Source organism: Grus americana, chromosome 27 (assembly GCF_028858705.1).
Source record: "Grus americana isolate bGruAme1 chromosome 27, bGruAme1.mat, whole genome shotgun sequence".
In the NCBI taxonomy this organism is placed as follows: Eukaryota; Metazoa; Chordata; class Aves; order Gruiformes; family Gruidae; genus Grus; species Grus americana.
In genome coordinates this window covers 1,909,819-1,979,493 of record NC_072878.1, presented here as the reverse complement: position 1 = coordinate 1,979,493, position 69,675 = coordinate 1,909,819, and the positions used below count along the sequence as shown (strand labels likewise).

At 51.7% G+C, this 69,675-nt stretch overlaps 5 protein-coding genes across 5 annotated transcripts; 3 read left to right on the top strand and 2 right to left on the bottom strand.

The window, feature by feature from the left end:
* Positions 1–3,890: 3,890 nt before the first annotated feature.
* LOC129196893 (olfactory receptor 11A1-like) lies at positions 3,891–4,880 on the bottom strand. Its single transcript, XM_054804862.1, has one exon. It carries the CDS (start codon positions 4,878–4,880, stop codon positions 3,891–3,893), a length of 990 nt encoding a protein of 329 aa, XP_054660837.1.
* A 13,319-nt stretch (positions 4,881–18,199) lies between these two features.
* LOC129196892 (olfactory receptor 14J1-like) lies at positions 18,200–26,663 on the top strand (the record flags this gene model as incomplete). The annotated part of the gene is made up of 2 exons (XM_054804861.1): positions 18,200–18,661; positions 26,571–26,663. Coding segments are annotated over 2 exons (555 nt in total), but the record flags the coding sequence as incomplete, so codon positions are not given.
* Positions 26,664–26,865: 202 nt separating this feature from the next.
* LOC129196891 (olfactory receptor 14A16-like) lies at positions 26,866–28,927 on the bottom strand. The gene is made up of 2 exons (XM_054804860.1): positions 28,135–28,927; positions 26,866–27,050 (listed from the first exon to the last, which is right to left on the bottom strand). The coding sequence occupies exons 1-2, from the start codon at positions 28,925–28,927 to the stop codon at positions 26,866–26,868; spliced, it is 978 nt and encodes a 325-aa protein (XP_054660835.1).
* Positions 28,928–36,580: 7,653 nt separating this feature from the next.
* On the top strand, positions 36,581–37,546 carry LOC129196890 (olfactory receptor 14A16-like). Its single transcript, XM_054804859.1, has one exon. It carries the CDS (start codon positions 36,581–36,583, stop codon positions 37,544–37,546), a length of 966 nt encoding a protein of 321 aa, XP_054660834.1.
* A 7,818-nt stretch (positions 37,547–45,364) lies between these two features.
* On the top strand, positions 45,365–67,901 carry LOC129196889 (olfactory receptor 6C4-like). Its single transcript, XM_054804858.1, has 5 exons — positions 45,365–45,454; positions 53,610–53,698; positions 66,932–67,025; positions 67,239–67,349; positions 67,773–67,901. Exons 1-5 carry the CDS (start codon positions 45,365–45,367, stop codon positions 67,899–67,901), a joined length of 513 nt encoding a protein of 170 aa, XP_054660833.1.
* Positions 67,902–69,675: the final 1,774 nt, after the last annotated feature.

Here is a 69,675-nt window from a genome sequence, read left to right as displayed (position 1 = left end):
AAGCAACTCTGGGGCTGGTTAGAGCAGGCAAGTGGAGGCAGTGATGACAGGTAGGCAAAGGCAATGGCAAGGTGGCTCTGATGCTGAGTAATCCTGGGTGTGTTTGTCAGGGTTCCCTTGACTGAATCTCCATTTGGTCATCTGCTAATTAATGCCTATTGCAGATAGCTGACCGTGATGGTCAAATCTTTCCCAAGATAAGAGCATGAGGAGTTTCAGGGCTCTATAGACCCAGGAAGGAATTATCATGAACACAATCTCCAAAACAGCACACAAGATTACAAACCCAGCATTTACTCGTCTCTGTTTTTATTGGTCATAAATCCAATTAATTTTCCCAAGTTGAGCCTGCTTTGACTGTGAAGATAATTGTTTAATGATCTCTCCCTGTTCTTATCTCAACCCATGAGCCTTTTGTTATATTTTCTCTCCCCTGTCCAGGTGAGGAGGGGGAGTGACAGAGTGGCTTTGGTGGGCACCTGGCATCCAGCCAGGGTCAACCCTCCACAGTGGAGAAAGGGTAAATGAGGGTTGGGTGTTTGTATGGTAGGCTATGTTGCGGGAAAATACATACCTATATAGACACTCAAACAGTAAGGATGTCTCCAGAAGCTAGTCTTAGGTCCTCCAGCTATCTGGGCGTTGGCTCCAGGATCTCCTCGTCCCCCCCAGCTCCCCCATGCACAGACAAACAGACACATGTGCAAATGGCTCCCTCCAGCACAGAACCACAGAACCATTGAGGCTGGAAGGCAGCCACCTTCCACCTTCTCTCTGCTTCCTCTTCATGCTTGGTTTCTGGCAGGAGCTCTGTTCTAATCCGTGCCAGCCTCCTGCCACCCTTTCTTGAATTCCTGAATGTCCAGGCGGACCGTTCTGGAGATTGAAGAGGAGATTGTTAACCATCAGACAGCTCTCTGCACCCTTTTTCTCTTCAGGGCCATATCCCAGGGGATTCTTCCAAGCGGGGCACCCAGCAGGTCAAAGCCTGCTCTCCCGCTGTCATGACGTCCTGCTCCTTGCTTTTTGGTCTCCTCTCAGAATCCTCCACTTCAGTCCTGCCCGCCTATGTTTCTGTGTTTCCTCCCTCAAAGGCGAGATCACACACAGAAGCTCCAGGATTTAAAAAGAAATTAAAGGGTCAGAAGTGCAAGCCAGGCCAACAATATCTATTTTTCAATGTTCAAACCACACTGAACACGCCAAGCAGCAGTCATACACTGAGATCTAAGACATCCTAGATTGGTCGAGGGTACATCATATAAAGGATGTTGAGGGATTTGTATTGGGTTTACGTGGCAAGGGATGGGTAGTGGGGAGGGTGGTGTGCAGGGGTGGCTTCTGTGAGAAGATGCCAGAAGCTGCCCCATCATGTGAGACAGAGCCAGTTCCAGCCGGCTCTAAGATGGACCCACCACAGTGATGGTGATAGCACCTCTGCAGTAACATAGTTAAGATGGGGAAACAACTGCTGCACAACAGCAGCTGGAAGAGAGGGGTGAGACTATATGAGAGAAAAACCTCTGCAGACACCAAGGTCAGTGAAGAAGGAGGGGGAGGAGGTGCTCGAGGTGCCGGAGCAGTGATTCCCTTGCAGCCCATGGTGAAGACCACGATGATGCAGGTTGTCCCGCTGCCACCCATGGAGGACCACAGTGGAGCAGATATCCGCCCTGCAGCCCATGGAGCACCCCGCACCGTGGGAAGGACCCATGTTGGAGAAGTTCATGAAGGACTATCTCCTGTGGGAAGAGGAGTGTGAGGAGGAAGGAGTGACAGAGGCAACATGTGATGAACTGACCGTGACCTCCATTTCCCTAACCCCTGTGCTGCTGCGGAGGAAAAGGCAGAGAAAATTGGGAGTGAATTTGAGCCCAGGAATAAGGGAGGTTTCCGGAGAAGGTGTCTAAAGATTTGATTTTATTTCTCATTACCCCATTCTGATTTGATTGGCAATAAGTTAAATTAATCTCCCTGAGTTAAGTCTGTTTTGCCCATGACGGTAATTGGTGAGTGATCTCCCTGTCCTCATCCTGACCCACAAGCTTTTTGGTGTGTTTTCTCCCTCTGCCCTGTTGAGGAGGGGGAGTGGTAGAGCAGCTTGGTGGGCACCTGGTGGCTAGCCACGGTACAACCACCACAGATGGATAGAGGCTTTCAGGAGACACGGGCTGGGAGGATCCAGAGTGAAGTTTCTTCAAAGTAAAGAGGCTACTTGGACGTATGGAGCTCCTCAATGGGGAAGGGGACAAGTTGGGTCAGCCCTTGTGCATGAGGGTTGAAGGAGAGGCCAGTAAGGGTGGCATCATAAATGGATAGGATGGGATGGGATAGGATGGGATGGGATAGGATAGGATAGGATAGGATAGGATAGGATAGGATAGGATAGGATGGGATAGGATGGGATAGGATAGGATAGGATAGGATAGGATAGTTCAGTTTGGAAGCACCTACAATGATCATCTAGTCCAGCTGCCTGACCACTTCAGGGCTGACCAAAAATGAAAGCCTATTAGGAAGGGTATTGTCCAAATGCCTCTTCAACACTGACAGGCTTGGGGCATCAACCACCTTTCTAGGAAGCCTGTTCCAGTGTTTGACCACCCTCTCTCTAAAGAAATGCTTCCTAATGTCTAGTCTAAACCTCCTCTGATGCAGCTTCGAACCATTCCAGGCATCCTGGCACCGGATCACAGGGATCGGCACCTCCCTCTCCATGTCCCCTCCTCAGGAAGCTGTAGAGAGCAATCAGGTCACCCCTCAGCCTTCTTTTCTCCAAACTAGACAATCCCAGAGACCTTAGCTGCTCCTCAGAGGACATGGCATCCAGCCCTGTCACCAGCTGTGTTGTCCTACTTTGGAAACATCCAAGGACCTTCACATCCTTCTTAAATTATAGCACCCAGAATTTCACATAGGAAAGAAGAAGAAGGAAGAAGGAAAAACCCACCCAAAAACCCCAACCCCAAAGAAATAAGTGATGCCAAAGCAATCACTCCCCAGCTTCCACAAGTACGCTGGTGCCCAGCCAGTCCCCAAGCAATGGCTATCCACTGAAAAAAGCCCTCTCCTCCATTTTTGTTGCTGAGCATGATGCTATATGACGTGGAAGATCTGGTAAGTTTGGATCAGCTGTCCTTGCTGTGTCCCCTCCCAATTTCTTGTGCACTCTCAACCTACTCACTCTAAGGGCAATGTGAGAAACAGAGACGGTCTCGATGCTGTGCAGACACTGCTCAGCAATAGCTACACATCTGGTGTGTTATCAACACGGTTTTGGTCCCCAGTCCAAAGCACAGCACCTTACAGGCTGCCATGAAGAGAATGAGCTCCCCCCCAGCCCAGTACAATGGGTCACAGCTTTCTAGTGGGGAAGGAGGGCTGAGGTGGGAAGCCTGATCCTCCAAGGATGAAGAGACTGGGGCAAGGGAACAGCTGTCACGGTCTCTGTCCAAGATGTAGGGTGAAGACAGAAGAGAAGCTTGAGCTGGAGCCAGAAGGGAAAAGCTGGAGCAGGGACTTGCTCACTTCTGCCAGGAACAGGGGAGGGAAAGGTGTGTGTGTGGGGGGAGATCCAGGCGATGACCTTGTTTCAGCCCTCAGACAGAGGAACTGCTCCCCTCACTCCAGCCTCTCCACCTCCCCTTGCAGCAGGATAAGCAAAGGCTTCTTATTCAAGCCTGATACTTCAATAGTTCCCCACATAAGACCACCAAGGTGTTTATTTTCAAGGAAAAAGCAAACCCAGGACATTTTCAACATTTTTTTTTTTTTAAACAATGATATTTCTCTCCAAGGACCTTTTGATTTCTTCCCTTTGCCACTTCACAAGAGGACTCAGTGGCATGTGCTTTGGAAGAGCCAGCTGGTATCCAGAGCTTCCAAAGGAGCTAGAAGCATCTTTTGCCTGCGTCACCAAGGGAGCATGAGCTCTGGGTGCAGGCCAGGGCTCTCCTGAGCACTTTCCTGATGGCCTCCTTGACCTCCCTGTTCCGCAGGCTGTAGATGAGGGGATTGACCAGGGGCGTTAGGATGGTGTAGAAAAAGGAGAACACTTTGTTGAGCTGCCTCAGCGGGCCTGTTCTAGGTAGCATGTAGACAACAAAGAGGGTGCCATAGAAAACAGTGACAACAGTGAGGTGAGAGGAGCAGGTAGAGAAGGCCTTCTGTCTGCCCGTGCTGGACGGGATCCTCAGGATGGCAGCTATGATGCACATGTAGGAGGCCAGCATGAACAAGAATGGAAATATTAGATCCAGAACACATAGTAGACGTGTTGCCAGCCTGAGCACTCTGGTGTCACTGCAGGTGAGCTCCAGCAATGGGGTAAACTCACAGAAGAAGTGGTCGATTGCCTTGGGGCCACAGAACTGCAACTGGGATAAGAACACTGTGACTACCACCAGCAGCAGTGAACCCCCTAGCCAAGATGCAGCTGCCAGGTGTAAAGAGACCTTCCAGGTCATGAGGCTGGCGTAGAGCAGAGGCTGGCATATGGCCAAGTACCGATCATAGGACATGGCCGCCAGAAGGTAACACTCAGTAGTTGCAAGGGAAGCAAAGAAGTAGAACTGAGCCATGCAGCCGTGAGCAGAGATGCTGCTCTCCCCAGACAAGAAGCTGGCCAGCAGCCGTGGCAGGATGGTGGAGCTGTAGCAGGTCTCCAAGGAGGACAGATTGCCCAGGAAGAAGTACATGGGGGTGTGCAGATGCCGGTCTGCCACCACCAGCACAACAATGAGGATGTTCCCAATCATGGTGACTGAGTAGATCATAAGCAAGAGGAGAAAGAGCAGGTACTGGAGCGTGGGGACATCACGTATTCCCAGCAGCACAAAATCCATGGATGCTGTCCCATTGTCCCTTTCCCCTTCGGCCATGCAATGTTGTTTGTCTTTTATTTTCTCAGTTGTCACAAAGAGGGGCTACGAGAAAGAAACACATTTCAGCGTTTACCTTCCACATTTTTTTGTGTAGGACATTTTTCTGTTCACACTAGCTTTATGTATTTCATGCCTAGTGAAAGCATAAAATAAATGTTCTTCCTGATGGGTAAAGAACACTCATCCCACAGAGCCACTGCAGACCCTGGAGGTGAGCTGCTCAATGGAAGTTCTTCTTTCTCACTAGAGAATAAATCCATGAAGTGCATTTGCTCACAGAGAAACAAACAACGGTCATATGCCGCTGGGTGTGCCCTGGAAAACATGTTATAGTTGTTGAGGATTGACATCCTTCTGCTCTCAGGAAAGAGAAAGTGTGCCAGAGAAAAGGAACCCCTCTCTCCAAAAAAGCCCACTGTGTGAAACGTCACGCCAGACACCACCCTTCCTCCAAAGCAAGGGATGGGCACATCGCAGGGTGAGTGGCCACAGCTCTCTGAAGCACTCACATGAGAAGGAAAGGATTCCCGCCCCACTCCTTCCCATCCACCCAACAGGCCAATTTCTTCCAATTGAGAAAGGGCACATCAGGCGTTACTGGCTCAGATGACCAACGGACTGTGCTGTGGGACTGCCAGAGAGATGCTAAAAACCACACTGTAGGTCAAAATGCAGCCTAAAAAGTTAAAAGGAAGTGATCAAAAAAAAAAAAAAGATAGGGAAGGGGTAACTGGGAGTCAACCAAGACACATGGGAGAGGTTGTGCAGAGGAGAATAATGGGAAGGTTTAAGGAGACCAATCCAGACATTTTTCAGTGGTGCCCTGAAGAAAGGACACACTGAAATACAGGAAATTCCATTGAAAGATAGGGTGGTCAAACACTGGAACAGTTGCCCAAAAAGGTTACGAAGGGTCCACCCTTGTGAATATTAAAATCTAGACGGGACATGGTCCTGAGCCACTTGCTCTAGCTGCCCCTGCTTTTAGGAAGGGGGGAGGTGGACTGGATGATGTCCTGAAGTGGCTTCCAAGCCCAGCTGCTCTGTGATTCTGTGATTGAAAGCTGCTGGGCAGAACTATTTGCTTCACATTTGTCCTTCATCAGCAGTGGTTCCTGAGGTCTTGGGGGCTGCCTCCCTGCAAATCCCAGCCCAGCAGCAGGACCTCAGCGTGGCCAGCTGTGCCTGTGGGGCTCCCTGAGAAAGTAGGACACTGAGCAGGTCATCCCCAGGGTGCCACGGGGTGAGGTGGGAGAGGATCAGGGTCAGGGCCATGGCCAGTGCCAGGGACATGCCTCAGCACATGACTAGAGAAAGCTCACGCCTGAGAAACACACCTCTCTGCACAAGCCGTTCCCTCTAAGTGTCCCACACCCACCTCTGAGGCTGGAATGCGTTTCTTCCAGTGGTGGTAATCACAGGAAATGTCCTGAGAGTTTGCCCAAAGCTACTCAGAATAACTGACACTCCAGCCCTCTCCACCGCATGGGACTGAGGAAGCTGAGACTTGAAGAACAAAACCTACATGATTCTAATGCTGAGGGAGTGAGAAAACAAGCAAAACCCAGCAACAACTAAAAAGTAAAACAAACCCAGAGACAACCGAAATAGCCCCGTGAATGATGAAGTAAAGGGCACAGGCAGTCTGGCCCCATGCAGCTTGCCCAAATGCTCCCCCCAGCCAGCTCAGGTGGGAGAGTGTCCAGGGGCTGTCCCCGGGGTCTCACTGTGCCAGGGGCTCGGGGCTGTCTGGGAGAAGTGGGGAGCTGGGGTGGGAAGACGTGCAGGAAAGGGCAAGGCTGAGACTCGGGTCTCTACACTCTCATTTCTTCTGTTCAAAGACGCAGCAGATTGACTAATAAGGCCCAGCCTTCACTCCCCCTCAGCACATCCACACAAACCTGCAGTCCTTGTCATGAAGGGGTGGCATCTGCTCTGATGGAACATGGCAATGAAGTCCAGGGTCAAGGTCTTAGCTTCTGCCTCTTCCCTACCATTTCTTCACTTCTTGGACCTCACTGCAAGCCCCGAACCAGGGCTCGTTCCTGACTCTGCCCTTGCCCTCTCCTCCCAGCAACTCTGATGGTGAGTCTCCAGCAGCACCTGAAGGCTCCCAGCTCTCTGAAGCGTCCCAGGGTTTATAGCAGAAAGGAGACTCTGAAGGTTCCTGCTGCCGCGTGTCCCTCCTGAGGATCTGCAGGGAGTAAAAACAATATAATTGACCCCCTGGTGGGACGGAAGCTCTGAGCTGGTGGAAACTGTCAACAGCTCCAGGCAGTGCTGACACCCCAACAGCATGATGTAAACTGAGGCAGGGCAACTGAACCAGGGGCATCTCTGAATTTGGTGAACAAGAAAGTCCCCAGAAACAGCATTCGCCTCACTTCCCTTCAGATGACTGCATCTTCATCAACTCACACAGAATTAGAAAGCCTCAGACCTTCTGAGGCAGAGGGGCCGGGCTTGTGTGGAGCTGAAGGCAGCAGAGCGTTCGGCATGTTGCTCAGATAGGATTCCTCTTTCCAGCACGAGAGGTGCACAGGGGCCTCCCTTGCTCCTTTGCTAGCCAAGGGGAGCAAGCAGGCATGACTCCTTCCAGTCCTGTTGGACATGCAGTGTGGGAGAACCATCTCCTCTGCCTCTGCCTGGGCTGGAAAGGCAGGAGAGGGAGGCCCAGTGGACACAGACATTTGTGCTGTTGCTCCTACGGACAAGAGATCCCAGCGTATCCTGGGAGCCTCACACTGAAATGTAAGTGCTGGGGATCCAAGTCTAAGCTGCACAGATGCACTCCTCATCCTGTTGGTGATGGTCAAGGAAGAGGGGGAACGCTCTTGCCAGCACAGTTTACCTTCTTTCTTTGGACACTGAATGCTTTTGGTATGTTTCTCTGCTCCATGCAGAGACTGCAGATACCCAAAGGCATCAGCAGTGGCCCCAGGAACCCATGCCCAGGCTATCCCACCCCACTCCCGTCTAGTGACTCCCCTCTGTATGGTGTTTTGGTGTTTACCCTCCAGCTGGACCCCTCCCTTCCCATCTAATTCAGTTGCCGAGGAAGCCCTCGGTGGGCCGCGTCAGCTCACTGCTTTGGCAACGTGGCTGCACCGGTTGCGCTCATTGTGCATGGTGGCAATGGGGACAAGCTTCTTTCCTGCTCTCGCCTCCCACCTGGCTGTCTCCTCTGCAGGAAAGTCCACCTGATGAGCTACAGGCCTGAGAAACTGGCATCTGCTCCCACTCAGCAAACCAGGTTCTTTGCCAGGAACGCTCTGACCGCATGATGCATGGAAACAAGTTTTGTTTAATCACACCTGTAATTTTGATTTGAGGTACTAATTTAAGGTGACACTTACATTCCTTCAGTGTCAGAATATTTTTTTTTTTTTGCTGTACTTGACATGTTATAGTAAATAATATATATATACACACACACATACATATTTATAAAGAATATTCTTGGTTATGTTATATTCTTTGTTATGTTTCTGGTCTCTAAATATTCACTGTCATGACACCAGGCATCCCCAACTGTCAGGAGGAAACACAAGGACTGAAGCCAGCTCTGACCTCTCACAGTCTTTCAACTCTTTTAAGAGAGCCTTGATCTTTAATAGCCCAAAGTTGGGCTAAGCCACACATGCACCTCCTGGTTAGTCTGTCAGGTGCCCAGGAGCTGCACAAAATGATTTGTTGTGTTAAAACATTCTCAAGGTATTTGACACACACCCATGATTATTTTATGTAGCTGATGGGGAGGGATGGGGAGGAGGAAATTCAGCCCTCCTGCTCCCCAGTTTCTCTTGAATAAACTATAATTCTGTGCCCTTGCACATCACTACTGACATGCAAAAGAGCAGCTCAGCTCCCTCCCTCACACGGCCACAGGGTGTGGGATGTCGCCAAGTGCTCACAGATGCTTGGACGGACTTGAGGCTGTAGCTCCAGCCTTTCCCATCTCCACACTCAGAGATTTGTCTCTGGGAGATACTACAGCTGGGAAGAGCGCTGTGCTCCAGGATGGCCAGACTGCAGGAGACACAAACATTGACAATGCCACTCGTCCCTGCTTCCATCCCCTTCCCATCACTGGCAGTGTAAGGGATATGTCTTGGTGGACATCCCCAGAGGTGTGTGTGGCCTTTGAAAGGCCACGAGCCATCACTGAATCCCTGTGGAAATGCCTGAGGCCTGGGGGGGGTGTTAGCTCACATCCCCTGCACCACCGAAAATGGAGGGATCAGCCACAAGCTGTTGCTGGGAGCTTCCTCTGGACCTTGCTTCAGAGAGGCTGGATCCCACAGGGAGTGACTCCTCCTCAGACAAACAGATCAAAGCTGAAAGAGGAATTCACTCACTGCTTCCCATTGCCAGCCAGATGTCCAGTCACTTTCTAAGGAAGTAGGGCTTCAGCATGCATGACTGTTATTTGGGCACAGGATCATCATAACCATGAACTACTTCTCCTTCCTTCCTTCCTTCCTTCCCCTGAGCTTTTCTTGCTGAGCATGATGTCATATGGTACGGAACATCCCTTTGGTCAGTTTTGGTCAGCTTCCCAGCTAGGTCCCCTCCAAGGGGATCTATGAATCAAGCTGGCCCTACCCAATCAAAACTTTTCCGTACTGTAGAAGGGGATAACGTCCCCGTAGTGCACATAAAAAATATGCTGTGGAAGACAGTCTGGGTTACTCCTGCCTCGGGCAAAGGCAAACCCATCCGTAGGATTGCTTTTGCTCAACGACCTGGGTGTACTTGGTGGGTGATGCAGGAGGATCGAGAATTCTGATGTATACCTCAAGGGGATTTGATTTTGGGTGAGAATAACCAATGTCTTGAATTGCATGATGCTAATTGCTGTATAATACCAGATGTCACCACTACTATGGTGGCTCTATGCCCTATCAACAGGATTACAGTAACAATCACCCAGATTAATGAAGAATGAATTTTGATGAAACTGAGCAAAGTGCCACGATGATAGATCCGGACAAGTGCAGTGGTGATGGAACCAGAACTGGCTTCAGCATGCAACAATCTCTGCCGCTGTGAAGGATGACAGACGGAGCCTGAAGTCATGGTCTGCATGAACTCAATGGACATTTAATGAACATTTATGGACATTTTACAGATATTTCACAGGAGTCGTCCATTGACTAATGATATCTGTGTGTACATCTCAAAGGACAGGAAAAGTGGTGGTGATTAATTGCAGCATATTGGAAAGTGTGAGACCTGGGCATGATGTAAATGGTATAGCATAAGCGGTGGATGCTGTCCTGGTTTTGCAGGGATAGAGATAATTTTCTTTCTAGCAGCTGGTGTAGAGCTGTGTTTAGGTTTAGGATGAGAACAGTGTTGATAACACACCAATATTTTAGTTGTTGCCAAGCAGTCAAGGACTTTTCAGCTTCTCATAGTGGCCTGCCAACGAGATGGCAGGGGACACTCAAGAAGCTGCGAGGGGGTGCAGCCAGGACAGCTGACCCAAACTGGCCAAAGGGATATTCCATACTGTATGATGTCGCGCTCTGTATATAATGGGGGGGTGGGCCAGGAGGCAGCGTGGCTCGGGAACTAGCTGAGCATTGGTCCGGGTGGTGAGAAATTGTGCTGTGCATCACTTGTTTGTATATTCGTCTATAATTATTGTTGTAGTTGTTGTTATGACTACTACTATTATTATTGTCATTCTTTTATGTCCTATTAAACTGTCTTTATCTCAGCTCACAAGTTTTACCTTTTTTCTTTTCCATTCTCTCCCCAGCCTAGTGGGGGGAGTGAGCAACTGGCTGTGTGGTTGTTTCAGCTGTCTGCCAGGTTAAACCACGACAATCCCATAGTATGTGATCCCAGCCTTTTTTTTTTTTTTTTTTTTTTAATCATCATAATTGTCATTATTGCTGTTTGACTCTTCTTCACGGTTATTATGTTTTATGGAGAAATGTTTGCATAGGCATCACTACATGTGAGGCACATAATACTTTGTGTCGCCCGGTGCCCTTATGAAAGTGTGTCTAAGACTGGCTCAGAGCTGGCCTATCTCATGGCATCTCTGCAATAAAATGGGATCTCCTGGTGCAGTGCTTTCAGGCTGGGCTCTTCCTCCAAAGAGGCCTGAGGAACTGCACCCCTCAAGTCCCTCTTCCTCCATGTGTTGGGGAGTACAAAGCTCAATGGTTGTGAGCTTCTGGAGACCTAGGACTGGATTCAGGAGTCACCAGTTGGTGTCTGGTGACAGTGAAGATGGTGAGTGTCAATGAGGCATGTAGCCAGGGCTTTCCCACAGGTGACCTTGAAGACACCAGTCCTCCAGGAGGGACATCTGGAGCTGCCCGGAGAGCATGGTGGTTCTCTAGGGACAGCATGTTCCTGAGGTGGTGTGGAGGTGGAAGAAGGCTGCAAAGAGAGGGTTTGGGGCCTAAACTAGAGGGGATGTGCAGACCTCCTCTGGGCACTCTCCAGATACTCCCCACCTGTCTCCAGCAGGGATTCCCACAGAGGGACACAGTGGTCCAGATGTGGTCACACCAGGGCTGGGTGAAGCCAGGCAAAAACTCAAGATGTCTGGGTGGCCATGCTCCTCCTAATGCAGCCCCATATGCAGCTGGCCTTGGTCATGGTGAGCACGTACCACTGGCTTGTAGGATGTTCCTCGTAGCACCCAGGCCCTTCTCCTTGTGGTGAGTGCTCAGTGCCAGGACCCAGCCTGCCCTGATGTGTGGGGTTACTCCTCTCCCCAGTGCAGAACTGGCCATTTCTCCTGGTATACTTTAAGAGGTTTCTGTTAGCATATCTCTCCCAGAGTTCCTCAAGGTGCCCCTGAAGTTCCATTTGGTCAGCTGTTCATGTTTGTTTGCAGGTGGCTCACCCTGATGGTGGTGTCTATCACTAGGTAACAGCATGAGGAGTTGCAGGGCTCTACAGACAATGAAAGGAGTTACTGGGTTTAATTGCTGAGCCAGGTAGGAATTACCATGACAACCACCTCTGAAACACCAAAGGAGGGTACAAAGCCAGCAAAGCCAGGGCCAGTGGAAGAAGAGTGAATGAGGGTTGGGCTGTTTCTGTGCTAGGCTGTGTTAGTGGAAAATGTATACCTGTACAGGCACACAGACAACATGGATCCCTCCAGGAACTGGTCTTAGACCCCTCCGTCTATCGAGAAGGTGACTCCAGGATACCCTCACCCCCACACACAGACAAGTACACATGCACACCAATGGCGCTCTGCAGCACAGAATCACAGAACCACTGAGGCTGGAAGGCAGCCACCTTCCACCTTCTCTGTCCTTCCTCTTCAGGCTCGACTTTAGGCAGAAGCGCCTTTCTCGTCCATGCCAGCTTCCTGCCACCTTTTCTTGACTTCCTGCATGTCAGGGTGGACAGTTCTGGAGCCTGAAGAGGAGATTCTTGACCATCGAACAGCTCACGGCACCCCCTCTTCTCTGCAGAGCCATATCCTATGGGATTCTTCCAAGTAGGTTCCTCACCAGGCCAAAACCTGCTCTCTTGAAGTCCTGTTCTTTGCCTTGTTCCCATCTTTCAGGAGCCTCAACTCTTCCTTCTCACCCTTGACTTTTTACATCCTGACCAGCTCTTCCTTGTTTGTAAGTGGTGTGGGTTAACACCAGTAAGAAATTAGGCACCACACTGCAGCTCACTCACTGTCCACCCCCACAACCAGGGGGATGGAGCAAGAGGGAAGGAAAAGTAAAAGCAAGAAAACTTGGGGGTGAAGATAAAAATTGTTTAATAAGAGCATGGGAAGTGGAAGAAGGACAACAAAATAAAAAAAGTGATGCAAAGGCAGTTACTCCCCACCTCACGCAGGCAGACAGCAATAAGGTCTCCCGTCAGCCTCCTCTTCTCCAGGCTAAACAACCCCAGTTCCCTCAGCCGCTCCTCATAAGACTTTGCTCCAGTCTCTCTACCAGCTTTGCTGCCCTTCTCTGGATGTGCTCCAGCTCCTCAATGTCCTTCTTGTACTGAGAGGCACAAAAATGAACATGTGCACTCGAGGTGCAGCCTCACCAGAGCTGTGTACAGGGGCACAATCACTTCCTTACTCCTGCTGGCCACACTATTTCTGATACAAGCCAGGATGCTCTTGGCCTTCTTGCCCACCTGGGCACACTGCTGGCTCATGTTCAGCCAGCTGGCAACCAGCACACCCAGGTCCTTCTCCGCCAGGCAGCTTTCCAGCCACTCTTCCCCAAGCCTGTAGTGTTGCCTGGGGTTGTTGTGACCCAAGTGCAGGACCCAGCACTTGGCCTTGTTGAACCTCATACAGATGGCCTCTGCTCGTTGATCCAGCCTGTCCAGATCCCTCTGCAGAGCCTTTATACCCTCAAGCAGATCCACACTCCCACCCAACTTGGCGTCATCTGCAAACTTACTGGGAGTCCACTTGATCCCCTCGTCCAGATCATTCATGAAGACATTAAGGAGAACTGGCCCCAGTACTGAGCCCTGGCAAATTCCGCCAACTGGTATGAACTCCATTCACCACAACCCTTTGGGCCCTGCCATCCAGGCAGTTTTTTACCCAGCGAAGAACATACCCACAAACTCCATGAGCAGCCAGTTTCTCCAGGACAATGCTCTGGGATATGGTGTCTAGGTAGACAACATCCACAGTCTTGCCCTCATCCACTAAGTGGGTCATCTTGTCATACAAGGATATAAGGGGAGTCAAGAAGCACCTGCCTTTCACGAACACATGATGACTGAGCCTGATTGCTTATCCTGTATGTGCTATGGGAGGGCACTCAAGATGATTTCATCCATAAATATAACAGGGATAAAAGGAGCCTTCGCATATAAAACTTTGTCTGGTCAATATGCTGGTCTGGACATGCCCTGCGCCTGAACTCAACTGTCTGATGTGTCTCCTCGTTCAGCTCCCTTTCTAACTCTGTTCCTGGCTGGGGGGCTCTCTATGCTGTGTGCGTGCATGTGCCATGAGCAGCTCTACGTGCCAGCAAGGGGAGTCAGACCAGCTGTCACAGAGGCCCACGTGTCTGTGCTGCCGGCTGCGGAGCGAGTGAGGTTACACGCGTCAGTGTGCAATTGGTGGTGAAGATCAAGCTGGAGTCGCTGGTGCAAAGGTGAAGTGACCTGGGAGCCAAGGCTGTGTGAGCCACTCCGATGGTGAGACCATGGAGAGGCTGGTTCTGGAGGAGCAGGGGAGTTCAGTGCCAGCTGCTGTAGAGTCTGCGAGTTGACTGAGAGACTTCATTCTGAGTGTGTGTGTGGGGGGTGTGTGCACGTGCACATGTGCTGGCATTTCTGTGTGCATGTGTGTAGGGGATGGCGTGGCATGGAGCTGCAGCAGTCTCACCTCTGTCGGGCTGCTGGATTTGGCTCCTGGAGTGATCCATGTTGTCTGTGTGTCTACACAGCTATACATTTTCCTCTAATATCACCATGCGTCAAACAGCCCCACCCTCATTTCTCCTTTCTCTACTGACCCTGGTTTGGCTTGCTTTGTACCCTCCTGTGGTGTTTTGCAGACTCTCTTCATGGCAATTCCTACCTGGGTCTGTAGAGATCTGCAACTCCTCATGCTGTTCTCTTGTGAGACTCCACCACCATCAGGGTGAGCCACCCGCACACGATCAGTAACCGCTGACCAAATGGAGCTTCAGTCCAGAGGGACCTGGAGAAACTCGGGGATTTGGCCAAAAGAAACCTTGTGACGTTGACAAGGAGAATTGGCCAGTCTGGCCTCAGGGAGAAGAACCAATCTGTACATCAGGGCCAGCTGGGACCTGCTGTGCTGAGGAGGGACTCTGAGGAGAAGGGCCTGGCAACCGCGAGGGACACCATCCGAGCCAGGGGTTTCTGCTCACTGTGAAGAAGGCCACTTGCATACGGGGCTGCGTTAGGATGAGCATGGTCCCCCAGAGCAGGGCAGTTCTTCTGGCCCTTGACACCGCACTGGTAGGGACCCCCACACATGGCTTTGTCCCAGTTCTCGGCTCCCTCTTTTGCTGGAGCTGGGAGGAGCTGGAGAGTGGCCAGAGGAGATGTGGCCAGGTGGAGTTTGGGGCCTTAAGCAGATGGGCTGTGTGGAGGGGCTGAGAGACCTGGGCTTCTTTGGCCCCTTTGCCCAGTGGTGGAGAGGCTCGGGGCAGACTAGGAGTAGCCTGACACTGCTTGAAAGGTGGTTTCAGAGATGGTGGAGCTTTTCTGAAAACTGGGAAACATCATGAGAAAGACAAGATGCCACCAAGTGCATCCTGGGAGGTTGAGATGTGGCACGAGGAGAAAGAAATGTCCCTGCAAGTAAATTAATAGTTAATTAACTATTAACTGTTAATCAGTTCTGTGGTACAAGAGGCCACCCAGCAAGAGTCTGGATTAGCCAGAGCTTTGCCTTTCAATGAAGAGTCTGTGAGGATGGAGAGATATCAGTAAGGGTAGGAAGATGATCAGGTGAGACCCAAGTTGGTAAGCAGGCTGGGTGTCAAGAGCCTGCAGGGAAAGTGGTGCAGGTGTGGGACACCGTAGGACATGCTGTGGTGGAGACATCTGGGGGCAGTGGCAAGGCTGAAAGCCCCCAACACAGCCAAGGTCTTGGTCTGCTGGGCTGTGGCTGTTCTCCCTGCAGGTGATGCCTGTGAGGAGACATCTTCTCATTAGAGCACCAGGACTTCATCGCCCCCTTGTCACAACCTGTGAGCCTGAGAAAGAGTGTGTGGTAGTCCTGCTCTAGGCATTGCACATCCCCACATCACACTGGCCCAGGAAGAGCCCTGAGACACGTGTGAGGGACAGGGTCTCCCCTCCCAGGGGCTGGGGGTCACAGCTTGGCCCTTTGGCTTGATGAAACACACCCAGGTTTACTCAGCATCAGAGCCACCTTGCCATTGCCTTTGCCTACCTGTCATCACTGCCTCCACTTGCCTGCTCTAACCAGCCCCAGAGTTGCTTTGTCAGGGATGGCCCTCAGGGGGACCCATTAATGCTCCAAGAAACTGTGGAGTTTGCATCGGACTGTGACTTCTGCAGAGGTTTCATCAGCTTCCTCTCAGGGTCTGAGCTTCATGGACTCATCCCCAAACCCACCAGAGGGGTCATTAACATGCCGCCTTGGGCTGGGCCTCTGCTGCTGAGCTGCTCCAGGCTCCTGGGATGGAGGGAGCTCATGGCAAGTGGGCTGTGCTGCAGAGAGACATCTCTGGCCAGGAGCAGCTCCTCTGCCAAGCCCAGCAGGGCTGAGGGCTCTGCCTGCAGGCACCGAGGGGAGAACAGCGAGGCAGAGAGAGCTTAAAGGCAGTTGGAAATGGGAGGCTTGCTGAGAGCTCAGGGAAGGAGAAATCTTGAGAGCCCTTGACACGGTAAGTCTCTGGGTGCAGGGCAATGCTGATGCGGTTCCTGGAGGCATCTCCTCAAGCTGGCAGAGCCCACAGCTCCTGGGATCTGCCAGGTGGACTCCCTGTGCAGAGGCAAGTTTGAGTGGCTGTGAATGCAGGTGTGCAGGCAGGGGTGCCCAGTTGTGTCCTTCAGAGCAGGGTCCCTGCAGCCCAGGGGCTGTGTGCCGGGGCAGGGACTCTGCCGCCTGCCAGGGTCAGCCCTCAGCCTGCCCGGGGAGCTGCCCAGGGCACTGCAGGGAGAAGCTGTGGGTGGAAGGAGCGACCCCCTGGAAGGGCAGGGCAGGGTCCTTCTGCTCTTGAGAGGGTGGTGTTCACTGCTCCAGATCACCCCTGGGACATTTGCCAGGGCACTTCTCAAGGAGCATTGAGGTCCCCTTGGGCAGTGCCCTGGTGCCAGGAGGGGTCTGCAGGGCAGAGCTGAGCACACAGAGGGTGGGATGGGCTCTGTGAGCAGGGACAGGGAGGAGAGGTGTGGGCAGAGCACCAGCTCCTGGCAGGGACAGCTCCAGGCAGCAGAGACATGGGCAGGGAGTGGGAGGAAACTGCAGGCAAGCCCTGGGCTAGGCTGCCTTCAGGCTGCTCTCTTGTGGTCCCTCACTCTAGATGTCTGCTGGGCGTTGTCTGCTGAGCAATGAGCTGACTCTGCCTTTAGGACATCCCATCTTCAGGACATCTGACTATCTGCTTTGCCTGTGCTGCTGGGCTTGGGAGCTGCCCCAGAAGAGCACGGCTGTGCTGTAGGATCCCAGGGAGTGCTGAGCTTTCCCTTGGAGGTCAGTTCTCTCCTCTCAGAGGCCTTTGCTTCTCTCTGAGAGTGGCTGTGTCCTTCTCTCTCCATCACAACTGCACCCCTGGGCTGGGAAAGAGAACAGTTTGAAGATCTGCCCTTTGAGACAGGAATCCCCTGCTCTCATCAGAGTCCAGTTGCCTTTTTTTTTTTTTTAAACAGTAATTTTTGTGAGCAGTCATCCTCAGGACAGCAGAACTGAAGGCACTGGGCATCTGGGAACAAGACTGATGGGCAATGCAGCTCTCCTAACTGCACTGAGACATAGAGAGCTGAGACCTTTTTCCTTTCTTGTCTTAAGAGTCCACGCTTTCATTCATAAAAAAGAGGATTTCTGCCCTTAAAACTAGCACACACCAGATGTGGTGGTGGAAAGAAGAAAACACAGAATATCACCATAAAGACATGCTCAACCGCTCTTCTGCAGCCCACACTCTCTGGAGTGGTGAGTGCAGATATTGAACATTTCCATCAAGGGTGAATTGCATCTGACAGCCCTTGTGACCATCGGGGGTGTCAAGAACCAGCTCCCATGTACTCACTGCAGCAGGGCAGAGCTGACTCCTTGGCAGCACAGGGGCAGAGGTCCTGCTCCTCACAGCACACTCAGCCAGCACAAAGCAAAGAGAGGAAATGCCTTGGAATTGGGGGACATGGGGTGGGATCTCTGTGAAAAATGGAGTGGCTTTCCTCAGAGAAGTCTGTTGTATTTTTCCCCTGTCTTTTCCTCCTTAGGAGAATGCCCCTAAGTGAAGAACTAGCAAATGACCAACAACAGCAGCTCCATCACTGAGTTCCTCCTCCTGGCATTGGCAGACACACGGGAGCTGCAGCTCTTGCACTTCTGGCTCTTCCTGGGCATCTACCTGGCTGCTCTCCTGGCCAATGGCCTCATCATCACTGCCATAGCCTGCGACCACCACCTCCACACCCCCATGTACTTCTTCCTCCTCAACCTCTCCCTCCTCGACCTGGGCTCCATCTCCACCACTGTGCCTAAAGCCATGGCCAACTTAATCTGGGACAACAAGGCCATCTCCTACACAGGATGTGCTGCTCAGGTCTTTTTCTTTTTCTTTCTGATCTCAGCAGAATATTCTCTCCTCACTGTCATGGCCTATGACCGCTATGTTGCCATCTGCCAGCCCCTGCACTACGGGACCCTCCTGGGCAGCAGAGCTTGTGTCCACATGGCAGCAGCTGCCTGGGGCAGTGGGTTTCTCACTGCTGTGCTGCACACGGCCAATACATTTTCTATACCACTCTGCCAGGGCAATGCCCTGGACCAGTTCTTCTGTGAAATCCCCCAGATCCTCAAGCTCTCCTGCTCAGACACCTACCTCAGGGAAGTTGGGCTTATTATATTAAGTTGTTTATTAGTTTTTGTCTGTTTTCTTTTCATTGTGCTGTCCTATGTGCAGATCTTCAGGGCCGTGCTGAGGATCCCCTCTGAGCAGGGACGGCACAAAGCCTTTTCCACGTGCCTCTCTCACCTGGCCGTGGTCTCCCTGCTTATCAGCACTGCCATATTTGCTCACCTGAAGCCCCCCTCCATCTCCTCCCCATCCCTGGACCTGGCGGTGGCAGTTCTGTACTCGGTGGTGCCTCCAGCAGTGAACCCCCTCATCTACAGCATGAGGAACCAGGAGCTCAAGGGTGCAGTTCGGAAACTGATGACTGGGGGTTTTTTAGAAGTAATACACTGCCCATCCTCTCCATATCACTTGTAACATAACTAATTACAGGCCTAGCCTGTCTTTTATATGTTTTCTCATTGTTGTTATTATTGATTTTATTTTCTTTTTTCACTTGTGATAATGTTGTTTACAAAAAATTTTTATATTCATACGAATTCTAATTCATTATCGACCTGTTTTTTTGACTCAAAGACAGTGTAAATGAATTTCCACAACCTCTGTGGATTTCGACATTAAAAAAGACCCTGCAGTGACATTTCTGACTGAGATTTTTCCCCCAAGACCTTCTCTGGAGCTGCAGAGGCAGTTCCTGTGTACAGAGTCCCTGCACAGCAGATCTCTGACAGAGCTGGCCTCTGTAACAGCATTTCCACCAGGAAAGGCAATCTCCTCAGGGCACTGCCCAAAGGCTTACGTCTTTTTCCAGTCTTGCTCTCAAGAACATGCCCAAGGAAGAGACTCTAAAGAAAACTGTTGCTTTGCTTGTTTCTCCATGGGCGCGGAGGGATGAGATGAGGGTCCCAGTGTGCTCTTCCAGGGACTGAGGAATGGCTCAGGTGTTCCTTGTGGGTGGACAGCACCCACACAGATGCTGAATGGACTCCAACTAAGCTGCCTGGGGCTCGACAGCCTGTGGTAGGGCTGATAGCAGAGGAGTGTTTTTCTGGAAGGAATCAGGAGCTGCCAGGAGAGCCCAGGGGATCTGCAGGGACAGCACGTGCCAGGAGGTCAGCAGGGAATGGAGCCCACTGAGCACGAGCCTGTGCAAGGTTAAGTGCCCCAGAGATCAAGTGCTAAATGTGGGTGTGAACCACCAAGTGAGGGTTCTGCAAGCCCAGGGGACACAGCAGGCACAGGGAAAGGAGCCTGGTGAGTGGTTCGTTTTCCCATCAGTGGACTGCCATAGACTGGATGCGGTGCAGCACCCAAACACATCTCATGGCATTGGCAATAAGGCAGGTCACCTCTGAGCAGCCTCCCTGGCCACATAAGAGCCTCGGTGGGAGGCAGTCAGTGGCAGTGATGTCCCTGAGCTGGGTCTGCCTCCCAGCCTGACCAGCACGTCCCTTGCAGAGTGCCCCTGTGACCCCAGGCCCCACAGCCCACTTGCTCTGCAGAGCAGCTCCCCCAGCTCAAGGGCTGTGGAGAGCATGGGCAGGGGGTGTAGGAATGGCTGGCCAGGCCAGCACAGATGTGCCCACCTTGTCAAAAGGCTCTTTAGAGACATGGGATGTCCTGGTGTTTTCCCAAAAGTGGGATCATTTACCCCATGTGCAGTACACCAATACACACACAGAGCAGAGGTATTTTATTTATTTCATGTCTGCACAGAGATGGTTGCAGGGTGGTAATGCCACAAAGCTAGCACACTGCACACAGAAACTACAACATATTTATCTTGTTGCAGGATTAGAAAAACCCACTTAAATTTATGCTAATTGGTTAGTAATTACCACATCATCTGCTATTGGTTAAGCATATTTGAATTAGCACTCACACTCCTTGAGGGGGTGTGTAGAGGGTAACTTGCATAGTCCTTTAGTTGGGTTGGTGGTCCCCTTTCCCCCAGTTACTGCATTTTTGTTGACTTCAGGCTTTTATGGCAATCACCCAGGTCTCTGGGTCTTCTGAGGCAGGATGTTTCCCTTTTATCAGTCTTTCAGCTCCTCTTCAAGGGTCCAGTCATTAGCAAAGCAACGCAGTGTATTTAACCCTGAATTAGACAGTGTCTAAGCATTAACCCAAACACATTCCTCACCCTGTCAAGTGGAAAATTCTACTTGACAGATATCAATACTGTCACTGTCTACAGCTGTCTTATGGGATGGTGCAGAGGAGAAGGAGTCAGACTCTTCCCATGTGGGCACAGTGGGAGGATGAGAAGCCATGGGAAAAAGTTGGGATGTGGGAAATTCTGACTAGACTTAAGAGAAAAGAAGCTGCACTATAAGGTCCATCAGGCACCAGGAACAGGCACTCCGAAAGGCTGTGGTACCTCCACAATGGAGATATCCAAGCCTCAACCAGATGTAGTGCCACAGGGGGGGGTTTCATTGTAATGGGTGACTACCTGGTGCGGGGGACAGAGGCACTCATCTGTTGGGCCAACCAACCATCTAGAGAGGTTTGCTGCTTGCTGGGGACAAGGATCCAGGATGTTGTGGTGGGACGTCCAAAGCTCAGCTGGCTCTCTGACTACTGCCTCCTGGTCTTATCCCATGTGGGCACAAATGACACTACCAGGGGCAACCTGGACAGTACCAGAAGTGACTACAAAGCTCTGGGGGTGGCACTGAAGGGCATGGGGGCCCAGGTGGTGTTCTCCTCAATCTCATTGGTGAGGAGAAAGGCACTACTAGGACAAGTTAATAATTAACTGCAGAACTGGGGTAGGGTTTTGGGTTCAACAACCATGGGACCCTGTTTGCAGACCAGCATCGTCCTGGCAGAGATGGGATCCACCTCACTAAGCAGGGCAAAGCTGTTTCTGCCAGCAGGCTGGCTGACCTCATAAGGAGGGCTTTAAACTAAGAATGATGGGGGAGGGAGAGAGTAACCAGCAGTCCTCTAAGGGAGTGACAGACAGGATCAATGAGCAAGGGCATGGGGTGATGTGATGGGAAGGGATCACAAAATCAACAAAATGGGCCTCAAGTTCAGCGCTTGCATGTAAGCAAGGAAATGCCTACAAAGCACCATGATGGAGAAATCTCTCACACCCCCTCCAAGAACTCAACATGCTGGGGTTCCTCTCTAAAGTGTCTGTACTCTAACGCATGCAGCATGCGGCATAAACATGAGGATTTAGAGATCGGTGTGCAGTTGCAGGGCAATGATCTTGTTGGGATCATGGAAACGTGGTGGGATGGCTCCCATGATTGGATGTCGCAATGGAGGGATAAAGGCTCTTGAGGAAGGAGAGGATGGGATGACAAGGAGGGGGAGATGCCTTTTATGTGGCAGAACAGCTGGAGTACATGGAGCTTTGTCTGGGGATGGGTAGGGAGCCAAGAGAACCTAAGGGTGAGGATTAAAGTGAGACCAGGAAAGGGTGGCATTACAGTGGATGTCTGCTATTGGCCACTCGACCAGGAGGAAGAAGTATATGAGGCCTTCAACAGGCAGATAGGAGCAGCCTCACATTGGCAGGCTCTGGTCCTCATGGGAGATGTCAACCACCTTGATATTTGCTCAAAGGACAACACAGCAGGGCATAAGCAATCCAGGAGGTTTGTGGAGTGCCTGGATGAGAAATTCCTCACTCAAATGACAAAGGAGCCAATGAGGAGAGGTGCTCTGCCTGACCTCATCCTCATCAACAATGAGGGCCTTGTTGGGGATGTGAAGGTCAAAGGCAGCCTTGTGACCATGAGATGGGGCTGTAGTGACCATGAGATGATGGAGTTCAGGTTCCTGAGGGCAGGCAGGAAGGCAAAAACAATCTCAGAGCCCCGGGTTTAAGGAGAGTAGACTTTGGTCTCTTCAAGGATCTGCTTGGAAGAGTCCCATGGGATGTGGCCCTGGAGGGAAGGGGGGTCCGAGAAAGCTGGTTCATATTCAAGGATCACCTCCTCCAAGCTCAAGAGAAGCACATCCCATCAAATATGATGTCAGGCAAAAAATGCCAGGAGAGCTGTGTGGATGAACAAGGAGCTCCTGGCCAAACTCAAACACAAGAAGGAAGAATACAGAGGGTGGAAGTAAGGACGGGTAGCCTGGGAGGAACACATAGACATTGAGCATGCAGGGAGGGAGAAAGGTAGGAAAGCTAAAGCCCAAATGGAATGGAATTTGGGAAAAGATGCCAAAGAAACCAAGAAGGGCTTCTGTAAGTAGACAGGGAACAAAAGGGAAACTAGGGAAACTGTGGGCCCATTGCTCAGTGAGACTGGGGACCTGGTGACGCAGGACGTGGGAGAGGCTGAGGCACCGAATGCCGTCACTGCCTCAGTATTTGCCAGCAAGATCGGCCTTCAGGAATCCCAGGTGCCAGAGACCAGGGGGAAATTCTGGAGCATGGAGATGTGCCTTGCTGGAAAAGGATCAGATCAGGGAATACTCAGGCAAACTGGACATACATAAGGCCCTGGGCCTTGATGACTCCTGATGACTTCCTTATCGTTCCTGTGCCTGGAAAGGGTTTCCAGCATTAGCTGCTCCATCATCTTCCCAGGAAGGGAGGTGAGTCTGACTGGCCTGTAGTTCCCTGCGTCTTCCTTCTTTTCCTGCTTGAAGACAGGAGTGACATTTGTTTTCCACATCTGTGCTCTGGGCCTCTTTATTTGGCTGGGCTCTGGGCCTCTGCGTATCGAGTGAGGTCTGGCACTTGGCGGGTCATGGTGTTATGCCATGGCACATCCCATAAAGATGTGGCCAGCTCAGAGAAAGGGATGCCATGAAGGAAGTGATAGCAGGTGTGGCCATTTCTTGATGGCAAAGAAATATAGGGTGATCTATCCAACTCCTCCTACCTTCCTTGCTCCAAGCTCCCTTTAGCTATGAAATGCAGATGTATCATATGACGATATAAATGTGTCACCAGAACACAGTTTCCCCATTCAAAGTGATGGCAGGAAATATATTTCTGGAAATGGCTGTATAAGTCTCTCTTTCCACAGAGGGAGAGAAAGGGTCATCATCTTGCTGGTCCATGTCCGTGTCCTATGAAAAAACTCATGAGAATTTACAGAATATATATTCAAACTCCATTAGGAGACACTCAGGATCAATATGAACCGAGGATTTCTGATATCACGTAATGTGTGAGCAGAAGAATTAAGAACTGTAGGGGAAAAAAGAAAAAAGAATCCTTCCTTACTGTTTATTATTGAACTCTTTAGACTTTGACTAGACTCCTGAAATCTCTCTAATTAACCACAAAAGAATTGAAGACCTAAAGGGAAATTATGCACAGAGCGTTGGCTCATTAGGGCGTTTTGCCTGTTAATTAGCCCCCTGGTGCCAAGTTCCTGAACTGCAGGTCCTGAAAGATTGAACAAGTGTCTAAAGAAGTAAAAGTCAGCAGCAAACTTCCAAGTTTCTGAGAGTGTTAGTGGGCCCCAGGGAGGACCATCACTCAAGAGACCATGGAGGGAATGACCAGACAGGGAGATTTACAAAGGCATGTAATGATAGGCCAAGAGGTAATGGCTGTAAGCTGAAGGAGGGTAGATTTAAATTAGATATTAGGAAAAACTTCTTCTCTATGAGGGTGGTGAGTCACTGGAACATGTTGCCCAGAGAAGTTGTGGATTCCCCCTCCCTGGAAGTGTTCAAGGCCAGGTTGGATGAGGCTTTGGGCAACCTGGTCTAGTGGAGGGTGTCCCTGCCCATGGCAGGGGATTGAACTAGATGATCTTTGAGGTCCCTTCCAACCCAAACCATTCTGTGATTCTGTGGTTGTCCCTGGGAGCTGGTAAAACAGGAAGTCAGAGGCACTGGTCACATGTGGAAAATCAAATGTGGAGGTGGCTGTGAAAGCCCTAAATGTGTTTCACCAAGCAGGATGGCCAAGCCCTGACCCCCATTCCCTGAAGAGAGGATCCTTTCCCTCATGAGATGCTTACAGCTCCTCCTGGGAGCAGTGTGATGGGAGGGTACGTGATGCCAAGTGCAGGTCAGCGGTAGGACACCTCCCAGGCTCTATGGGGAGTGGGTGAGGAGGCAACAAGGCCCTGGGACTGTAAGGGACTGGGGCCTTCTCATGGGACTCAGTGGAGGAGACAGCAGCCACTGTGGAGAGGACAAGGACTTCTGTCCTGGTGTTGGAGGAGGGCCCAGCCGCACCAAGGCCATCAGCTGTTTGCACCACAGATGGTCCTATACTGTCCTGTGCCCGTTCCAGTTTTCCTGAGGTCTTTAGCTACCTCCTCCTGCTTCCTCATCTCACTCTGACCTTGGGATCTCCCAAGCTTTACTGATGCTGGTGAAAGGCAAGATGCTAACTGCGGTACAACTTGCTTACAAGAATGAACACTAATGGAGACTCTGAGCTTTTGCCTCAGGGTCCATGTGACCTGAAGACCCAACCTAAGCCAGCTCTTACTGGCTGAGAACATCCCATGTCAATGATAAACCCATGGAAGTTTTACCTTCCAAAAAACCGGGCGTATAACCACGGCCAGAACAGCAACCGACCAGCATCCAGGATAATCCGCCCACCTGAGCAGGACATCACTTTAGAACAAAGGGAATTAACATACCACTGACCGTTTGTCTGCACCACCTGCACGGGACAAGGATGTAGGAACTGATGAGCCCATCCCTTAACGTGAGTGATTGCATTGGTCTACACAACTGTACTGTAACAGATACAAACCCTGCTTTCCTCTGTACTGGGGTCCTCCAGCCATTAGGCTGAGGCACCACTGCATGCACAGCTGAAATAAGAGAATAAATTACCTTGGTAATTCTATGGTAAGCTTCCTTGTCTCCCTCCCCAGCCAGCAAATGAAGGACTTGTATGTGCCACTTTGGCCTCACTGCCTGTGCCTGCAAAGACAAAGCTGTGGTTACCTGAGGACTTGACAGTGCCTGTGAGTTCCCCGCAACCCCTCGGGCATCTTCCAATGCCCTGCTAATGTCCTCTGGCACCCAAAATAGCCCAGTCCCAGACTTGCTTGACTCCTGCACTTATCGCCATATCCCAGCACTGAAATGCATGTCCTCCTGCTGCTGCTGCTGCTGCCTCCAAATCAAAATTCAGCCTGATTCCCTTCAGCATGACACCCCCGCAGCCCCACCACTACTTCAAGTCTTCTTCCTGCCTTTAACACACTCACTGCTATGCATACCCCTCTCTCTGCCTGCACCCCCATGCATCTCTCAAGCCCTTCCTGTTTCCCCTGCAGTTGTGGGATCTCCCTCCAGGAGGGTCGTGCATTCTCCAGGATCATGGATGTTTCCTGTGGTCCATCCAAGTGTGGGGAGTGAAGGAGGGGAAGAGAGCAAGGTCAGCTCCTGAGGCATGACTGAGCACAGCCACCCCCAGCAGCGGGCATTCCCTATCTGCCAGGCTGAGGCATGCACACAAGATGGAAACATCTTCCTTATCTTTGATGTGCACAAGAAAGGACTTTCTTCCTGCCACCTTCCCAGCAAAAAACTCCTCCTCCTCCTCCTCCACCCACACAGATCCACTGCTTTCCATTTCTGGGCTCAGACATGGCTGTAAGGACTTGCCAAAGCCATCAGCCATCACCTTGTTCTCACTGACATCCCCTGACCCTCTGTCCCAGGCCTACACACGGCCAGTCACTGCTGCTCAGGGCCACTCACTCTTCAGAAGAAGCTGGCCAGAGCTGGCCATTTTCCCCGATGCAGGCACTCAGCCCAGCGGGAGGATGGAGATGGCCGCACAGCGAGACTTGCCCATAACCTGGGTGAACGGCCAGGGCTGGAAATGGCTGGTGAGAGAGGCTGGGGGGTGACAAAGGCCCTGGGTCACCTTCCTGGTCTGTCCATGCCACCAAGGACATAGACTGGCCTCCTCTCTCCTGCACATGCCTGTCTCAGCTCCCATCCAGGAGCCCTGTCTCTGAACCACAGTCCCCCTGATGCGAGCCCTCACCCTGCACGGTCACGCAGAACAAGCTATACACTGATGTTTCTCTCTCCCAGAAACATTCCTCCCTGCCCTCTCTCCAGCCCTGTCTGCTCTGGCCCCACAGCAGTACTTGCCGCAGGCTGCTGCAGAGCTCTGGGCACTCACCCCAGAGCCTCAGCCCCTCTGAAGGGCAGAGAAGCTGCTGGGGGGCAGAGATGGGTGGGCACAAGAGAAAGGAGGTCAGTGGCACCCTGTGTCCCCTGTTCTCCTCTCCAGCATATCCTGAGAGGTCTGCAGCCCCTCCGTGCCATCCTGTCTCCCCAGGCTAGCACAAGAGCCCTGGACCTTGTGGTCCTCAAGAGCTCCTAATCCCCCAGGGACAAAGCAGCCTGCCCCAAGATGGTGCAGCCAGAAAAGTGTTTCATTTCTGCTATGCTGAGGGTGGATCTTAGACAAAGAAGTTGCTGTGGATATTTAAGAGGAGGAATAATTATCCTTATTTGAAGACAACATCATGAAAAATGGAATAAAGAAAAAAAAAATGTAAAGAAGGAAAGGCAGACTTGGCCTGTCACGACATACACAGGCAGTCAGTTGCAGAGGAATGTAGGCAGTCTATGGCTGCTGAAAGACATCCAGCCATCATTTTCCTCACAGCATCCTTTAGCTCCTGGTTCCTCATGCTATAGATGAGGGGGTTCAGTGTTGGAGGTACCACTGAGTACAGAACTGCCGCCACCAGGTCCAGGGATGGGGAGGACATGGAGGGGGGCTTCAGGTGAGCAAACATGGCAGTGCTGGCAAACAGGGAAATGACAGCCAGGTGAGGGAGGCACGTGGAAAAGGCTTTTTGCCATCCCTGCTCAGAGACGTTCCTCAGCACGGCCCAGAAGTTCTGCATATAGGACAGCACAATGAAAACAAAACAAAAATAGAGAAGCACTAAAAGCAACAAGCTCAACTTCCCTGAGGCAGGTGTCTGAGCAGGAGAGCTTGAGTATCTGGCAGATTTCACAGAAGGACTAGTACACTCATCTGCCATCAGCCCTACCACAGGCTGTCGAGCCCCAGGCAGCTTAGTTGGAGTCCATTCAGCATCTGTGTGGGTGCTGTCCACCCACAAGGAACACCTGAGCCATTCCTCAGTCCCTGGAAGAGCACACTGGGACCCTCATCTCATCCCTCTGCACCCATGCAGAAACAAGCAAAGCAACAGTTTTCTTTAGAGTCTCTTCCTTGGGCATGTTCTTGAGAGCAAGACTGGAAAAAGACGTAAGCCTTTGGGCAGTGCCCTGAGGAGATTGCCTTTCCTGGTGGAAATGCTGTTACAGAGGTCAACTGTGTCAGAGATCTGCTGTGCAGGGACTCTGTACACAGGAACGGCCTCTGCAGCTCCAGGGAAGGTCTCGGGGGATAAAATCTCAGTCAGAAATATCACTGCAGGGTCCTTTTTGATGTTGCAATGCACAGAGGGTATGGAAATTCATTTACCCTGCCTCCAGGTAAAAACCAGACAGGTAGATAATGAATTAGCAATGGTATGAATAATGAAAATTCTTTGTGGACAACATTATGACAAGTGAAAAAAAGAAAAATAAAATAAATCAACAATGACATTAAGAGCGACAAAACACATCAAAGGACACTGGGCCTGCCATGAATTCTGTTACAAGTGATATGTGGAAGGACATGGGCAGTATATTGCTTCTGAAAAAAATCTAGTCATCAGTTTCCAAACTGCACCCTTGAGCTCCTGGTTCCTCATGCTGTAGATGAGGGGGTTCACTGCTGGAGGCACCACCGAGTACGGAACTGCCACCACCAGGTCCAGGGATGGGGAGGAGATGGAGGGGGGGCTTCAGGTGAGCAAATAGGCCAGTGGTGATAAACAGGGAGACCACAGCCAGGTGAGGGAGGCACATGGAAAAGGCTTTTTGCCGTCCCTGCTCAGAGGGGATCCTCAGCACGGCCCTGAAGATCTGCACATAGGACAGCACAATGAAAAGAAAACACCCAAAACCTAAAAAACAACTTAATATAATAAGCCCAACTTCCCTGAGGTAGGTGTCTGAGCAGGAGAGCTTGAGGACTTGTGGAACTTCACAGAAGAACTGGTCCACAGCATTGCCCTGGCAGAGTGGTATAGAAAATGTATTGGCCGTGTGCAGCACAGCAGTGAGAAACCCACTGCCCCAGGCAGCTGGTGCCATGTGGACACAAGCTCTGCTGCCCAGGAGGGTCCCGTAGTGCAGGGGCTGGCAGATGGCAACATAGCGGTCATAGGACATGACTGTGAGGAGGGAATATTCTGCTGAGATCAGAAAGAAAAAGAAAAAGACCTGAGCAGCACATCCTGTGTAGGAGATGGCCCTGGTGTCCCAGAGGGAATTGGCCATGGCTTTGGGCACTGTGGTGGAGATGGAGCCCAGGTCGAGGATGGAGAGGTTGAGGAGGAAGAAGTACATGGGGGTGTGGAGGTGGTGGTCGCAGGCTATGGCAGTGATGATGAGGCCATTGGCCAGGAGAGCAGCCAGGTAGATGCCCAGGAAGAGCCAGAAGTGCAAGAGCTGCAGCTCCCGTGTGTCTGCGAATGCCAGGAGGAGGAACTCAGTGATGGAGCTGCTGTTGGACATTTGCTGGTTCTTAATATGGAGCCATTGTCCTAAAAAGGAAAGGACAGGGAAAGCTATGACAGAGTTCTCTGAGCAAAGCCACTCCATTTTTCACAGAAATCCCATCCCCCTCCCCCAATTCCAAGGCTTTTCCTTTCTTTGCTTTGTGCTGGCTGAGTGTGCTGTGAGGAGCAGGACCTCTGCCCCTGTGCTGCCAAGGAGTCAGCTCTGCCCTGCTGCAGTGAGTACATGGGTGCTGGTTCTTGACACCCCCGATGGTCACAAGGGCTGTCAGATGCAATTCACCCTTGATGGAAATGTTCAATATCTGCACTCACCACTCCAGAGAGTGTGGGCTGCAGAAGAGAGGCTGAGCATGTCTTTACCATGATTTTTCTCTGTGTTTTTTCTTTCCACCATCACATCTGGTGAGTACTAGTTTTAAGGGTAGAAATGCTCTTTTTATGACTGAAAGTGTGGAGTCTGCGGACAAGACAGGCAAAAGGGCTCAGCTCTCTGTGGCTCATGTCAGGGTCAAGGGAGCTGCAGTGCCAATCCGTCTTGTTCCCAGCTGCCCTTTACTTTTGCTTCTCCTACCTCTGCACACAAATTACTCTTTTTAAAAAAAAAAAAAAAAAAAAAAAAGCAACAGGACTCTGATGAAATCAGGAGGGTGCTCTTTCAAAGGGCAGATCTGCAAACTCTTCTTTTTGCAGCCTAAAGGTGGAGTTGTGATGGAGAGGGCAAGACTCGATCCCCTTCTAGAAGCAAAGGAATCTGAAGGAGATGGGCAACCCACGAGGGATGGCTCAGCACTCCCTGGGATCCTACAGGAGAGCTGTGCCTTTCAGAGGGGCAGCACGCAAGCCCAGTGGGACAGACAAAACAGAGAGTCAGGTCTCCTCATGATGGGATGTCCTAAAGGCAGAGTCAGCTCATTGCTCAGCAGACAACGCCCAGCAGACATCTAGAGTGAGGGACCACAAGAGAGCAGCCTGAAGGCAGCCTCGCCCAGGGCTTGCCTGCAGTTTCCTCCCACTCCCTGCCCATGTCTCTGCTGCCTGGAGCTGTCCCTGCCAGGAGCTGGTGCTCTGCCCACACCTCTCCTCCCTGTCCCTGCTCACAGAGCCCATCCCACCCTCGGTGTGCATCTGTGTTACATCTCCTGGCAGCAAGAAACTTCCATGGGGGATCTCCATGCTGGCAAGTCTTAGGAGTCTCTGTCTCTTGTGCAAATCTGACAGCTCTGTTACCATTTCCATCTACCATCACAACTGTAAAGTGAAAGCACCGACCCTGCAAAGACCATTTACTCACAGGTAGCCCCTGCCTTGATCACCTTCTTTAAAAGTGCCTGTGCCCTTCATATCACCCCAGGGGTGATATGAAGCTCTAAGCAGCCCTGACCCACACAGCACCCTCTCAAGAGCAGAAGGACCCTGCCCTGCCCTTCCAGGGGGTCGCTCCTTCCACCCACAGCTTCTCCCTGCAGTGCCCTGGGCAGCTCCCCGGGCAGGCTGAGGGCTGACCCTGGCAGGCAGCAGAGTCCCTGCCTCAGTACACAGCCCTGGGAAACTCCAGCTGCACACCATGGCTTCACAGCTATTCAGAATTACATAAAAAGCTCCTCCTCCTTACAGATCCCATGAGCTTGAGCTGTGCCAGCTTTAGGAGATGTCTCCAGGAACTACAGCTCTATTGCCCTGCACCCAGAGACTTACCATGTCAAGGGCTCTGAAGATTTCTCTTCAGCTCTCAGTCAGCCTCCCAGTCCTGACCACCTTTAAGCTCTTCATCTGCCTTGCTCATCTCCCTGAGATACCCTGGCAGTGCCCTTCACCCTGCTGCGCTTGTCAGAGGAGCTGCTCCTGGGCAGAGATGTCTCTCTGCAGCACAGCCCACTTGCCATGAGCTCCCTTTGTCCCAGGAGCCTGGAGAAGCTCAGCAGCAGAGGACCAGCCCAAGGCAGCATGGTAATGACCCCTCTGGTGGGTTTGGGAATGAGTCCATGAAGCTCCGACCCTGAGAGGAAGCTGATGAAACCTCTCCAGAAGTCACAGTCCGATGCAAACTCCACAGTTTCTTGGAGCATTAATGGGTCCCCCTGAGGGCCATCCCTGACAAAGCAACTCTGGGGCTGGTTAGAGCAGGCAAGTGGAGGCAGTGATGACAGGTAGGCAAAGGCAATGGCAAGGTGGCTCTGATGCTGAGTAACCCTGGGTGTGTTTGATCAAACCAAAGGGCCAAGCTGTGACCCCCAGCCCCTGGGAGGGGAGGTCCTGTCCCACACCCAGGGCTCAGGGCTCTTCCTGGGCCAGTGTGATGTGAGGATGTGCAATGCCAAGTGCAGGACAATGGTACGACACCTCCCGAGCTCTTGGGTGGAGACAAGGAGGCCATGAGGCCCTCGTGCTGTAAGGATTAGGTGTCTCCTGGTAGGCCTTGGTGACCCAGACAACAGCCACAGCCAATGGGAGCAAGACCTCAGCTCTGTTGGGGGCTTTTGAATTTGTCAGCTCCCTTGACCATCTCCACCACAGCTTGTCCTATGGTGTCGTATGCCTGCATCTGTTTCCCTGAAGGCTCTGGACATCCACTGTGCTTACCAACCTTGCTCTCACTTGAGCATCTTCCTACCCTTACTGATATCTCTCCATCCTCATGGGCTGTGTGTTGAAATACAAAGCTTTGGCTAATCCAGACTCTTGCTGGGTGGCCTGTTGTACCACAGCACTGCACTTGGAGTGATGTTTCGTGTAAGTCAACGTCACATGAAATCCTCATGCCCAGTCTCAACTTCCAAAGCTTCCCTTTGTGCTGTTATTTCTCTCTTGTGCTGCTTTCCAATGTTGAGAAAAACTCCACCATCTCTGAAACCACACTTCAACCAGTCTCAAGATGGTCTGGGTGGCCATGGTCATCCTAATGCAGGCCTGTATGCAGGTGGCCTTGTTCATAATGAACATGCACCAATGGCTTGTATGGTGTCCCACGTAGCCCCCAGACCCTTCTCCTCAGGGTCACTGCTCAGCCAGTCAGGTGCAAGCCTGCCCTGATGACCAAGGTTACTCTTCCTTCTAATGCAGGACTGGCCACTTCTCCTTGTAACCCTCAAGAGGTTTGTGTTGACTAGCATCTAAAAGTATCTCAGGGTTCTCTGGACTGAAGCTCCATTTCGTCATCTCCAAACGCTTGGGTGCAGGTGGCTAACCCTGATGGTGGTGTCTCTCACAAGATAACATCATGAGGAGTTGCAGACTCTAGAGACCTAGGTAGGAATTATGATGAACAAAATCTCCAAAACACCGAATGAGGTTACAAAACCAGCAAAACCAGGGACAGTGGTTGTGTTTGGTTTGCGTGGTAAGGTTTTGGTAGTGAGGAGGGCAGCTACAGGGGTGGCTTTAGTGAGAAAATGCAAGAAGCTTCACCCATGTCCAATAGAGCCAATGCCAGCTTGCTCCAAGACAGACCCACTTGTGGCCAAGGCCATCAGCCATGGTGGTGGCACCTCTGTGACATCATATTTAAGAAGCGGAAAAAGAAAAACATCAGTGAGCAATATCAGTCAGAGAGAGGAGTGAGAAGATATGAGAGGAACAACTCTACAGACACCCAAGTCAGTGAAGAAGGAGGGGGACAAGGTGCTCCAGGCACCAGAGCAGAGATTCCCCTAGACAAGCCGGGAAGTTCCCCGAGTAGAGTCTGTTTTGCCTGTGACAGTATATGGTGAGTGATCTCTCCTTTTCCTTATCTCCACCCACGAGCCTTTTGTTGTATTTTCTCTCCCCTGTGCAGGTCAGGAGGGGACTGATAGAGCAGCTTTGGTGTCCAACCACCACAAGTGGGGCTCTCTATGCTGTGTGCGTGCATGTGCAAGGAGCAGCTCTACGTGCCAGCAAGGGGAGTCAGACCAGCTGTCACAGAGGCCCATGTGTCTGTGCTGCCGGCTGTGGAGCGAGTGAGGTTACACGCGTCAGTGTGCAATTGGTGGTGAAGATCAAGCTGGAGTCGCTGGTGCAAAGGTGAAGTGACCTGGGAGCCAAGGCTGTGTGAGCCACTCCGATGGTGAGACCATGGAGAGGCTGGTTCTGGAGGAGCAGGGGAGTTCAGTGCCAGCTGCTGTAGACTCTGCAAGTTGACTGAGAGACTTCATTCTGAGTGTGTGCGGGGTGTGTGCACATGCACATGTGCTGGTATTTGCGGGGGGGGAGGGGATAGGGGAGCATGGAGCTGCAGCAGTCTCACCTCTGTCAGGCTGCTGGATTTGGCTTCTGGAGGGATCCATGCTGTCTGTGTGTCTACACAGCTATACATTTTCCTCTAATATCACCATGCGTCAAACAGCCCCACCCTCATTTCTCCTTTCTCCGCTGACCCTGGTTTGGCTTGTTTTGTACCCGCCTTTGGTGTTTTGCAGACTCTCTTCATGGCAATTCCTACCTGGGTCTGTAGAGATCTGCAACTCCTCATGCTGTTCTCTTGTGAGACTACACCACCGTCAGGGTGAGCCACCCGCACACGATCAGTAACCGCTGACCAAATGGAGCTTCAGTCCAGAGGGACCTGGAGAAACTCGGGGATTTGGCCAAAAGAAACCTCATGACGTTGACAAGGAGAATTGGCCAGTCTGGCCTCAGGGAGAAGAACCAACGTGTACATCAGGGCCAGCTGGGACCTGCTGTGCTGAGGAGGGACTCTGAGGAGGAGAAGGGCCTGGCAACTGCGAGGGACACCACCCGAGCCAGTGGTTTCTGCTCACTGTGAAGAAGGCCACTTGCATACGGGGCTGCGTTAGGATGAGCATGGTCCCCCAGAGCAGGGCAGTTCTTCTGGCCCTTGACACCGCACTGGTAGGGACCCCCACACATGGCTTTGTCCCAGTTCTCGGCTCCCTCTTTTGCTGGAGCTGGGAGGAGCTGGAGAGTGGCCAGAGGAGATGTGGCCAGGTGGAGTTTGGGGCCTTAAGCAGATGGGCTGTGTGGAGGGGCTGAGAGACCTGGGCTTCTTTGGCCCCTTTGCCCAGTGGTGGAGAGGCTCGGGGCAGACTAGGAGTAGCCTGAGACTGCTTGAAAGGTGGTTTCAGAGATGGTGGAGCTTTTCTGAAAACTGGGAAACATCATGAGAAAGACAAGATGCCACCAAGTGCATCCTGGGAGGTTGAGATGTGGCACGAGGAGAAAGAAATGTCCCTGCAAGTAAATTAATAGTTAATTAACTATTAACTGTTAATCAGTTCTGTGGTACAAGAGGCCACCCAGCAAGAGTCTGGATTAGCCAGAGCTTTGCCTTTCAATGAAGAGTCTGTGAGGATGGAGAGATATCAGTAAGGGTAGGAAGACGCTCAGGTGAGACCCAAGTTGGTGAGCAGGCTGGGTGTCAAGAGCCTGCAGGGAAAGAGGTGCAGGTGTGGGACACCGTAGGACATGCTGTGGTGGAGACATCTGGGGGCAGTGGCAAGGCTGAAAGCCCCCAACACAGCCAAGGTCTTGGTCTGCTGGGCTGTGGCTGTTCTCTCTGCAGGGGATGCCTGTGAGGAGACATCTTCTCATTAGAGCACCAGGACTTCATCGCCCCCTTGTCACGACCTGTGAGCCTGAGAAAGAGTGTGTGGTAGTCCTGCTCTAGGCATTGCACATCCCCACATCCCACTGGCCCAGGAAGAGCCCTGAGACACATGTGAGGCACCGGGTCTCCCCTCCCAGGGGCTGGGGGTCACAGCTTGGCCCTTTGGCTTGATCAAACACACCCAGGATTACTCAGCACCAGAGCCACCTTGCCATTGCCTTTGCCTACCTGTCATCACTGCCTCCACTTGCCTGCTCTAACCAGCCCCAGAGTTGCTTTGTCAGGGATGGCCCTCAGGGGGACCCATTAATGCTCCAAGAAACTGTGGAGTTTGCATCGGACTGTGACTTCTGGAGAGGTTTCATCAGCTTCCTCTCAGGGTCTGAGCTTCATGGACTCATCCCCAAACCCACCAGAGGGGTCATTAACATGCCGCCTTGGGCTGGGCCTCTGCTGCTGGTCTCCTGGGACAAAGGGAGCTCATGGCAAGTGGGCTGTGCTGCAGAGAGACATCTCTGGCCAGGAGCAGCTCCTCTGCAGAGCGCAGCAGGGCTGAGGGCTCTGCCTGCAGGCACCGAGGGGAGAACAGCGAGGCAGAGAGAGCTTAAAGGCAGTTGGAAATGGGAGGCTTGCTGAGAGCTCAGGGAAGGAGAAATCTTCAGAGCCCTTGACACGGTGAGTCTCTGGGTGCAGGGCAATGCCGATGCGGTTCCTGGAGGCATCTCCTCAAGCTGGCAGAGCCCACAGCTCCTGGGATGTGCCAGGTGGACTCCCTGTGCAGAGGCAAGTTTGAGTGGCTGGGAATGCAGGTGTGCAGGCAGGGGTGCCCAGTTGTGTCCTTCAGAGCAGGGTCCCTGCAGCCCAGGGGCTGTGTGCCGGGGCAGGGACTCTGCCGCCTGCCAGGGTCAGCACTCAGCCTGCCCGGGGAGCTGCCCAGGGCACTGCAGGGAGAAGCTGTGGGTGGAAGGAGCGACCCCCTGGAAGGGCAGGGCAGGGTCCTTCTGATGTTGAGAGGGTGCTTTGTTTGTGAGGGCTGTTCACAGCTTCAGATCACCCCTGGGACATTTGCCATGGCACTTCTCAAGGAGCATTGGGATCCCCTTGGGCAGTGCCCTGGTGCCAGGAGGTGTCTGCAGGGCAGAGCTGAGCACACAGAGGGTGGGATGGGCTCTGTGAGCAGGGACAGGGAGGAGAGGTGTGGGCAGAGCACCAGCTCCTGGCAGGGACAGCTCCAGGCAGCAGAGACATGGGCAGGGAGTGGGAGGAAACTGCAGCCAAGCCCTGGACTAGGCTGCCTTCAGGCTGCTCTCTTGTGGTCCCTCACTCTAGATGTCTGCTGGGCGTTGTCTGCTGAGCCATGAGCTGACTCTGCCTTTAGGACATCCCATCTTCAGGACATCTGACTGTCTGCTTTGCCTGTGCTGCTGGGCTTGGGAGCTGCCCCAGAAGAGCACGGCTGTGCTGTAGGATCCCAGGGAGTGCTGAGCTTTCCCTTGGAGGAAAGAGTCTTTTTTTGTTCTTTTTTTTCGAGAGTAATTTATGTTTGTCATCATCTTCAAGGCAATAGAATTAAAAGTGCAGGGTATTTCATTAGCAGTCTAATGGACACTGCAGCTCTCGTGACTCTGCACTAAGCTAGAAAGAGCTGAGGCCTTTTGCATGAACTGTCTCAGGACTCTTCCCATTTTTGATCAGGAAATGAGTATTTCTACCCCTCAAAGCAAAAATCCCCTTATGTAATGGTTGAAAATAAAAAACACAGACAACATTCCTATAAGGACATGCTAAGGTTCTCTTGTGCAACCCGCACTCTTCCAAATCATGAGTGCAGAGATATAATTTCTCCATTGAAGGTGGATTGCATCAGACATGGGTTTTAAACATTGGAGCTGTCACAAACCAGCTCCATGTACCCACTGCAGCTGAGCACAGCTGACTCCTCAGCTCCTCACAACACACTCAGCCAGAAGAAAATAGACAAAGGAAATGCATTTTGATTACTGGGTATTTCTATGAAAATGCGAGTAGCTTTGCTCAGAGGAGTCTATCCTAACTTTCCCCTGTCCTTTGCTTTTTTTTAACCAGCCCCAGGCCAAGAAACAGCACATGTCCAACAGCAGCTCCATCACTGAGTTCCTCCTCCTGGCATTCGCAGACACACGGGAGCTGCAGCTCTTGCACTTCTGGCTCTTCCTGGGCATCTACCTGGCTGCTCTCCTGGCCAATGGCCTCATCATCACTGCCATAGCCTGCGACCACCACCTCCACACCCCCATGTACTTCTTCCTCCTCAACCTCTCCATCCTCGACCTGGGCTCCATCTCCACCACTGTGCCCAGAGCCATGGCCAACTTGCTCTGGGACACCAGGGCCATCTCCTACACAGGATGTGCTGCTCAGGTCTTTTTCTTTTTCTTTATGATCTCAGCAGAATATTTCCTTCTCACTGTCATGTCCTATGACCGCTATGTTGCCATCTGCCAACCCCTGCACTACGGGACCCTGCTGGGCAGCAGAGCTTGTGTCCACATGGCAGCAGCTGCCTGGGGCACTGGGTTTCTCAATGCTGTGCTGCACACGGCCAATACATTTTCTATACCACTCTGCCAAGGCAATGCCCTGGACCAGTTCTTCTGTGAAGTTCCCCAGATCCTCAAGCTCTCCTGCTCAGACTCCTACCTCAGGGAAGCTGGGGTCCTTGTGGTTGGTACTTGTTTATTCTTTGTCTGTTTTGTTTTCATTGTGGTGTCCTATGTGCAGATCTTCAGGGCCGTGCTGAGGATCCCCTCTGAGCAGGGACGGCACAAAGCCTTTTCCATGTGCCTCCCTCACCTCGCTGTGGTCTCAATGCTTATCAGCACTGCCACGTTTGCCTACTTTAAGCCCCCTTCCATCTCCTCCCCATCCCTCGATATTGTGGTGGCTGTTCTGTACTCGGTGGTGCCTTCATCAGTGAACCCCCTCATCTACAGCATGAGGAACCAGGAACTCAAAAATGCTCTGAAGAAGCTGAAGAAACTTTTCAGATGGTTCTTGGAGCTTCAGGGAGTTAAAATCTCTCCTGGCCTTTAGTAGTCTGTCTGAATGCTAAATCTTTCATTGTCTTTATATCTGTCCTTTCCTATCTGTCTGTCTCAAAGAGTTATTATATGGACGGTCCTTGTGGAAGGCAGAGCTCAGCAGGTACTGCTTGCACTTAGCATACAGTTGAGGTGTGTGGTTTATGGTTTCCCGAATTGAATCATATTTTACTTTTGTTTCTTGGTAATGAAGAGAAATCTTTCTGTGTCTGTGAGCAGCCAGTTCTCTGAGGAAAGCAGGTGGGAGTTGGTTCAAAGGAGCTGTACTATCCAGCTGCACAATTCAGGTTGTCCATACAGTGTTGGAGCTCAAGGAGACTGCTTTTCCTACCTGTCAGGACTTTCTTAGATGGCCATCTGGATCGATATGACCTGGAGAATGCTGCTATCACCTCTTCTTTGTAAACCAAAAATTAATTGGAAACCCCTTTAAATAGCAAAAATACTCTTCCATTAAATGCTCATTGAAGTATCTCTCTTTAGCTACCAATTAGCTTAAAAAGTCTTGGAGTCTTGAAGGAAATTACAGGAAAAGACAAAGCACAGGTCGGCTCTCTGCATTGTAATGAGCCCCAAAGCGTATTTGATGCTGAGTGCATGAACCTTTGATGCTGACAGGAGATTGTAAAACCTGCTCAAGAAATCAAAGGTCAGAAGTAATCACTGAAGTTTCTTGAAGTATTAATGGGTGCCACTGATGACCATTACCCACACAGCTTCCCCACGGACTCATTAGAGGAGAAAATTGGAGGCAGTGATGACAGGAAGGCAAAGGAAAGTGCAGGTGACTCTGATGCTGAGAAAAGCCTTGATGTGTTTCATCAAGCCAAACACCAAGCCCTGACCCCCAGCCTCTGGGTAGGGAGATCCTGTCCTTCATGCATGGCTCAGGGTTTTCCTGGGGTGGTGGGATGTGGGGTGTGCAATGTCCAGTGAAGGACCGTGGTACAAAACCTCCTGGCATCTCCGGAGTGTGCAAGGTGGCAATGAGGCTCCAGTGTCATGAGGACAAGGTGTCTCCTCAAAAGCCTCGGTGACAGAGACAACTGCCATAGCCAAGGGGACAAAGATCTCCATCCTGCTAAGCTTTTCTGCCTTGCCAGTGCCCTCGGCCATCTCCACCTCGGGCTGTCCTACGCTGTCCCACACCTCCTTTGTTTCCCTGCAGGCTGTAGACGCCCATCTCATTTTCCCACCTTGCCGTCACCCTGTCATGTCCCTCCCTGTACTACTGATGTCTCTCCTTGAAAGACAAAGCCATGACATGACCACAGACCCTTGCTGGGTGATCTGTTGCACCACAGCACTACCCTTTGAGTGACATTTCTGTCTTCTTCTTGTGTCCAGGATAGACATCCCAAGCCGCACTTTGTAGCTTTGTCCTGCTTTATTCCACTACAGGGAAACTCTCCGTCATCTCTGAAACCACTCTTCAAGCAGTCACAGGCTATTGCTACAGTGCCCTGAGCCCCCATGGCACGAAGCTAAAGGAGCAGAGGTCCCTCTGTCTCTGCACACAGGTCATGTGCTTCAGGCCCTGAAGGCCATCTTGGCAGACCTCCTCTGGACCCTTTCCAGTTCCTCTCCTCTCTTCCAGGAAAAGGAGCCCCACACCAGGATCATAACCATGCTGAATCAAGGGAGGGAGGTAACTCTCCTCGTCTGGGTGGCCACGCTTCTGTGCATGCAGCCCCGTAGGCAGCTGGCCTTGTTCATGGTGAGCATGCTCCACCGGCTCCCATGGCATCTCCTATAGTGTCCATGGCCTTCTCCTCAGGGTCACTCCCCAGGCAGTCAGGTCCCAGCTTGCCCTGATGCATGGGCTTATTCTGTCCCTGATGCAGGACTGGGCACTTCTCCTTGAAAAACTTAGTAGGGTTTCTGTTGGCCAAATCCCAGAGTTTCTCAAGGTCTCCATAGACAGAAGCTTCATTGTGCCAGCTCTTAATACACGGGTGTAGGTGGCTCACCCTACCCAGTGACGCCTCTAACAAGACGACAGCACCAGGAATTGCTGGACAGGACAGATAATAAAAGGAGGTACTAGTTTATTGGACTTTCTGACCAAGGTAGGAATTCCCAGCGCAGCCATCCCAGAAACACCCAACGAGGGCACTAGGCAAGCAAAGCCAGGGCCAGTGGGTAGAGGGGAAACAGGTGGGCTGTTTGTGTGGGAGGATCTGAGGAAGACCAAAGAGAAGAACTTGGGAGGGAGAGAAGGCGGCAAGACAAAATAGGAGGTAAAGCAAAGGTTCAGATGAGGGCTGTTTGGGGGCACCTGTGGAGCAGCCCTGAGCCTGAGCAGGGCAATCAGCCCAGCTGGGTACCCTTCTGATGTGCCTGTGCAGTAATGCACAGTGTGTGGGGAGCAAACAGGAGGAGTCAGGAGTCTGTGGGGAGTTCTTGAGCTGCCGTCTCATGGGGAGAACTGAGATGTGGTCAGACAGCTGACACCACTGGAGTGTGGCCATGGGTAGAAGCAGCGTCTTTAGGAAGGACGGGGCAGGTCAGTGATGAGGAGTTGCCCTGAAAGTGAACAAGCAGCAGGCCTGCATGGAGTTCTGCCTAGTGACAGATGATGAGCCAGGTGAGAGCTGATGGGTCGGGATTAACAGACAGACCAACATGGGTGACGTTGTAGTTGGTGTCTGCTATGGACCAACCTTATTAGGAGAAGAAGCAGATGAGGCTTCTTCAGACACCTGAAAGAAGCTTCACATTCTCAGGCCTTGTCCCTCATTTTGGACTTCAGGCACTTGGCCATGGGCCTGGAGGCAGCACAGTAGGGCACAAAACACGCAGGAGGTTACTGGAGGGCACCAATAACCTCCTGAACATTCAGAGAAGGTGTTAAGAAATGCCAAGGCCCACCTCATGTTCAGTCTGGAAATTTAATCTGGATGTAAAGACATCAAGAAAGAATTTGAGAATGATGCCAGCAGCAAGAGGAAGGCTAGGGAGCACGTGAGCCTGCTGCTAGATGGAGCAGGGACCCTGGTGACAAAGGACTCAGTGAGGGCCAAGGTACTCAATGCCTTCTTCACCTCTGTCTTTACTGGTGAGACCAGCCTTCAGGAATCCCACGTCCCCAAGACCAGAGGGAAAGTCTGCAGTAAGGAAGGCTTACCCTTGCTGCAGGAATCACCGGTTAGGGAACATGTTGAGAAGAGAGGACATGCATAAGGCCATGGGACCTGAGGGGATGCACTCATGAGCATTGAGGGGGCTGGCTGATCTCATTGTAAGGCCACTTGAATTCATCTTTGAAAGGTCATGGTGATTGGGAGAGGTTCCTGAGGACTGCAAAAAAGCGAGTGCCCCTCCTATCTTGAAGAAAGGCACAATGGTGGATGTGGGGAGCTCTACCCTGTCTCCCCTAACTGAGAAGGCAGATTGGCTGAGCAAGTAGGGACTAGATAAGTGGAAAATGAGGCAGATGAACAACTGACTGAATGGTCAAAACAGCATAAAGTCCAGCTGGAGGACAGTCATCAGTGGTGCAGCTCAGAAGTTAATACTGGGTCCCATTCTATTTAAGCTTTCCCTAATGTCCTGGAGGATGGGACCAAGGGCAACTTTGTGGGTGACAGAAAGCTGAGATGAATGACTGATACCCCGGATGGTTGCACTGCCATTCCGGGAGACCTGAACAGTCTGGAGAACTGGGCAGAGAGGTCCCTCATGAAGTTCAACAAAGGAAAAGACAAAACAAGTTTTTCACCATGGACAAGAACAATCCCATGGACCAGCTCAGGCTGGGGAGCAACTGGCTAGAAAGCAGCTTTGAAGAGCAGGATGCGGCATCCTTGTGGGCAACAAGCTGTCCATGAGCCAACAGTGTGGCTGCGTGGCAAAGTAGGTCTACAGCACCCTGGGCTGTGTTTGGAAGAGGACTGCCAGCAGGTCAAGAGAGGTGATCCTTCCCCTCTAGTCAGCCCTGGTGAGGCCACACCTGGAGTGCTCTGTTCAGTGGTGGGCTCCTTAGTATGAGAGAGTAAGTGATCTCCCTGTCCTTATCTCAACCCACAAGGGGCTTTACTGTCTTCTCTCCTCCTGTCCTGTGTAGGAGAGGGAGTGATAGAGCAGCTTAGTGGGCACCTCGAGGCCAGCCAAGGTAAACCCACCACACAAGTCTTGGGACTGGAAATGTGGAGGGGGAACAAAAAAAAAAAAAAAAAAAAAGGATAAAAATCAAAGAGAAGAAATATGGGAAGTATTTTGAAGATTTAGAAAGTTTGGAAGATTTTTAGATAATCACTTCAGGCAACAGGATCATTATAAATTATGAACACAACTTTTGATTTCTCTTATTTTCCACAGGTTTGTACGCATGGCTTTAATTTCTAGAAAGCATCTTTTTTTCAAAAGACTTTTTTGGGCATGGTGGAGAGGGAAGAGATTAATAGTCCTTAAAAAATAACCAAGAACACATAATGAAAACTGAAATATATCTTTTCACAGTGAGTGATAACAACTGAGTTTAGTCCAAAATGAAGCTGTACAACAGCTGTCTGGATGTGAAAAAGAGATACAGAAATTCCTTATCCTTTAAAAAAACCCAAACAAGCAAACAAAGAAACAAACCAGTATTACAGCTTTCTTTTGGCCAGCAGAGAAGGAACAAAGAAATGAAGTAGGTGGCCTTCACTTTTCATCCCCACTGAGATTGCTTCACATCATAAACTCAAAAACTGTTTCCAGAAGTCTGTACTACAAGGCTGAATGTATTAGGAGGTGTTATTTTGTTGCCTTCCTATAACTCATAGCCAATGTAGAGAAAGAAGGGAGTGAAACCTTGTCCCCCTGCTCCCTTCTGAGCTGCAGAGGCTTAGGGTGAAGCCATACCACGGGTTGAGTGGTGAAGCTCTCACCAGAGCTTCCCATGTGCAGTGTGGTTGTCACACCAGAGCTAAGCATCACAGGCCCTCATGCATGAAGGCAAGGAAGGAAGCCAGAGAAGATCTGGGACAAAGGGTGGATGGGGACACAAAGTCCAGAAAAGGCTTGCCCATGGCCCTGTGTGAGATGTGACCCACTTGGCACCAATTGTCTGGGGGGGTGCAAAGTATGAGTTGAAGCAGTGGATAATGTTAGCACTACGGATAAAGACAGAATGTCAAAGAGACCTTCACTCTCCAGCTGTTGGTGGATAGGGTTCAGCTCCAGTTTCCCACTCCTCAAGTCTACACAGAGCTTTTCTGATTTGACGTGCAGAGGATGTTCCATGGCCAAAGGTCTAGCACCATGCAGAAAACCCTGAGATACGCACAGCATCTTCTCAGCACCAACAAATAGGACCTAGTGTGGGAAACATCACACTCGTCTGGAGTACCATCCAGGGTGATGCCAACACTGAAATTAGTTTCAGCATCCTCCATTTAGGCTACAGAAGTCCAACAACCACAACATCACCCCTCATGAACCTCAGATATGCTCAACACAGACAGGGCATCCAACAAGCCATTCATCTCAGGTTAAAGTCAATATTTCCATTGGCTCAGTTTTCCATGCCAAGGGGCACAGAAAGACCAAGGTTGTGATGTTTCTTCAGCTGTCCTTGGCCATATTTGTCCTCAAGAATCACATAGAATCATAGAATGGTTTGGGTTGGAAGGGACCTTCAAAGGTCATCTAGTCCAACCCCCCTGCAATGAGCAGACACATCTTCAACTAGATCAGGTTGCTCAGAGCCCTGTCCAACCTGACCTTGAAAGTTTCCAGGGATGGGGCATCAATCACCTCTCTGGGAAACCTGTTCCAGTGTTTCACCACCCTCATCATAAAAAATTTCTTCCTTATTTCTGGTCTGAATTTAGCCTCTTTTACTTTAAAACCATTACCCTTTGTCGTATCGCTACAGGCCCTACTAAAAAGCCTATCCTCATCTTTCTTATAAGCCCCCTTCAAGTATGGAAAGACTGCAAGAAGGTCACCCTAGAGCCTTCTCTTCTCCAGGCTGAACGACCCTAACTTTCTTAGCCTGCCTTCATAGGAGAGGTGCTCCAGCCCTCTGATCATTTTTGTGGCCCTCCTCTGGACCCACTCTAACAGCTCCATGTCTTTCCTGTGCTGAGGACTCCAGAGCTGACCACAGTACTCCAGGTGGGGTGTTCCCAGGGCAGAGCAGAGGGGCAGAATTACCTCCCTCAACAATCTAGCCATGCTCCTTTTGATGCAGCCCAGGATACGGTTGGCTTTCTCGGCTGCAAGCACTCATTGCCAACTCATGTCCAGTTTTTCACCCACCGGTACCACAAGCCCTTCTGCGCAGAGCTGCTCTCAAAAAGAGATTTCATCACCCAGCCTGTATTAATATCAGGGACTGCCCCAACCCAGGTGCAGGATCTCACACTTGGCCTTGCTGAATTTCATGAGGATCACATGGGCCCACTTCTCCAGCTTGTCCAGGTCCCTCTGAATGGCATCCTGTCCCTCAGGCATGTCAGCCACACCACTCAGCTTGGCAAGACTTGCCCTTGGTGAAGCCATGCTGGCTGTCTCAAATCACCTCCCCATCCTCCGTGTGCCTTAGCATAGCTTCCAGGAGGATCTGTCCCAAGATCTTGCCAGGCACAGAGGGGAGGCTGACAGGTCACTAGTTCCCAGGGCCCTCCTTTTGACTCTTTTTAATAATTGGTGCAATGTTTCCCTTTTTCCAGTCACCGGGGACTTCCCCTGACTGCCATGACTTTTCCAATCTCATGGAGACTGGCTTGGCAACTACGTCAGGACTCTGCGATGCATCTTGTTGGGTCCCACAGACATATGCATGTCCAGGTTCCTTGGGTGGTCTCAAACCAGATCTTCCCTTCCAGTGGGAGGGACTTTGCTCCTCCAGTCCCTGCCTTGAGGCCCACCCTCTTGAGAGGTGTGGCAAGAGAGGTTGCCAGCAAAGACTGAGGCAAAAAATGTTGTTGAGTACCTCAGCCTTCTCCTCATCTGTTGTTGCCAGTTTGCCAGTTGTGTTCATCAGCAGGGTGCACTTTCTTTGACCTTCCTTTTCTGGCTGACATACCTATGGAAGCCCTTCTTATTATTCTTTGTGTCCCTTGCCAAGTTCAGCTCTAGCTGCGCCTTGGCCTTCCTGACCCCATCCCTACACAACCGAGCAGCATCCCTATACTTGTCCCAGGATACCTGTCCCTGCTTCCACTGCCTGTGCCCTTCCTTCTTGCCCTTTAGTTTAACCAGCAAGTCTCGGCTCATCCATGCTGGTCTCTTGCCTTCCTTTCCTGATTTCTTACACCTGGGGATCGAGAGCTCTTGCTCTCTATGGAAAGTGTCTGTAAAGATCTGCCAGCTCTGTTCTGCTCCCTTGTCCCTGAGAGACCTTTCCCCGGGGGTCCTATTGACTAACTCCTTGAACAGCTGGAAGTTTGCTTTCCTAAAATTCAGGGTCTTGACTTTACCCTTCACCTGTCCCATATCCCTCAGGAGGCAAACTCCACCAACGCATGATCGCTGCAGCCCAGGCTGCCTCCAGTCTTGATGTCTCCCATTAGCTCACTTGCGTTGATGACCAACAGGTCCAGTAACACGTCCCCTCTGGTAGGGCTGTCTATTACCTGCCCTAAGAAGTTATCCTTGATGCACTCCAGGATACTGCTGGATTGCCTACAGCGCGCCATGCTACTTTTACAGGGTGGTTGAAGTCCCCCAGCATGATGAGAGCCTGCGAGAGTGATGCATCCAATCAGCTGTTGGGTAGTCAGGCAGAAGTGACATCAGAAGAACATGCCCATGTCCTGTGCCTACTGCTGTCCTCTCGGGTAGTCCCACAGAAGTGACTTCACATGCATCGACCCCAGCCATGAGCCTGCTGCAAGCAGAGTCTCACCTGCAGAGACAAAAGGACATCATGGTCAACGTCCAAGTGATGATCCTGCTGCTGGCCTATCTGGTATTGAGGCAGAAGTGATGTCATCATGAACATCCAAGCCAAGTGCCTACTGGCCTTTCAATGTCCTCAGGCAGAAGTGACCTCAGAAGACTCAGCTGTGAGCCTTCTCTGGCCTATCACCTGCAGAGACAGATGTGACCTCACAATCCACACCCAGGTCTTTTCCCTGCTTCTGGCCTGTCGGGTACTCACATGGAAATGACTTCGCAGTCACCTTCACAGCCACCTGCCTCTTACTCACCCATGAGATTCTGAGGCACAGATGAACTAATAGTAACTTCCCCACCCATCCCTCACCTTGTGGCCTACAACCTCATCACACACATGTCACCTCATGTTCATCTTCCAGCTGGTCAATGACCTCACAGTCTCTGCATTCACTCTGCCTCCTGGGGGAAAAACAGCTTAGAGTGAGGGTTAGAGGACAGGTGGAAGGTTGGGGCCTTCAAGGGTGCTAGAGCTCAGGGGTTGCAGGTTTGTGTTGGCAGTTTGGGTTCAGGCAAACCCAAAACTCTGGTGAGAGTTTCTACTTGGTGCTCAGGGTAGGGCTAAGGGTAAGAGGTCCCCCTTTAGGGTTCGGGATCATGGTGAGGCTCAGGGTGAAGGTTTGTGATTCTGCTTAGAGCTTCCCGTAATTGATTTCAGGACTGGTCAGCTTTGTGGGATAGGGGGTTGGGTTAGGGCTAGAGGTGAGGGCCAGGGTTAAGGCTAGCATTTCCAGAGTAGGGACATCACAGACAACAATCATGTGCTGTCCCTTTCACATGCACCTCCTCTGACCTCCCCACGCTCCCTTCTCTCTCTGATGAAACTCTCAGGCATCTCGAGCACCTCACAATGCTGCTCCTTCACCAACCAGCTTCCTCCAGCAGAAAGGACATCACAAGCTGCCCTCCAGCAATGTCACCTTTGCCTTCATCTTCCTCTTGCCCCTAACCTCTCACCTCAGCTCCGCTCTCACCTGATCTCCCTGGCCTTCCCTCACAATCCCTGCCCTCCTTCTAGCTCCTGGGAAACATGAGTTAGGCTTAGCAGTGGGGTTGAAGATGGGGGGGACAGGGGCACGGGACAGGATTAAGGACTGGGGTTAGGATTAAGCTTCAGGCATCTGGTGAGGGTTTCAGCTTTGGCATTGGTGCTCAGAGTAGGGCGAAGGATGAGAGCTCCAGGTTAGGCATTAGGGTGAGGGTACAGCAAAGGTTGAGGATGAGCTGGGCAATGCCAGGTCGGAGGGGCCAGGGTGTGTAGGCACTCTGCGTGCTTCCACCCTCATGGTGACCAGAGGGAAACCTCAGCTGGTGATGACCAAAAGCATCCCCATTGCAATGGGCTGGGGATTAGCGCTGGGCACATGACAAGGCACATCCAAGGGGCTACACGGGACAGGAGGTCTCTGTCTCCTTTCTTTGTCATCCTGAAATCGCTGCCTCTGGTTTTCTGCTCTAATCAGCCCCCAGGGAACCATGCTTTTCCTGAAGCAGTTTCATCACCCACAGCCCTTGGCAGCCTCTGCTAAACCTCCAGGAATCTTTATTCCTGCCATGGCGCTCCACACTCAGTGCCTTTGCCCTGGGAGCTTGTTAGTGTGCAGCCACTATAATGAGTTTATTCTTGCCTCTCAATTTCTGCACAGTTGCAGGGGGACTTTTAGGAGAGACTGTCTTCTAGGAAGAGTTTTGCTAATGTCAACAAGCACATCATATAACACAAGTCCATTTCCTTCTCAGTCATAACTCCCTAATACTTTCAAGATTGACAAATGATTTTTCATTTGACTGTAAAATGTTCCCACACAACACGCCAGCCCCATTTGCTAGAGGTGGGCATGGCATCAGGAGACACAGCCAGCCAGGTAGATGTGACCACAGGAAGATGGGCAGGGAGGTCACTAGAGGCATGAGTTGGTGACAAGGCTCTGGGCAGGAAATTTGGCCAAGAATAAGGTAAAGTGGATGCTGAACCTCTGCCAAAAAAAAAAAAAAAAAAAAAAAAAAATTGAGAGATTTCTTCACATTTAAAAAGACATGAGTACTTTTTCGCTGGCTGAAATGATTGAATATTTCCAAGAAAGCAACTGTTTTTTTTTCCCAAGTCATGCCATAATGATTCTATGATAATGAGAATTTTGGGGATGTGTATTACTGTTACTAGAAGAAATAAGGATCCTCCCAAGTACTTGTGGTGTCAGTACTCTGTTACACCGTGCACTGAAACTCACTCATCTTTCAGGTCTTTCCACCTGTCCTATTGAAATGGACTGTGTCTAAAGACACCTTTTCAGCAGACTTTCCTTTGCTCTCAGGATTTACTCCTCCCCTTACAACTTTTTACTCAGATCCACTTGAGGAATGTGTTTTATGTTTTATTCAATTTTTCAAATTTAGGACGGTTCCTGTTTCTATTTAGAGCCAGTCCTCAGGTTAAATAGGGTTGGAATTGCTGCGAAGGAGCTGTAACATTCAGCTGCAGACTCGGTGCAGAAGCCTGATGTAGGAAAAGAATGCCAGTCCCGAGCGGCCCCTGAGAGAAATGGTGGGGTTGGGGAGGTGTGGAGGAAGGTTGTCCAGGCAGTGTGGGAACTCAGGGAGACAGCTGGAGTGACCTTTCCACACCTCCTTAGGAGATCCTCTGGTTCAGCATCAATTGGAGAAAGCTGCTGTCACTTCTGTAAACTGAAAAACTAAAAAGCCCTAAAATATCAAAACTCCTTTTTTTAATTAAGTGCTCATTGAATTCTTCCACTTTAAGTAGACTCCTGAAACCTCTCCAATTAGCTGTACAAGTCTGGAAACCCTGAAGAAAATTAATGGAAGGCACATAGCTCGTTAGGGCTTTTTGTGTTTTAATTACCCCCATGGTATATTTGGTGCTGAGCCCTTGAACTTCAGATACTGTGAGGAGATTAAACCAATCACTCAAGGAGTTAAAATCAGAAGCAAACACCCAAGTATCTTGGAGTGTTAATTGGCCCCAGTGAGGGCCATTGCTGACAAAGCCTCCCCATGGATTTGTTAGAGCAGAAAATTGGAGGCTGTGATTACAGGTAGGCAAAGGCGCTGTGCAGGTGGATCTGATGCTGAGTAACGCCTTGATGTAGTTTATCAAGATGTGTCAGAGCTCTAATATGAACTGGAGTCAAAGGCAGACAAGTGGTACACCACAATTGATCTCACCAATGCATTGTTCTCAATCCCTTTGGCAGTGGAGCGCAGGCCACAGTTTGTTTTCACCTGGAGGGGCAGCCAGTGCACCCCAGAGGTGGAAATAGAGTCCTACCACTGGCCACGGACTGATCCAGACTGCACTGGAACAGGGTGAGGCTTCAGAACACCTGCAATACGTTGACGACATCATGGTATGGGGCAACACAGCAGAAGAAGTCTTTGAGAAAGGGAAGAAAATAGTCTAAATCCTTCTGATATCTGGTTTCACCATTAAACAAAGTAAGGTCAAAGGATCTGCACAGGAGATTCAATATTTAGGAATAAAATGGCAAGATGGACACCATCAGATCCCAATGGATGTGATCTAAAGAATAGCAGCCGTGTCTCCACTGACCAGCAAAAAGGAGACTCAAGCTTTCTTAGATGTTGTGGGTTTCTGGAGAATGCATATCCGAAATTACAGTCTGGTCTAAGCCCTCTCTATCAAGTGACCCAGAAGAAGAAGGATTTCAAATGGGGCCCTGAACAATGACAAGCCTTTGAACAAATTAAACAAGAAACAGTTTATGCAGTAGCTCTTGGTCAGGACCAGATGTCAAAAACATGCTCTACAGTGCAGCTGGGGAGAACGGCCCTACCTGGAGTCTCTGGCAGAAAGCCCCAGGGGAGACTCGAGGTCGACCCCTGGGGTTTTGGAGTCGGGGATACAGAGGATCCGAGACCCACTACGCTCCAACGGAAGAGGAGATATTGGCAGCCTATGAAGGGGTTCGAGCTGCTTCAGAGGTGATTGGCACTGAAGCACAGCTCCTCCTGGCACCCCGACTGCCAGTGCTGGGCTGGATGTTCAAAGAGAGGGCTCCTTCTACACATCATGCAACCGATGCTACGTGGAGTGAGTGGGTTGCATTGACTACACAGCAGGCTCAAAGAGGAATCTCCAGTCACCCAGGAATTCTGGAAGCGATCACGGACTGGACAGTAGATCAAGATTTTGGAATTTCACCAGAGGAGGTGACGTGTGCTGAAGAGGTCTCACCGTATAATAAACTACCAGAAAATGAGAAGCAATCTGCCCTGTTCACTGATGTGTCCTGTCACACTGTGGGAAAGCATCAGAGGTGAAACGTTGCTGTATGGAGTTCCTACATGATGAGTCGCAGAAGTTTCTGAAGGAGAAGGTGAATCGAGCCAGTTTGCAGAGGTGAAAGCCATCCAGCTGGCTTTAGACATTGCTGAACTTCTCGTTCAGCATGTGGCCAACACTCTACCTCAATACTGACTCATGGATGGTGGCCAATGCCCTGTGGGGGTGGTTACAGCAGTGGAAGCAGAGCAACTGGCAATGCAGAGGCAAACCCATCTGGGCTGCCCCACTGTGGCAAGATATTGCTGCCCGGCTAGAGAACCTCATTGGAAAAGCACATCACTTAGATGCCCACGTACCCAAGAGTTGGGCCACTGAGGAACATCAGAACAACCAGCAGGTGGATCAGGTTGCTAAGATTGAAGTAGCTCAGGTGGATCTGCGCTGGCAGCATAAGGGTGAATTATTTATATCTTGGTGGGCCCATGACACCTCAGGCCATCAAGGAAGAGATGCAACATGTAGTTGGGTTCATGACTGACGGGTGGACTTAACCATGGATGCTATTGCAGAGGTCATCCATGAATGTGAAACATGTGCTGCAATCAAGGAAGCCGAACAGCAAAAGCCTGTTTGGTATGGAGGACAATGGCTGAAATATAAATATGAGGAGGCCTGGCAGATTGATTACATCACACTCCCACAAACCCGCCAAGGCAAGCGCTATGTACTTACAATGGTGGGAGCAACCACTGGATGTCTGGAAACATATCCCATGCCCCATGCCAATGCCCAGAACACTATCCTGGGCCTTGAAAAGCAAGTCCTGTGGTGACATGGCACCCCAGAGAGAATTGAGTCAGACAACGGGACTCATTTCTGAAACAACCTCATAGACCCCTGGGCCAAAGAGCATGGTACTGAGTGGGTGTATCACATCCCCTACCATGCACCAGCCTCTGGGAAAACTGAACGATTCAATGGGCTCTTAAAGACTACCTTGAGAGCAATGGGTGGTGGGACCCTCAAACATTGGGATACACATCTAGCAAAGGCCACCCGGTTAGTCAACACTAGGGGATCTGCCAATCGAGCTGGCCCTGCCCAGTCAAAACTCCCACGCCCTGCAGAAGGGGATAAAGTTCCCGTAGTGCACATAAAAAATACACTAGTGAAGACAGTCTGGGTTATCCCTGCTTCAGGCAAAGGCAGACCTTTTCACCCTTCTTGGAAATTGGGACAACATTTGCCAGCTTCCAGTCCACTGGGACCTTTCCAGACTTGTCATGTGGAAACCTGGTACCAAGGGACTGGACCCCTTGTGTGGAATGGCTTTGCTTCATAGCAGAGAAATACTGGGGTGGGTGGCAGGTGGCAACTTAAGGATGAATGAGGTTCCCACCAAGAGAGCAATGGCTGCAGCCCCCAAGGCCAGAGAGAAACGGGCCTGGGCTGTGCAGCCCTGGCAGGAGAGGGGGTTGCTGTCCCCGGTGACTCTGCAGCAGCGTGGGGCCTGTGGCAGAGGTGAAGCCGATCTCCAAGAAGGACAAGCTGCTGCTGAGAAAGTCCCTAGGGGAGGACAGTCCAGCCACGCTGTGGACATCACGCTGGGGGCTGACTGGCTAGAGAGCAGCGCTGCAGAGAAGGGCCTTGGGGTCCCAGAGGATGACAAGCTGAGCAGGAGCCAGCGGTGCACCATCGTGGCAAAGACCATCAGCCACCTCCCCTGGCCCCGTGGCAGTTCCCACCGCAGGGTGCTGCTGCAGAGCTCTGGGCACTCACACCAGAGCCCCGGCCCCTCTGAAGGACACAGCAGCTCCTGGGGGGCAGAGGGGCAGTTCAGCCTCCCCATCAGCCCAGGGCTGGTGCTGGCTCTGAGTGCACGAGCAAACAGAGGCCACTCAATCGCTGGCTCTCCTGCATTCATATTCTAGGGGATCCCTAACCCCAACAGCCTTTGCCCCTTCTCTGCCCCCACCAGCCCCACTCCCCAGCACAACACAAGAGTCCTGGCCCTGGGGGTCCTCAGGCAGCTCATGGATCTCTCCACTCTCCCCTCCCCGTGCCCGCTGGTGCCCTACTGACTCCCATGGCACTGTAGAGTCCTTGTTTGTGGATACCTCGATTTAATGCTTTACTTTGGAGGCACCTCTCCTTTGAGGGTGTTTCACTTCACGTGTCTCCATTCATTCCCACCCCAGGGCACAAGGTGAGTCCCCATCCTCTCCTGACTCCTCCAAATTCATATCCAGACACACTGCTATATACCATCTGTCCTGTCAAGGCATATGACATGAAGCAGCCTGAGGAGGTAATGGGGAGTTGTGGACCATCTCCACTGCAAATGGACACCAAGAAGAGAGCCTTTAAAACCAGAACTTTTGGACCAATGGAACCCCATGGTACTGTGAGCTTAACTCCAAACACAGGGAGAACACAAGGAGAACAGACTATTTAAAAAAAACACAATTCATTGGATATTTCATTGGCAGAACCTTTGGAGGAAGAGCCCCGCCTTTGGGCACTGCACCCAGGAGATCCCCTTTCATTGAAGAGCTTGTATTGGATATGCCACATCTGACACAGTGTTATGCAAGGGTCAGATACAATACAATCAAACCCCAAGACAAGCTGTTTGAACAAGAAAATTATCTATGAGTAGGATTATCACAAGGGAAAAGAGCAGACTCCTGGCCTAAGATAAACTCTGGGAAATGTGCGGAGAAGGTGAGTGTGGTGGGTTGACCCTGGCTGGGGGCCAGGTGCCCACCAGAGCTGCTCTATCACTCCCCTCATTCACTAGACAGGGAAGAAAAGGTGTAACGAAGGGCTTGTGGGTCGAGATAAGGACAGGGAGGGATCACTCACTAATTATCGTCACAAGCAAAACAGACTGAACTTGGAGAGGAAATTCATCTAATTTATTACTAGGCAAAACAGAGTAGAGGAATGAGAAATAAAATCAACTCTTAAAACACCTCCCCCCACCCCTCCCATCTTCCCGGGCTCAACTTCACTCCTGGCTTCAAACTCTGCCCCCCCTCAGCGGCACAGGGGGACAGGGAATGGGGATTACAGTCAGTTCATCACACAGTGTTTCTGCCGCTTCTTCCTCCTCAGGGGGAGGACTCCTCTCATCGTTCCCCTGCTCCAGCATGGAGTCCCTCGCACGGGAGACAGTCCTTCACGAATTGCTCCAGCATGGTCTCTTCCATGGGGTGCAGACCTTCAGGAGCAGACTGCTCCAGTGTGGGTCCCCCACGAGGTCACAAGTCCTGCCAGCAAACCTGCTCTGGCGTGGGCTCCTCTCTCCACGGGTCCACAGGTCTGGCCAGGAACTTGCTCCAGCATGGGCTTCCCACGGGCCACAGCCTCCTTCAGGTGCCTCCACCTGCTCTGGCGTGGGGTCCTCCACGGGCTGCAGGTGGAATCTCTACACCCCCTCATCCTTCCTCCATGGGCTGCAGGGGGACAGCCTGCTTCACCATGGTCTTCACCACGGGCTGCAGGGGGATCTCTGCTCTGGCACCTGGAGCACCTCCTGCCCCTCCTTCTTCACTGACCTTGGTGTCTGCAGAGTTCCTTACATCTTCTCACTCCTGTCTCCGGCTGCAAAAACTCTCTGTAACTGTTTTTCTCCTTCTTAAATATGTTACCACAGACGCGCTGATTGGCTTGGCCTTGGCCAGCGGCGGGTCTATCTTAGAGCCGGCTGGCATTGGATCTATCAGACACAGGGGAAGCTTCTGGCAGCTTCTCACAGAAGCCACCCCTGTAGCCCCCCAGCTACCAAAACCTTGCCACACAAACCCAACACAGTGAGACAGGTTATTATTGGTGAATCTACATCCATTGGGCCACTTTCCATAAGAAATCCTTGAGCTCCTGGTTCCTCATGCTGTAGATGAGGGGGTTCACTGATGGAGGCACCATCACGTACAGAACAGTCACCACCAAGTCCAGGGATGGGGAGGAGATGGAGGGGGGCTTCAAGTAGGCAAACATTCCAGTGCTGATAAACAGGAAGACAACAGCCAGGTGAGAGAGGCACATGGAAAAGGCTTTGTGCCGTCCCTGCTCAGAGGGGATCCTCAGCACGGCCCTGAAGATCTGCACATAGGACAGCACAATGAAAACAAAACAGACAAATTCTCCACAGACACTAAGTACAATAAGCCCAATTTCCCTGAGGTAGGTGTCTGAGCAGGAGAGCTTGAGGATCTGGGGGATTTCACAGAAGAACTGGTCCAGGGCATTGTCCTTGCAGAGTGGTATAGAAAATGTATTGGCCATGTGCAGCACAGCATAGAGAAACCCAGTGCCCCAGGCAGCTGCTGCCATGTGGACATAAGCTCTGCTGCCCAGGAGGGTCCCGTAGTGCAGGGGTTGGCAGATGGCAACGTAGCGGTCATAGGCCATGACTGTGAGAAGATAAAACTCTGCTGTAGCACAGAAAAAGAAAAAAAAGACCTGAGTAGCACATCCTGTGTAGGAGATGGCCTTGTTGTCCCAGATTAAGTTGGCCATGGCTTTAGGGACAGTGGTGGAGATGGTGCCCAGGTCAAGGAGGGAGAGGTTGAGGAGGAAGAAGTACATGGGGGTGTGGAGGTGGTGGTCGCAGGCTATGGCAGTGATGATGAGGCCATTGGCCAGGAGAGCAGCCAGGTAGATGCCCAGGAAGAGCCAGAAGTGCAAGAGCTGCAGCTCCCGTGTGTCTGCGAATGCCAGGAGGAGGAACTCAGTGATGGAGCTGCTGTTGGACACTTCTTCACTCCAGGCACAGAGACTGTGTAAAGAGAAGAAGACTTTGATAAGATAGGACAGATTTCTTTGAGCCAGTCCTGTGCTGTTTCCCAAAGCTATCTCCCCACATTGACTTCTCTTTCCTTGCGGGACCTTCATTCAGCTCCTTCCTGTGAGCTCAGGTGTGTGCTGCTGGTGTGTCATGAGGACCAAGTGCTCCAGAGAAGTCACTCCTACACTACTGCAGCAGTGTCAAACATCCTGTGCACTCAGCAGGATTTCCTGGCAGTGGGTGCTTACAGCTGAGGGAGAGGTATTGACTTCCGTGACCTTGGGGAACTGTCCTTATCTACTGCAGGGTGTGAACTACTCTGTTCACACTGTGCTCTGGTGAAGTGCAGCCAGCACTGGGGAAGGGCAGTTGAACGTCTTCAGACCCCAGTCTCCAGAAGATGCTCTGGAGCAGCGGGTTTTGTGATACCTTTATTTCAAGTGGAGATGCTGCCATCGCCCAGGGCACTTTCTTTGCAGTGACAGAAGTGCTCAGCTTTTGCATTGCTCTCAGCCTGAGGAGTGGTGAGTCCCTGAGGGACAAAAGGACTCCCTGTGCCATGGTGCAGAGTCAGGAGAGCTGGTCTGCCTGTGAGTGACCTGCTGGTCACCACACAGGTGTCCTGTGCTTGCCCCTCTTTTCTGTTGGAGCGTGATCTCTCTCACAGCGTACTTCAAGCAGAAATGGACTTTTGTGAGTGCAGAAGAGTCCAGCTTCAAAGTCCACTCTTCCAAACGCCTCTCTTTCCCCGTGCACCTCAGCAGAGAGTGATGCAGAGGGGTCGCGTGGCTCTCTGCTGCCTGGAGCTGTCCCTGCCAGGAGCTGGTGCTCTGCCCACACCTCTCCTCCCTGTTCCTGCTCACAGAGCCCATCCCACCCTCTGTGTGCTCAGCTCTGCCCTGCAGACACCTCCTGGCAGCAGGGCACTGCCCAGGGACATCTCCCTTTTTGCAGGTTCTGAGCAGCAAACAAAGGTGATGCTGGTGCTGTCTGTAGGCAGAGGAGTGGGTGAAGGCATGAGGTTTCTGGCAGATCTGCTCATCCCTCAGCGTAACACCTCAGGAGTCTCCGGGTCTCATTCAAACCTGTCAGCTCCTCTCCCCTTTCCCTTAGGAGGAACCTGAGAGCACAGACCCTGCAAAGGTGATCGATCAGCTCTAAGGGAGCCCCTGCCTTGAACTTCCTCTTGAAAAGCTGCCTCTGCCAGTGTCCTGGGGCTGATCTGGAGCTGGGAGCAGCCCTCACCCATGCAGCCCCCTCCCAACAGCAGGATGCTGCCCTGATGGGGGTTTCTCCTTCCCTCCACCCACAGCTTCTCCCTGCAGCGCTGTGGGGAGCTCCCTGGGCAGGCTGAGTGCTGAGCCTGGCAGGCAGCAGAGCCCCTGCCCCAACACACAGCCCCCTGGGACCCTGCTCTGAAGGACAGCCGTGGCACCCCTGACTGCACACCCACCTCCAGACCCCTGCAGCCATGCCCAGGAGAAGGCAGCCAACATGCCCTGTCCCTCTGACAGTGCAGCAGGGCATGTGGAGCATGTCCTCCTCCTCAACACCAGGGAGAGATCCCACAGGCTGTGGGCTATGGCAGCTTTACAAGATTGCTCTGAGAACCACATCTGCATTGCCCCGCACCCAGAGACTTACCGTGTCAAGGGCTCCTTCAGCGAGCTCTCAGCACCCTCTCACCCCAGGCTGCCTTTAACCTCTCTTCTCCTCCATCCTCTCCTCTCGGTGCCTGCAGGCAGTGCCCTCAGCCCTACTGCGCTTTGCAGAGGAGCTGCTCCTGGGCAGAGATGTCTCTCTGCAGGGCAGCCCAGTTGCCTTGAGCTCTCTCTGGAGCCCGGCCCAGCTCAGGAGCAGAAGCCCAGCCCAAGGCTTTTCAATGACCCCTCCTCTGGGGTTTGGTGCTAGTCCGTGGACGCATCAAGTCATGAGACCATGAACCTCAGCCACTGAGAGGAAGTTGAAGAAATCTCTCCAGAAGTCACAGTCAGACACCAATTCCAAAGTTTCAGGGAGCATTAATGGGTCCCCCTGAGGGCCATCACTGACAAAGCCTCCCCAGGGGCTCGTTGGAGCAGGAAATTGGAGGCAGTGATGACAGGTAAGAAAAGGCAATGCCAAGGTGGCTCTGATGCTGAGTAGACCTGGCTGCGTTACATCCAGCCAAACGGACAGCCCTGACCCCCCAGCCCCTGGCAAAGGGAGACTCTGTCACTCATGTGTTGCTCAGGGCTCTTCCTGGGACAACGTGATGTGGGGATGTGCAATGCCAAGGGCAAGACTATGGAATGGCATGTCTCACTCTCTTGGGTGGGGATGAGGAGGCCATGAGGCTCTAGTGATTTGAGGATAAGGCTTCAGTGGAGAGACAACAGCCATAGCCAAGGAGGCAAAGACCTCAGCTCTGTTGGAGGCGTTCAGCCTTGCCACAGCTCTCAGATGTCTCCACCACCAGCTGTCCTATGGTGTCCCACACCTTTGCCTGCAGGCCGTAGACCTCTGCTCTGCTACCCCACCTTTTCTCATCTAAGCATCTTGCTAACCTTTACTTTACCTTTACACCTGGCTGTTCCTTGAAACACAAAGCCTTGAGCTGATCCAGACTCCCTCAGGGTGACCTGCTGCCCAAGAGTGCTGCCCTCAGAGTGACATTTCTTTCTCCTTGTGTCCAGTCTCCACCTCCCAAGCTGCACTTTGGGGCACTCTGCCTTTCCCCAAATGTTTCCCACTCTGAAGAAAAGCTCCACCATCTCTGAAACCACTCTTCAAGCAGTCTCAGGATACTCCTATTCAGGGCAGAGGTTCCATGCCATGGAACCAAAGGGCCAAAGAAAGCCAGGTCCTTCAGCCTTCCCAGACAGGGCATCTGCTTGAAGCCCCAAACTCCATCTTGACAGGCCTCCTCTGGACCCTCTCCAGTTCCTCCCCACTTGTCTGGAACAGGAAGCCTCCAGAGAGGGACACACCAGCCTACATGAGGGCACACCAGTGCTGAGTCCAGGTGGATGATTACTCAAGTTGTTTAGATAGACACCTCCTTCCTAATGCAGCCCTGTATGCAGCTGGCCTTCTTCATGGTGAGCACGCACCACTGGCTCATAGAGTATCTTGTCTAGTGCCCAGGCCCTTCTCATCAGGGTCACTCCTCAGTCAGCTGGACCAGATATACGTGGTTTTTCTTCCCCACAAGGCAGGACTGGCAACTTCTTCTTGAAAACTTCAAGAGGATTCTGTTGGGTAAATCCCAGAATTTCTCAAGGTCCCCCTGGACTCAAGCTCCATTTTGACAGCTCTTAATATTTGTGTACAGATGCCTCACCTCGATTGTGTGTCTCTCACAAGGTATCAGCATGAGGATCTGCAGGACACTATAAATACTAAAAGGTGCTGCTACTTTAATGCAATTTCCTTCCAACCTAGGATTGACCATAGTGACCACCTCAGAAACAGCTACAAAGCCGGCAAAGCCAGAGCCAATGCGGAAATATTGAACAAAGGTGGGATGTTTGTATGGGAGGGTACAAGGATGACCAAAGGGAAGAATTCAGATGGACAAAAGGAGGGAGAAAGAAAATCGAAGGTGAAGCAAAGGATTAGATCAAGGCTGTTTTGGGGGTACCTGCCATGCAGCTCTGCATCTGAGCAACAGTGAGTGGTTTGGGACAAGAAGGACACAGATGATCTGACTAAACTTATGTCTGACTTTCACAGAACCATAGACTTGTTTTGCTTGGAAAAGACCTTTAAGATCATCAAGTCCAACCGTTAACCCAGCACTGCCAAATCCATCCACTAAGCCATGTCCCTAAACACCACATCTAGGCATCTTTTAAATACCTCCAGGGATGGTGACTCAACCACTTCCCTGGGCAGCCTGGTCCAATGAATGATAACCCTTTCAGTGAAGACATTTTTCCTTATACCCAATCTAAACTGTCCCTGGTGCAACTTGAGGCCATTTCCTCTTGTCCTATCACTTGTTTCTTAAGAGAAGAAAACAACGCCCACCTGACTACAACCTCCTTTCAGGTAGTTGTAGAGAGCGATCAGGTCTCCCCTCAGCCTCCTATTCTCTAGGCTAAACAACCCCAGTTCCCTCAGCCGCTCCCCATCAGACTTGCTCTCTAGAACCTTCACCAGATTCATTGCCCTTCTTTGGACATGCTCCAGCACCTCAACGTCTTCCTTGTAGTGAGAAGGCAGAGTTCAGGATCCTGAGAGAAGGGAACAAGGCAGGGAGCCTTGATGTTCAAGCTCCAAAATGGTCCACCCAGACATGAAGGAAATCAAGCCAAGGTGGCAGGAGGAAGGCACGGATGAGAAAGGAGTTCCTGATAAAACCAAGCATGAAGAGGAAGCACAGCAAAGGTGGAAGCTGCCTGCACTCCAGCCTCAATAGTTCAGTGATTCTGTGCTGCAGAGATCCATTTGTGCCCATATGTGTGTTTGTCTGTGCATGGGGGAACTGGGGAGATGAGGGGATCCTAGGGCCAGCTTCCAGATGGACAAAAGACCTAAGACTAGTTCCTGGAGGGATCCGTCTTGTCTACATGTCTATAAAGGTGTTCATTGTACACTAACAGCCTAGCATGCAAACAGCCCAGCCCTCTCTTTTACCATTTCTCCACTGGCCCTGGCTTTGCTTGCTTTGTACCCTCCTTTGGTGTTTTGGAGACAGTTGTCGTGGCAATTCTCACCTGCGTTAGAAACCCCACTGAACTAGTACCTCCATTAATTGTCTGTAATGCCCTGCTGCTCCTTATGCTATTACCTTGTGAGAGATTCCACCATCGGGAACATCCATCTACACACAAACATTACCAGCTGAGCAAATGGAGCTTTACTGAAGAAAAAACCTTGAGAAATGCTGGGAATTGGCCAACAGAAAGCTTTTGTTGTTTCAAAAGAAGTGGCCAGTCCTGCATCGGAGGCAAGAATAAGCCCATACAGCAGGGCCAGCAAGGACCTGACCGGGTGTAGGACACCATAGGACATCCTGTGGTGGAGGCAGCTGAGGGCTCTGGCCAGGCTGAGACCCCCCAACATAGCTGAGGTCTTTCTCTCCTGGGCTATGGCTGTTCTCTCTGCAGCTGATGCCTATCAGGAGACACCTTATCCTTAGAGCACAAGAGCCTCATGGCCTCCTCATCCCCACCCACAGCCTGGGAGGTGTCGTACCGTAGTCCTGCACTTGGCATTGCACATCCCCACATCACGCTGCCCCTAGGAAGAGCCCTGAGCAATGTGTGAGGGACAGGATCTCTCTTCCCAAGGTCTGGGGGACAGGGCTTGGCCCTTTGGCTTAATGGAGCACAGCCAGGATTATGTGTGTAGCCACTTATCAGAGTCAACATTTGCCTGTCAGAGCCCCACCAAGGACTTTCACCAAAACAGTTTCGCAAAGTTGAAAAGCAAAATAGGTAATTTATTGAGGCGACAGGTGTAAAAAGTTCAGAATTGCCATTGATAAATGCACTTACTGCAACAATTTTGAGCTCAAGTTAATGGTTCAGCGCTTTTGTTAATGATAGTTGTCCCAGGGTAACATCTGACATAATCGGAGGCGCAAGTCTTACCAAAGAGGCGTCCCTGCTTGGGGAGGAGAGAGGTCCAGGCCCGTCGACCCATCCAAATAGTTGGAGTTCTTGTCCTCAGAAAAGAGGATTCTAAATGCCAGATTTATACTTTTGGTGAGATGGGACTAAATCAAGTATTGTGTGCCGACGGGCCCTTGACAAGGCTTGTTGCGCAGTTGATCGGGGCTGGGGGGGAGTAGCGGAGAACAAAGGCGTTCAGTACAGAGCAGCGGTGGTCTGTTTAGCTTTACTGAAGTAACATCAGGCTGTGAAGGCTCCCCCTCACCCCAGGGGTCACTCCATTGGTTGAGGAGTAGACCATCAGGTGCCGCATCTGTTTAAGATGAACAAATTGCTCATCTCCTGCCCCTGTTCAGGTCCAGCGCTTATCAGTACAAGATAAGCAAGTTGTTCAATCCATGCTTTCACCAAATTCGATCCCCCTGGGCCCTTTCTGGTGGCTCATAATGACCCTGTATTCGGCACCAAGCCTGGACAAGTCTGGCATCCCACAACGATGAACCAGGACCCACACGAGAGCAGGGGAAGAGGCAGAACCAGAGGTAATCACCCAATCCCTGTCCCTGAGGGAGCTGTGAGATATGTGAAAAGATTTCAGCCGCCATCCAGGTGAGCCCATCATTACCTGGCTGCTCTGATGCTGGGATAATGGGGCCAGGAGCCTGGAATTAGAGGGCAGGGAGGCCAAGCAGCTGGCATCCCTGTCTAGGGAAGGGGGCATCGAGAAGGTGATTGGAAAAGGGGCACAAGCCTTCAGCCTCTGGAGGTGACTTCTTTCAAGCATGAGGGAAAGGTATCCCTTCGGTGAAGATGTTATATGTCACCCAGGCAAGTGGACCACCATGGAGAGATGTATCCAGTACTTGAGGGAATTAGCTGTGCGGGAGATAGTTTATTAGGACCCAGTCATTGCACAGTTACCCACAGATCCTGATGAAATCCAAAGTACATGACAAATGTGGCAGAAGTTTGTACGGAGTTCACCATCATCGTATGCCAACTCATTGGCAGTAACGGACTGGAAAAGTGAAGAGACACCAACAGTGGATGAAGTGGCTGGCCGACTCTGGCAATACGAAGAAAGTCTCTCTTCCTTCCTTGTCTCGGCTGTGGAGAAACTGTCCCGGGAGTTCCAGCAATTCAGAGAGGATATGTCCTACTCCCCACCTGTACAGACCAGTATCTCAGCTACTAGGAGTAAGCGTTCCTCTGCTCCAGAGAGAGGATATAGAGGGAACACACCATGAGGCACCCTGTGCTTTTACCTGTGTGACCACAGAGGGGACATGAGGAAGTGGGATGGAAAAACCTCGCTCGATCGTACAGGCACAAGGACATGAGCTGCAAGGCTCATAAAAGGGGATAAAAGGAAAAATGCGGCTCCAGTTTCCAGCGGGCAGTCTCCCAGACCGAGTGGAAGGCTTGCCCATAGGTACAATCCTCTTGAAGGGACCTCTAAGTTGCAAGAAGTGAGTAGCAAATACAATGAGCAGGATTAGAGGGGCTGTGCCTCCGGCCAGGTGGAGGAGAGGGACAACCAGGTTTATTGAACTGTGTGGATCCAATGGCCTGGCACATCAGACCCACAAGAGTAGAAGGCTCTAGTGGACACTGGTGCATAGTGTAATGCCATCGAACCATGAAGGAGCAGAACCAGGGATCCAGTTGACTGTACTGGAGGCTGAAGTAAATCTAACTGCGAATGACTGGAAAATGCACCCCATTGTGACTGGCCTAGAGGCACCGTGCATCCTTGGCGTACACTATCTCCGAAGATGGTATTTCAAGGACCTAAAAGGGTACTAACGGTCAATTGGCATAGCTGCCTTGGAGACGCAGGAAATTGAACCGCTGTCTACTTTGCCCGGTCTCTGAGAGCACACTTCTGTTGTGGGGTTGCTCAGGGTCGAACAACAAAAGGTGCCAGTCACTACCACAATGGTGCACTGGTGGCAATATCGCACCGAGACTTCCTGATTCCCATCAATAAGCTGTTTCGTCAACTGGAGAGTCAGGGAGTGATCAGCAGAACCCGCTCACCCTTTAACAGTCCCATATGGCCAGTGAGGAAGTCCAGTGGAGAGTGGAGGCTGACGGTAGACTATCATGGCCTGAATGAAGTCACACCGCCGATGAGTGCTGCCGTGCCAGAGATGCTGGAACTTCAATATGAACTGGAGTCAAAGGCAGCCAAGTGGTTCACCACAACTGATACAGCTAATGCATTTTTCTTGATCCCTTTGGCAGCAGAGTGCAGGGCACAGTTTGCCTTCACTTGGAGGGGCGTTCAGGACACCTGGAATCGACTGCCCCAGGGATGGAAACACCTTTTTGCCATGGACTGGTCCAGGCTGCACTGGAACATGGTTAAGTCCCGGAGCACCTGCAAGACATTGATGACATCATGGTATGGGGCAACTCAGCTGAAGAAGTTTCCGAGAAAGGGAAGGAAACATTCCAACTCTTGCTGAAAACGGGTTTTGCCATAAAATGAAGTGAGGTCAAAGGACCTACACAGGAGATCCAGGTTTTAGGAATAAAATGGAGAGATGGCATCATCAGATTCCAATGGATGTGATCAACAAAATAGCAGCCATGTCTCCACCGACCAACAAAAAGGAAACACAAGTTTTCTTAGGCATTGTGGGTTTTTGGTGAATGCACATTCCCAATTACAGTCTGATAGTAAAGCCCTCTCTACCACGTAACCTGGAAGAAGAATGATTTCAAATGGGGCCCTGAGCAACGACAAGCTTTTGAACAAATTAAACAAGAAATAGTTCATGCAGTAGCCATTGGGCCAGTCCAGGCAGGACCAGATGTCAGAAATGTGCTCAACACCGCAGCCGGGGAGAACAGCCCTACCTGGAGTCTCTGGCAGAAAGTTCCAGGGGAGACTCGAGGTCGACTCCTGGGGTTTTGGAGTCGGGGATACAGAGGATCAAAGGCCCGCTACACTCCAGCTGAAAAGGAGATATTGGCAGCCTATGAAGGGTTCAAGATGAAGAAGTGGTTGGTACTGAAGCACAGATCCTCCTGGCACCCCGACTGCCAGTGCTGGGCTGGATGTTCAAAGAGAGGGCTCCTTCTACACATCATGCAACCGAAGCTACGTGGAGTGAGTGGGTTGCACTGATCCCACAGTGGGCTCGAATAGGAAACCCCAATAGCCCAGGAATTCTGGAAGTGACCACAGACTGGCCAGAAGGATAAGATTTCGGAATTTCTCCAGAGGAGAAGGTGACACAGGCTGAAGAGACTCCACAGTGTAATAAACTAACAGAAAATGAGAGGCCATCTGCCCTGTTCACTGATGGGTCCTCTCGCATTGTGGGAAAACATTGGAGGTTGTTGGCTGCTGGATGGCATTTTACAGGATGAGTTGCAGAAACATTTGAAGGAGAGTCAGTTTGTACCTTGCATACAAACAGGTTAACCCTCATTTCTCCTTTCTCCGCTGACCCTGGTTTGGCTTGCTTTGTACCCTCCTTTGGTGTTTTGCAGACTCTCTTCATGGCAATTCCTACCTGGGTCTGTAGAGATCTGCAACTCCTCATGCTGTTCTCTTGTGAGACTACACCACCGTCAGGGTGAGCCACCCGCACACAAACAGTAACCGCTGACCAAATGGAGCTTCAGTCCAGAGGGACCTGGAGAAACTCGGGGATTTGGCCAAAAGAAACCTCGTGACGTTGACAAGGAGAATTGGCCAGTCTGGCCTCAGGGAGAAGAACCAACGTGTACATCAGGGCCAGCTGGGACCTGCTGTGCTGAGGAGGGACTCTGAGGAGGAGAAGGGCCTGGCAACTGCAAGGGACACCATCCGAGCCAGGGGTTTCTGCTGACTGTGAAGAAGGCCACTTGCATACGGGGCTGCGTTAGGATGAGCGTGGTCTCCCAGAGCAGGGCAGTTCTTCTGGCCCTTGACACCGCACTGGTAGGGACCCCCACACATGGCTTTGTCCCAGTTCTCGGCTCCCTCTTTTGCTGGAGCTGGGAGGAGCTGGAGAGTGGCCAGAGGAGATGTGGCCAGGTGGAGTTTGGGGCCTTAAGCAGATGGGCTGTGTGGAGGGGCTGAGAGACCTGGGCTGCTTTGGCCCCTTTGCCCAGTGGCGGAGAGGCTCGGGGCAGTCTAGGAGTAGCCTGAGACTGCTTGAAAGGTGGTTTCAGAGATGGTGGAGCTTTTCTGAAAAGTGGGAAACATCATGATGAGAAAGAGAAGATGCCACCAAGTGAATCTTGGGAGGTTGAGTCTGGGCACGAGGAGAAAGAAATGTCCCTGCAAGTGCAGTTCTGTGGTACAAGAGGCCACCCAGCAAGAGTCTGGATTAGCCAGAGCTTTGCATTGCAATGAGCAGTCTGTGAGGATGGAGAGATATCAGTAAGGGTAGGAACACACTCAGGTGACACCCAGGTTTGAAGCTGGCTGGGTGTCAAGAGCCTGCAGGGAAAGAGGTGCAGGTGTGGGACACCATAGGACATCCTGTGGTGGAGACATCTGGGGGCAGTGGCAAGGCTGAAAGCCCCCAAGACAGCCAAGGTCTTGGTCTGCTGGGCTGTGGCTGTTCTCTCTGCAGGTGATGCCTGTGAGGAGACATCTTCTCATTAGAGCACCAGGACTTCATCGCCCCCTTGTCACAACCTGTGAGCCTGAGAAAGAGTGTGTGGTAGTCCTGCTCTAGGCATTGCACTCCCCACATCACACTGGCCCAGGAAGAGCCCTGAGACACATGTGAGGGACAGGGTCTCCCCTCCCAGGGGCTGGGGGTCACAGCTTGGCCCTTTGGCTTGATGAAACACACCCAGGATTACTCAGCATCAGAGCCACCTTGCCATTGCCTTTGCCTACCTGTCATCACTGCCTCCACTTGCCTGCTCTAACCAGCCCCAGAGTTGCTTTGTCAGGGATGGCCCTCAGGGGGACCCATTAATGCTCCAAGAAACTGTGGAGTTTGCATCATCGGACTGTGACTTCTGGAGAGGTTTCATCAGCTTCCTCTCAGGGTCTGAGCTTCATGGACTCATCCCCAAACCCACCAGAGGGGTCATTAACATGCTGCCTTGGGCTGGTCCTCTGCTGCTGGTCTCCTGGGACAAAGGGAGCTCATGGCAAGTGGGCTGTGCTGCAGAGAGACATCTCTGGCCAGGAGCAGCTCCTCTGCAGAGCCCAGCAGGGCTGAGGGCTCTGCCTGCAGGCACCGAGGGGAGAACAGCGAGGCAGAGAGAGCTTAAAGGCAGTTGGAAATGGGAGGCTTGCTGAGAGCTCAGGGAGGGAGAAATCTTCGGAGCCCTTGACACGGTAAGTCTCTGGGTGCAGGGCAATGCCGATGCGGTTCCTGGAGGCATCTCCTCAAGCTGGCAGAGCCCACAGCTCCTGGGATGTGCCAGGTGGACTCCCTGTGCAGAGGCAAGTTTGAGTGGCTGTGAATGCAGGTGTGCAGGCAGGGGTGCCCAGTTGTGTCCTGCAGAGCAGGGTCCCTGCAGCCCAGGGGCTGTGTGCTGGGGCAGGGACTCTGCTGCCTGCCAGGGTCAGCCCTCAGCCTGCCCGGGGAGCTGCCCAGGGCACTGCAGGGAGAAGCTGTGGGTGGAAGGAGCGACCCCCTGGAAGGGCAGGGCAGGGTCCTTCTGCTCTTGAGAGGGTGCTGTGTGGGTCAGGGCTGTTCACAGCTCCAGATCACCCCTGGGACATTTGCCATGGCACTTCTCAAGGAGCATTGAGGTCACCTTGGGCAGTGCCCTGCTGCCAGGAGGTGTCTGCAGGGCAGAGCTGAGCACACAGAGGGTGGGATGGGCTCTGTGAGCAGGGACAGGGAGGAGAGGTGTGGGCAGAGCACCAGCTCCTGGCAGGGACAGCTCCAGGCAGCAGAGACATGGGCAGGGAGTGGGAGGAAACTGCAGGCAAGCCCTGGGCTAGGCTGCCTTCAGGCTGCTCTCTTGTGGTCCCTCACTCTAGATGTCTGCTGGGCGTTGTCTGCTGAGCCATGAGCTGACTCTGCCTTTAGGACATCCCATCTTCAGGACATCTGACTGTCTGCTTTGCCTGTGCTGCTGGGCTTGGGAGCTGCCCCAGAAGAGCACGGCTGTGCTGTAGGATCCCAGGGAGTGCTGAGCTTTCCCTTGGAGGTCAGTTCTCTCCTCTCAGAGGCCTTTGCTTCCCTCAGAGAGGGGCTGTGTCCTTCTCTCTCCATCACAACTCCACCTCTGGGCTGGGAAGGAGTTTTCAGATCTGCCCTTTGAAACACAACTCCCCTGCTCTCATCATCTTGTTTTGGGGATTATTGAAAGTGTCATTTGTGTGTGATATCATCTTCAAGGCAGCACAAGCAAAAGTGCAGGGCAGCTGGCTGACAGTCTAAAGGACACTGCAGCTCTCATGACTCTGCACTAAGCTACAAAGATCTGAACCCTTTTGCCTGTCCTTCCTCAAGACCCTTCCTATTTTCCATCCTAAAATGAGTATTTCTACCCCTCACAAGAACACTCCTCAGATGTGACAGTGGAAAATAAAAAGCACAGACAAAATTCTTACAAGGACATACTAAGCCGCTCTTGTGCATCCTGGGAACTTCTGAGTCATGACAGCAGGGACTGAATTTTACCATTAGAAGTGGATTACATCTGACATTGATTTTTAACATTTGAGCTTTCACAAACCAGCTCCATGTATCCACTGCAGCTGAGCACAGCTGACTCCTCAGCTCCTGACAACACACTCAGCCAGCACAAAGCAGAGAAAGGAAAATGCATTTCAGCATGGGGGTTTTACTATGAAAAAATGCTCAGAGAAATCTGTCACAATTTTCCTTGTCCTTCCTTTTTTCAACCAACCAGCCTCAATGTCAAGAAACAGCAGATGTCCAATGGCAGCTCCATCACTGAGTTCCTCCTCTTGGCATTCACAGACACATGGGAGCTGCAGCTCTTGCACTTCTGGCTCTTCCTGGGCATCTACCTGGCTGCTCTCCTGGCCAATGGCCTCATCATCACTGCCATAGCCTGCGACCACCACCTCCACACCCCCATGTACTTCCTCCTCCTCAACCTCTCCCTCCTCGACCTGGGCTCCATCTCCACCACTGTGCCCAAAGCCATGGCCAATTCCCTCTGGGACACCAGGGCCATCTCCTACACAGGATGTGCTACTCAGGTCTTTTTCTTTTTCTTTCTGATGTCAGCAGAGTTTTATCTTCTCACTATCATGTCTTATGACCGCTACGTTGCCATCTGCCAACCCCTGCACTACGGGACCCTCCTGGGCAGCAGAGCTTGTGTCCACATGGCACCAGCTGCCTGGGGCAGTGGGTTTCTCTATGCTGTGCTGCACACGGCCAGTATATTTTCTTTACCACTCTGCCAAGGTAATGCCTTGCACCAGTTTTTCTGTGATATCCCCCAGATCCTCAAGCTCTCCTGCTCAGGATCCTACTTCAGGGAAGTTGGGCTTCTTACATTAAGTTGTTTTTTAGCACTTGGTTGTTTTGTTTTCATTGTGCTGTCCTATGTGCAGATCTTCAGGGCCGTGCTGAGGATCCCCTCTGAGCAGGGACGGCACAAAGCCTTTTCCATGTGCCTCCCTCACCTGGCCGTGGTCTCCTTGTTTGTCAGCACTGTCATATTTTCTCACCTAAAGCCCCCCTACATCTCTTACCCATCCCTGGACCTGGTGGTGGCAGTTCTGTACTCGGTGGTGCCTCCATCAGCGAACCCCCTCATCTACAGCATGAGGAACCAGGAGCTCAAGGAGGCCATTAGGAAAGTGATTTCATGGATGTTTCTCATGAAAAATTTATCTCAGTTATGATATACTTCCCATCTCTCTTTCACAAGTGACTGCCAGGGTAACCAATATCAGGCCTTTATTTGGTTTCTTTGTTTATCATTATCCTCAGAGTTATCTGTTTGTTCATTTGTGTCTATTTTGTTCCTAATGAAATGTTCAGATTCATCTCAGTTCTACTGAGGAATGAACTTGCTCTGCCTCACCTGTATAAAAGGGGTGTCTGACCCTGGGACTCTCTCATCGCACCTCTGTAATAAAGTGGCATCTCCTCAATGCAGTTCCTCACGATTGAGCTGTTCTTCCAAAGCTGATGTCAACAACAGGCCCAAGGAATTTCACCCCCAAAGGGCCTGTTTCTCCTTGCGTTTTGGAGAGAAAAGCTCACTGTCACTTTGGGAGCTGTTAGAGACCGAGGGGTGGAATTTGGACTCAACCATTGGAGTGTGGTGAGAATGGAGATGGTGAGTGGTCTCTGAGGTACATACCCAGGGCTATCCCACATGTGACAGTGCAGAGGACATCCCCCCAGAGGGGAATCTGCAGCTGCCTGCAGATCTCTGTGGTGGGCAGTGGCTGGACCCACCCCAAGGTGAGCGATTGCCCGAGCTGCATTCACCCAAAGAATCCTGGTATCTGCAAGGAAACAAAGACAGAGATGACCAGTAACAGACCAACTCCTGATTTGGCTTTGCATGTGTGCGCAGCTTTTGCTTTACCTGTGAAACTGCCTTCATCTCACCCCACAAGTTCACTCACTTTTACCCTTTGGATTCTTCTTCCCCATCCTGCTGGGAGGGAGGGAGGGAGCGAGCAGCTGTGTGGGGCTGAGCTGCCTACCGGGTTACACCACACCACCAGGACACGTTCTTGGGACAACCTCCCCCACCCATCTGCCAGCTCTTACCCCACAAGTCACTCCCAGACAAAGCTCCTCACCTGGGGCTGAGCTGGACAACTGGGGTCCAGCTGTGACCAGAGAGAGGACAAGGGCTGTCCTGGGTCCTCTGCAGCCTTTGTGATCCCCACAGATCAAGGAAGCATGCAGAGGAGAACCTGGCAACATGCAGACCATGCCCATGCCCATGAGGGCCCTCCAGAAGAGTCCCTCAGTCTAAATGTCCAGCCTGGCTTGCTTTTGCATGAAGAGAGAGAGGAGAAACTGTCCCAGGAGCCTCCTGCCAGACCCATCTCCTCATGCCACCTTTCCAGCCCTGGCCATTCACCATGGTCCTTGGGAGGGCTGACCTTTGCCATGTCCTGTGGGGCTCAGTGGCCGTGTTGCTAGGAGAGGCAGTCCTGCCCAGCCTCTGTCCTGGCCCAGAGCCCTGCAAAGTGCAGAGCAGGGCTGACTGGGAACCAGCACCTGGGACGCAGCTCAGCCTGGGCAGGGGCAGGGTGCTGGGGGAGGCTGCCCAAGCAGGAGGGCCACTGGGGGCTGGGGCACTGCGAGCTGCTGTGGGGGATGATGCCAAGGGAGACTTTTCTCCACCACTGAACACCCCCTGCCCCAGGGGATGTGCACAGCAGGGCCATGGGGCCATGTGTGGGGCTGCATCTGCACAGGGGAGGGAATGCCCACAGCAGACACAATGCTCCAGGGAGCTCCCACACTGCTGGGACCTCAGAATTAACCCCAGCCCCCAGCCAGGCAGGGCTCTCGCCCTTCTTACTGCGATGGTGCCAGTGGACATGTGCTGGCTCAGGAGAAAGCACTGACCAATCTGATTGAACTCTCAAGTTCTCCCTGCTCAGAGCAGACCATGGGGCTAGAGACCTCCATAGGTCCCTTCCCAGC

Bases quoted from the DNA above. Each gene is read 5' to 3' on its own strand.
- LOC129196890 (XM_054804859.1), top strand. From the start codon at position 36,581: ATGTCCAACAGCAGCTCCATCACTGAGTTCCTCCTCCTGGCATTCGCA.
- LOC129196893 (XM_054804862.1), bottom strand. From the start codon at position 4,880: ATGGCCGAAGGGGAAAGGGACAATGGGACAGCATCCATGGATTTTGTG.
- LOC129196889 (XM_054804858.1), top strand. From the start codon at position 45,365: ATGAGCCTGCTGCAAGCAGAGTCTCACCTGCAGAGACAAAAGGACATC. The intron at 67,026-67,238 runs CACTTCTGGCTC...TACACAGGATGT, and splicing joins CATGGGAGCTGCAGCTCTTG to GCTACTCAGGTCTTTTTCTT. The intron at 67,350-67,772 runs CTCCTGGGCAGC...CTGGTGGTGGCA, and splicing joins AACCCCTGCACTACGGGACC to GTTCTGTACTCGGTGGTGCC.
- LOC129196891 (XM_054804860.1), bottom strand. From the start codon at position 28,927: ATGTCCAACAGCAGCTCCATCACTGAGTTCCTCCTCCTGGCATTCGCA. The intron at 27,051-28,134 runs TCCCCATCCCTG...CCTCCATGTCCT, and splicing joins GAAGCCCCCCCTCCATCTCC to CCCCATCCCTGGACCTGGTG.